Genomic DNA, 72,089 nt, shown 5'->3' with positions numbered 1-72,089 from the left:
GACAAGAAAGGATAGCAGTATCTATACAAATACTAAAGTACTTACATGTACAACGGTGTCAAGTCTAAACGGACGCATATACTCCACAATGCGGAAAACCATACAGGCATAAATGCACAAATAAGAGGGAAAATCCACAGTATAACTGAGTGTATGACGAAATATACAGAAAATTCCACAGACAGGGTCCATGTACTAATACGCACTGTGTACACAAGAGCACAAATTAAATATACAAATTTAGACTGAACAAGTGCTCGGTGGAGATATGATATAACGTAGCCAGAGGCTATAAAAGACACCAAAATTCAGTACAAAAGGCCTACTAAAGTAACACACAGCATCCAAAACTCTCAATAATTCGTTCTCCTTTCTTCTCTTTTGACCTGCTTTCGACTGGTGTAGTCTGGTGTAGACTGGTGGAATTGTCTAGAATAAGAAAATTCTCGAACACTTGCTGTAAACAAACAGGCCCCGAACTGAGGGTATTCTGGAACATTCTAAGGCAGATGCAGACAGCTGGCCCTGAACTCAGCATATGTAAACAGTGGCAAGCTAAATTTAGAAGCTGACGGCAGTTGTTCACATAACAATGTACAAAGCTGATGCAGATTTGGGATACCTGATCACAGACATTCGTCGCCCGCGTAATCAGCATCATTCGATATTCTCGGATGTGCAGTAGGATTCTGGTCTGTGTTTGCTGTTTGAGCTGATCGTGTTTCTAAGACGTAATACTGTGCACACTAGCTGAGATCGTGTTTTCTAAGACCTATAAACCCAAGCACATTATCTGGAATAGTTTTCTTAGACCTAAATCCGGGCACACTGGAATCGTGTTTTCTAGAACCTAAACCCAGACATATTGCTAGACTGACAATAGCTTTAATCGTTTTTTTAAAGACCTAAACCCATACACGCTAGAATCATGTTTATTAAGACCTAATCCTAGACACACTTAAATCGTGTTTGCTAAGATCTAAACTAGACATACTGGAATCCAGGAGCCTGTCACCAATGCAATATGTGTGAGCTCAAGTGGGAAAGTCTTCAAGCAACCCGTAGATGGTTTTGGGTTTCCCCTCGGGCTCTTCCTGGTTTCCTCCCATCATAATGCTGGCCACCGTCGTATAAGTGAGTACTATTCTTGAGTACCGGTACGGCGTAAACCACCAATCAGATAAATAAATTACGAAGACCTCAACCCAGGCATACTGAAGTCGTGATTACGAAGACCTCAACCCAAGCATACTGGAATCGTGATTACGAAGACCTCAACCCAGGCATACTTGAATTGTGATTACGAAGACCTCAACCCAAGCATACTGGAATGATGTTTACTAAGATCTAAACCAGACACACTGGAATCGTGTTTTCTAAGACTTAATCCAGGCACTCTGGAATTGCGTTTTCTCAACCCGTGGTCAACGTGCCAGCGCGGTGCAATGACCCAGGAGCCCCGTCACCAATGCTGTCAGTGTGAGTTAAGTGGGAAGGCCTTCAAGCAGCCTGCAGGTGGTTGTCGGTTTCCCCCGCGCTCTGCTCGGTTACCTCCCATCATTATGCTGGCCGACATCGTATAAGTGAGTACTGGTACAGCATAAATCACCAATGAGATAAATCAATCCCAAGTGTTACGGAATAGTCTGATATGCCTAGTAGGTTCGTAATATGCGCCGAGCAGAATTGTAGAAGAGTCTGATGTGTCAGATAGCTAAGTGCGTGGTAGACGCTACACAGTATTGCGGAAGAGCCTGGTGTGTCTGATTGGTGTGTGGTAGGCATCGCGCAGTGCTATTCCTGCGTGATAGATCCTGCACACTGTAGTAGGAGAGCCTGAAGTGAGTTGCGAGTGTGTGATAGGCTGTGACCGAGTAGCACGGTGTCGATTTTTTCTTGTGAACATGTATACTTGCTAAGGCTTTGCGACTTTAAGGTTTGACATGGAGTTTGGAAGCAGGTATCTAAAGTTTATTCGTAAGAATGATGGTTTGAGAACGGCAATCATAAATGATTTTTGTTATTTTTGTTGCAGCTGAGAAGGTGACCTCCATAGGGAAAGATTGGCACAGGCCATGTTTGAAGTGTGAGAAATGTGGGAAGACACTTGCGGCGGGAAGCCACGCTGAGGTAAGTGTGTATGTGTGTTGGGGGGTGGGGTGGTGTTGAGAGTACACTGGGCAGACTTATATATAAGCAAATACGATAAGCAGGGTCGTATGTCCTTGGAAAACGCCAAACTCATAATTTCACTCACTCAGGGTTTTATGTTGTGTAGGCATGCCGGCCTTCACCTACCTTTTTGAGGAAGTAGACACGACGAAGTCACCCTGGGCTTTTCAAATGAAACTCTTATACAAAGTGCATGTATGTATTCTAGTGATGTGTTTCTGGGTACATAACACTGTGGGAAAGTCTGGATAGTTTGAAAAGTGTTAGTTTCCCACGCCAACCACTTTGCTGGAGAAGAACATTTTGTAAAATACACAAAGCACAAAATTACAGAACATTCACGAACACTGCTTTATATTTGGTCTTTCTGCGGAATATCCATATCTGCATATGACGTATTTTTATGCGTTTGTGTCGTCCGGAAGAAAGGTAAACAATTGAAAAGTACGAGATTAAACACCAGTCAAAATATTTATTTTTTGTTATACGCCGTACTCAAAAATATTTCACTTATACGACGGCGGCCAGCATTATGGTGGAAAGAAACCGGGTAGAGGCCGGGGCAAACCCACGACCATCCGCAGGCTGCTAACAGAACTTCCCACTTACGCCAGTCAAAATAAATAAGTAAATGGATATAATAGTGCATACGGAAACTATAGGCCTCATGTGCAGATCCTGCTTCATATACAGCTTCCCTAGCTAAGGGAGGCGGATGTGCAGATCATGCTTCGTATACAGCTTCCCTAGCTAAGGGAGGCCGATGTGCAGATCATGCTTTATATACAACTTCCCTAGCTAAGGGAGCCTGATGTGCAGATCATGCTTCATATACAGCTTCCCTAGCTAAGGGAGCCTGATGTGCAGATCATGCCTTATATACAACTTCTCTAGCTAAGGGAGCCTGATGTGCAGATCATGCTTCACATACAGCTTCCCTAGCTAAGGGAGCCTGATGTGCAGATCCTGCTTCATATACAGCTTCCCTAGCTAAGGGAGCCTGATGTGCAGATTATGCTTCATATACAGCTTCCCTAGCTAAGGGAACCTGATGTGCAGATCCTGCTTCATATACAGCTTCCCTAGCTAAGGGAGCCTGATGTGCAGATCCTGCTTCACATACAGCTTCCCTAGCTAATGGAGCCTGATGTGCAGATCCTGCTTCACATACAGCTTCCCTAGCTAAGGGAGCCTGATGTGCAGATCATGCTTCACATACAGCTTCCCTAGCTAATGGAGGCGGATGTGCAGATCCTGCTTCCTATACAGCTTCCCTAGCTAAGGGAGCCTGATGTGCAGATCATGCTTCATATCCAGCTTCCCTAGCTAATGGAGGCGGATGTGCAGATCCTGCTTCATATACAGCTTCCCTAGCTAAGGGAGCGTGATGTGCAGATTATGCTTCATATACAGCTTCCCCAGCTAAGGGAGCCTGATGTGCAGATCATGCTTCATATACAGCTTCCCTAGCTAATGGAGGCGGATGTGCAGATCCTGCTTCATATACAGCTTCCCTAGCTAAGGGAGCGTGATGTGCAGATTATGCTTCATATACAGCTTCCCTAGCTAAGGGAGCCTGATGTGCAGATCATGCTTCATATACAGCTTCCCCAGCTAAGGGAGCCTGATGTGCAGATCATGCTTCATATACAGCTTCCCCAGCTAAGGGAGCCTGATGTGCAGATCATGCTTCATATACAGCTTCCCCAGCTAAGGGAGCCTGATGTGCAGATCCTGCTTCATATACAGCTTCCCTAGCTAAGGGAGCCTGATGTGCAGATTATGCTTCATATACAGTTTCCCTAGCTAATGGAGGCGGATGTGCAGATCCTGCTTCATATACAGCTTCCCTAGCTAAGGGAGCCTGATGTGCAGATCCTGCTTCACATACAGCTTCCCTAGCTAAGGGAGCCTGATGTGCAGATCCTGCTTCACATACAGCTTCCCTAGCTAAGGGAGCCTGATGTGCAGATCATGCTTCATATACAGTTTCCCCAGCTAAGGGAGCCTGATGTGCAGATCACGCTTCATATCCAGCTTCCCTAGCTAATGGAGGCGGATGTGCAGATCCTGCTTCATATACAGCTTCCCTAGCTAAGGGAGCCTTGTCATCTCTGACCACCACATTGGGTAATGCTTGTTCGCGATTAACTTTCAATTGCCTCGTATTTTTGTGGGGTGAGGTGGGGGAGGGGGTAAGTCCGTTGGTCGACGTGTATTTGCGGGTGATTTGTTTTGTCAGTAGATTTGTCATCTGCCGGCTCGAAACTCGGAGTGGACACAGCCAATCAGAATATGTGCTACTAGTATATCAAGAAAGTGGGCTCCCTACTAACTATAACACTTTTACTAATATTGTTTATTTAAACAGAGAGATGGGAAACCTTACTGTCACAAACCCTGCTATTCTGCGCTGTTTGGACCAGGAGGTTAGTGTTTATCGCCGCAGTCCTGTGCGTGTTTACTCAATCAGTTACACATTTCCAGAACTGAATATAGATTCTTTTATTGATTGGTAAAAAGGAAAGACGTTAATAATTGTCTATATATGAATTGTTTTGGGGCAACAAATCATTGTGTATGGTTAGAAGATTGTTTGATAAGATTAGACCTTTTACACTAACTATATTCTCAATAGTTTGTGCCTTGTGTTTATAGCCATGTCATATGGTCTTGATTTTTTGTTTTCAGGTTTCGGCCATGGCGGAACAGAAAGTTATAAATATTAGGTATCTTGTAACTTTGTGAACACCTCTGCCGGGAACCAGTTACCGATACCAACAATCCCTGTTCTCGACAAGAACCTTTGGCTGATATGGGACCAAATATTACCATTCCTTTCTTCTAGGTTATCAGAATGTATATTTAACCTCTTTCCATAAAGCCTTATCTTTCTAATTACTCCATTGTTATTCTGTCGCCTCTTGACTTATCTCACGTGATGAAGCGAATAAACATGACTGTGTTTTTCTATAGCTTTTTGCATAGTGTTTTATATGCATATTAAACCCGGCATTGTTAGACGCTATATGTCCTTCAGGCTGTGTGTTTTAGATTTCACATATTCGACATATTCCACGTCAAATGCTTGTTCAACCTTAAGCAATAAAGTTTCTTTATTCTCATTTCATTTTACGTTTGTTTGGATTAACTTAGCATTCTAGTAATATGTGAATATTTGTTTGTTTATTACATGTAATTCGATTTGTGTTCTCAAGAATATTTCCTTTACAAAGGGCTACCAGCACTGTGATCTGAGGAAACCGGGTACAGCTCAAGATAATCTCACGACCATCCGCAGGTTGCTGGTAGCCCTTCCTTGTTACGATTGGAGAGGAAGCCAGCATACTTTGGACATGAACTCAAAACGATCGCATTGGAGAGAAGCTCCAAAGTCACTGCACCGCGGTGACTTGCCAAGAACCCAGCCACAGAGTCCCCATTTAACATGTTGGATCAGGGCACAGGACCCCATTGACTTTCCATAAGCGACAATGTTAACGTTTAGCGCTGTAACTCAGCCCCAAACATTCCATGGCCAATAAGCTTTGGTGCACACCTGGCCAAGCCTGTCTTCTTTTGTCATCTCGCCCAGAATTTCAAACTATCATCATTAAAACTCATACCTGCCAAAAACTGTGCGCCCTTGTGTGGCCATAGCTGTATATCAGGTTTTTGGGTGGTGGCAGCTGTACAATGCGCCCGTATGGCCACAGCTGTACACTAGATTTGTAGGTGGAGGACAGTGTAACCAGGAGCTGTACAGTGCGCCTCGAGTGGCCACAGCTGTACCCTAGATTTATAGGTGGAGGATAGTGTAACCAGAAGCTGTACAGTGCGCCCCATGTGGCCACAGCTGTACACTAGATTTGTAGGTGGAGGACAGCGTAACCTGGAGCCAAACATCGTGCTTCGTGTGGCCACAGCTGGACACAAGATTTGTGGATGGGGGAAAGTGTAACGACAAGCTGTACAGTGCGCCTCGTGTGGCCTCAGCTGTACAACAGGTTTGCGTGTGGAGGAAAGTGTAACCAGGAGCTAAACATCGTGCCTCGTGTGGCCGCAGTTGTACACCAGGTTTGTGGGTGGAGGATAGTGTAACCAGGAACTGTACAGTGCGCCTCGTGTGGCCACAGATGTACATGAGGTTTGTGGGTGGAGAAAAGTGTAACCAGGAGCTAAACATCGAGCCTCGTGTGGCTGCAGCTGTACACTAGATTTGTAGGTGGAGGATAGTGTAACCAGGATATGCACAGTGCGCCTCGACTGGCTGCAGCTGTACATAAGGTTTGTGGGTGGTGAAAAGTGTAACCATGAGCTGTACAGTGCGCCTTGTGTGGCCACAGCTGTACATCAGGTTTGTGGGTGGTGGAAAGTGTAACGACGATCTGTACAGTGCGCCTTGTGTGGCCACAGCTGTACATGAGGTTTGTGGGTGGAGGAAAGTGTAACCAAAAGCTAAACATCGTGGCACGTGTGGCCGCAGTTGTACAATAGTTTTGTGGGTGGAGAAAAGTGTAACCAGGAGCTGTACAGTGCGCCTTGTGTGGCAACAGCTGTACATCAGGTTTGTGGGTGGAGGAAAATGTGTCCAGGAGCTGTACATCGTGCCCCTTGTGGCCGCAGTTGTACAACAGGTTTGTGGGTGGAGAAAAGTGTAACCAGGAGCTGAACTATGTGCCTCGTCTGGCTGCAGCAGTACACGAGGTTTTTGGATGAAGGAAAGCGTAACCAGGAGCCAACCATCGAGCCTCGTGTGGCCACATCTGTACCTTAGGTTAGTGGGTAAAGGAAAGTGTAACCAGGAGCTGTACATTGCGCCTCGTGTGGCCACAGCTGTACACCAGGTTTGTGGGTGGAGGAAAGCGTAACCAGGAGCTAAACATCGAGCCTTGTGTGGCCAAATCTGCACACCAGATGAGTGGGTAAAGGAAAGTGTAACCAGAAGCTGTGCATCGTGCCTCATGTGGCCACAGCTGTGCATCATGTTTGTGGGTGGTGGAAAGTGTAGCAAGCAGCTAAACATCGTGCCTCGTGTGGCCACAGCTGTACAACTTTTTGTGGGTGGAGGAAAACGTAACCAGGAGATAAATATTAATCCTCGTGTGGCCACAGGTGTACATCAGGTTTGTGGGTGAAGGAAAGTGTAACCAGGAGCTGTACATTGCGCCTTGTGTGGCAGCAACTGTACATAAGGTTTTTGGGTGGAGGGAAGTGTAACCAGGAGCTAAACATCGTGCGACGTGTGGGTGGAGCTGTACATGAGGTTTGCGGGTGGAGGAAAGCGTAACCAGGAGCTAAACATCGAGACTTGTGTGGTTGGAGCTGTACATCAGGTTTGTGGGTTCAGAAAACTGACCAGGAGGTATACATCGTGCCTCATGTGGCCGCAGCTGTACACCTGGTTTGTGGGTGGTGTAAAATGTAACCAGGAGCTGTAGAGCGCTCCTCGTGTGGCCTCAGCTGTACAAGAGGTTTGTGGGTAGAGGAAAATGTAACCAGGAGCTAAACATCAAGCCTTGTGTGGCTACAGCTGTACACCAGGTTTGTCGATGAAAAATCGTGTAACCAGGAGCTGTACATTGCGCCTCGAGTGGCCACAGCTGTACACCAGGTTTGTAAGTGCAGGATAGTGTAACCAGGAGATGTACAGTGCGCCTCGTGTGGCCACAGCTGTACACCAGATTTGTAAGTGGGGGATAGTGTAACAAGGAGATGTGCAGTGCGCCTCGTGTGGCTGCAACTGTACACCAGGTTTGTAAGTGGGGAATAGTGTAACCAGGAGATGTGGAGTGCGCCTTGTGTGGCCACCGCTGTACACCAGGTTTGTAAGTGCAGGATAGTGTAACCAGGAGATGTGCAGTGCGCCTCGTGTGGCCACAGCTGTACACCAGGTTTGTAAGTGCAGGATAGTGTAACCAGGAGATGTGCAGTGCGCCTCGTGTGGCAGCAGCTGTATATCAGGTTCGTGGGTAAAGGGAAGTGTAACCAGGAGCTGTATATCGTGCCGGGTATGGCTGCAGTTGTTCGCGAAGATTGTGTGTGGAGAAAAGTGTAACCAGGAGTTGTACAGTGCGCCTCGTCTGGCTGTTGCTGTACCACAGGTTTTGTGGGTTGAGAAAATTGTAGCCAGGAACTGTACAGTGCGCCTCGTGTGGCCACAGCTGTACATTAGGTTTGTGGGTGGAGGAAAGTTTAACCAGGAGCTAAACATAATGTCTCGTGTTGCTGCAGCTATACAACTTTTTTTGGGTGGAGGAAAGTGTAACGACGAGCTAAACCTTGTATAGCGTGTGGCCGCAGTTGTACACTAGGTTTGTGGGTGGAGAAAAGTGTAACCAGGAGGTGTACAATGCGCCTTGTGTGGCGACAGCTGTACATCAGGTTTGTGGGTGGAGGAAAATGTATCCATGAGCTGCACATTGTGTAGAGTGTGACCGCAGTTGTACAACAGGTTTGTGTGTGAAGAAAAGTGTAACCAGGAGCTAACCTTCGAGCCTCTTGTGGCCACATATGTACCTTAGGTTAGTGGGTAAAGGAAAGTGTAACCAGGGGCTGTACAGTGCGATTCGTGTGGCCTCAGCTGTAGAAGAGGTTTGTGGGTGGAGGAAAATGTAACCAGGAGGTAAATATCGTGCCTCTTGTGGCCACAGCTTTACACCAGGTTTGTGGATGGAGAAAATGTAACCTGGAGCTAAACATCGTGCCCCGTATGGCTGCAGTTGTACACCAGATTTTTGGGTGGAGAAAATGTAACCTGGAACTGTACAGCGCTTCTCGTTTGGCCTCGGATGTACAACAGGTTTGCGGGTGGAGGAAAGTGTAATCAGGAGCTAAACATCGTGTCGCGTGTGGTCGCAGTTGTACACCAGGTTTGTGGGTGGAGGATAGTGTAACCAGGAACTGTACAGTGCTCCTTGTGTGGGTGCAGCTGTACATGAGGCTTGTGGGTGGAGGAAAGCTTAACCAGGAGCTAAACATCAAGCCTTGTGTGGCTGCAGCTGTATATCAGGTTTGTGGGTGGTGTAAAATTTAACCAGGAGCTGTACAATGTGCTGCGTGTGACTGCCGCTGTAGAACAGGTTTTTGGGTGGAGGAAAGTGTAACCAGGAGCTGTACAGTGTGTCTCGTGTGGCTGCAGTTGTATATCAGGTTCGTGGGCAAAGGAAAGTGGAACCATTAGCTCTACATCGTGCCGCGTATAGCTGCACTTGTACACCAGGTTTGAGTGTGGAGAAAAATGTAACCAGCAGCTGTACAGTGCATCTCGTGTGGCTACAGCAGTACATCAGGTCTGTGGGTACAGTGCGCCTCGTGTGGTTTGTGGATGGAGGAAAGCATAACCAGGAGCTGTACAGTGCGCCTCGTGAGGCTGCAGCTGTACATCAGGTTTGTGGGTTGAGAAAATTGTGGCCAGTAACTGTACAGTGCGCCTTGTGTGGCCACAGCTGTACATAAGGTTTGTGAGTGGAAGAAAGTTAAACCAGAAGCTAAACATCGTACCTCGTGTAGCTGCAGCTGTACAACTTTTTGTGGGTGGAAGAAAGTGTAACCAGGAGCTAAACATCGTGTAGCGTGTGGCCGCAGTTGTACACCAGGTTTGTGGGTGGAGAAAATTTTAACCAGGAACTGTACAGTGCGCCTTGTCTGGCTACAACTGTTCATTAGGTTTGTGTGTCAGGAGGAACAGTGTAATCAGGAGCAAAACATCGTGTAGAGTGTGGCCGCAGTTGTACACCAGGTTTGTGTGTGGAGGAAAGTGTAACCAGGAGCTAAACCTCGTGCCCCGTGTGGCAGCAGTTGTACAACATGTTTGTGAGTGGATAAAAGTGTAACCATGAGCTGTAATATGCGCCTCGTGTGGCTGCAGCGGTAGATCAGGTCTGTGGGTACAGGTCGCCTCGTGTGGGTAAAGGAAAGTGTAACCAGGAGCTGTACATCGTGCCTCATGTGGCCGCAGCTATATACCAGACCTGTGGGTACATGGCGCCTCTTGTGGCCACAGCTGTTCACCAGGTTTGTGGGTGGAGGAAACTGTATACAAGATTAGTGGGTAAAGGAAAGTGTAACCAGGAGCTGTACATCGTGCCTCATGTGGCCACAGCTGTGCATCACGTTTGTGGGTGGTGGAAAGTGTGGCCTCGTGTGGCTGCAGCTGTACAACTCTTTGTGGGTGAAGGAAAGCGTAACCAGGAGCTGTACATCAGGTCTGTGAGTACAGGGCGGCTCGTGTGGCCACAGCTGTACATCAGGTTTGTGTAACCAGGAGCTGTACATCGTGCCTCGTGTGGGCGCAGCTGTACAGCGGGTTTGTGGGTCGATAAAAGTGTAACCAGGAGCTGTACAGTGTGCCTCGTGTGGCCTCAGCTTTACATCAGGTTTGTGTAACAAGGAGCTGTACATCGTGCCTCGTGTGGCCACAGCTGTACATCAGGTTTGTGTAACAAGTAGCTGTGCATCGCATTGATGGGAAGCTCATGGTTCATGTCTTGGACCTGAACTACGGATGTGTAACCTTTACGCCTGACACACAATGTCTTGGTATATTCTTGCATGGAGATTGGGGTACCTGAGGTATTTGCTGTATTTATTCGTTTCACTTGGTGTTTATCTTGGGTCTTGTCTAGGATAGGCATATCGTTATGTGGATGTGCACTTTTGACACTACACTGTGAACCAGTATCCTCTTGTGGCAGGGCGAGTGCAAGATGCTGCCAAAATGCTCCCGCCACTGAAGTATCATGCCGAAGGCACTAAACATGAAACCTTACATTATACTAGCGGACCAGCCAGTCATGTTTCCGTGCTCTAACCTTTTAGTGTTGAGCGCCAAGCGAAGCAGCAACAAGTATTGTGTATGACCTGACCCGGGTTTGATCCTGGGGTCTCCCGACTTGGAGACAGACGCTTTAACCACTAGGCCACCGAAGCGGTCTTTAGAATTATAATGACACCTTACTTTAAAATTAAATATATCTGCGGCGCACAGCAGTAAATATCTGCGGTGCATAGTGGTAAATATCTGCGGGCGTATAATAATGGTAAATATCTGCGGTATATATATATATATATATATATATATATATATATATATATATATATATATATATATATATATATATATATATATATATATATATAAATGGAAGTTAAATATTTACACAGCCGTTTAAGTACATCGTCTAATACAACTCAAATTTCAACATTTTATTGTCACCAAAAGCAATACAAACAGCGTCATCTGTATATAGAGAAATAAATATTATTATACTGTAGGTATTAGCTAATGTGGACGAATGAGAAAGGATTTGTGCATAAACGAAATAGAAGGTACGTTGTTTGTGCACAAACGAAATGGTTGTTATGTTACTTGTGCACAAACGAAGTGGCTGGTATGTTGTATGTGTATAAACGAAATTGTTGGTACGTTGTTTGTACATAAACGAAATTGCTGGTATGTTGTTTGTGTGTAAACGAAATTGCTGATAATTTGTGTATTAACGAAATTGCTGGTATGTTGTTTGTGCACAAACGAAATTGCTGGCATGTTGTTTGTGTATAAACGAAATTGATGATACGTGGTTTGTGTATAAACGAAATTGCTGGTATGTTTGTGCTGAAACGAAATTGCTGGTATGTTGTTTGTGTATAAACGAAATTGCTTGTATGTTATTTGTGCATAAACGAAATTGCTGGTATGTATAGATATATATTTATATATATATATCTATCTATATATATAATTTGTTAAACAAAAAGAAATAGAAGATTCAGAAGAGTAATTTATCTATATTTTGATATATTAGTAGAGTAATTTTTCTATATTTTGATATATTAACAGAGTAATGTATCTATATTTTGATGGAGATAATACTCAATCGTATTAAAGAGATAATATGTCTGCAGATTTTCATTCTTAGGTGCGTCAAGTGTGAAAGGCGTGGAAGCGTTGAAAGGTGCCTGTGGCTAAATGATCCGGGTCTGTCCCACCTTTTTGAGACTGAGCAGGGTGGAAAGGCGCCTGTGACTAAATGATCCGGGTCTGTTTCAGCGTTGAAAGGTGCCTGTGGCTAAATGATCGGGGTCTGTCCCACCTTTTTGAGACTGAGCAGGGTGGAAAGGCGCCCGTGATTAAATGATCCGGGCCTATCCCAGCGTTTAAAGGCACCTGTGGCTCATTGATCAGGGTCTGACCTAGCGTTGAAAGGTGCCTGCGGCTAAATGATCCGGGTCTGTCCCATCTTATCGAGATTAAGCAGGGTGGAAAGGCGCCTGTGAATAATGATCAGGGCCTGTCCTAGCGTTTAAAGGCACCTGTGGCTCAATGATCCGGGTCTGTTTCAGCGTTTAAAGACGCCTGTGGCTAAATGATCCGGGTCTGTCCCATCTTATCGAGATTGAGCAGGGTGGAAAGGCGCCTGTGCTTAAATGATCCGGGCCTATCCCAGCGTTTAAAGGCACCTGTGGCTCAATGATCAGGGTCTGACCTAGCGTTGAAAGGTGCCTGTGGCTAAATGATCGGGATCTGTCCCATCTTATCGAGATTGAGCAGGGTGGAAAGGCGCCTGTGATTAAATGATCCGGGCCTATCCCAGCGTTTAAAGGCACCTGTGGCTCAATGACCAGGGTCTGACCTAGCGTTGAAAGGTGCCTGTGGCTAAATGATCCGGGTCTGTCCCATCTTGTCGAGATTGAGCAGGGTGGAAAGGCGCCTGTGAGTAATGATCAGGGCCTGTCCTAGCGTTGAAAGGCGCCTGTGGCTAAATGATCCTTGTCTGTCCTAGCGTGGATAGGCACTTGAGGCTAAATGATCCGGGTCTGTCCCACCGTTGATCGGGGTCTGTCCCAGCATTTAAAGGTACCCGTGGCTAAATGATGAGGCTCTGTGTCAGCGTTTAAAGGCACTTGTGGCTAAATGATCAGGGTCTGTCCCACCATTTAAAGGCGCCTGATGTTAAATCACCTGAGTGTGTCCCAACATGGAAAGGCACCTGTGGCTAAATTCTCAGGGTCTGTCCTACCACTTAAAGGCGCCTGTGGCTAAATCATCCTGGTGTGTCTCAGCGTTTAGAGGCACCTGTGGCTAAATGATCTATGTCTGTCCCAGCGTTTAAAGGCTCCAGTGGCTAAATGATCCGGGTCTGTCAGAGCGTTAAAAGGCGCCTGAGGCTAAATGATCTGGGTGTGTCCCAGCGTTTAAAGTCGCTTGCGGCTAAATAATCCGGGTGTTTCCCAGCTTGGATAGGCACCTGTGGCTAAATAATCCGGGTATGTCCCACCTTTACACAACAGCACAACCACAAACTAAGTTGTGACCATACCCTGCTTCTGCTGAAAACTAAATAAATACATATAACCTTATTAGTTTGCATTCTCGATTTTGTCCATGCGTTACATTTGATCCAGTAAGAGATGACGATTGAGATGTGAATATAGTCAAAGTATTACTACATATACGTTAGGCTGTGCAATATGCCACCTCCCGAGAGACAAAGTATCGAGGAAAATATTCGTACAGGTACACGTCTTAACTATGAGAGCTACACGCACATTGTACTTACATCGACGGACTGACGCTCATTTGTAACTCTACACGTCTTAACTATGAGAGCTACACGTACAGTGTACTTACACTGAGGGACTGACACGTTCATTTGTACCGGTACACGTCTTAACTATGAGAGCTACACGCACAGTGTACTTACACTGAGGGACTGACACGTTCATTTGTACCGGTACACGTCTTAACTATGAGAGCTGCAGACACATTGTACTTACTCTGAGGGACTGACACGTTCATTTGTACCAATACACGTGTTAACTGTGAGAGCTACACGCACAGTGTACTTACACTGAGGGACTGACACGTTCGTTTGTACCGGCACAGTGTATTTACACTGAGGGACTGACACGTTCATTTGTACCGGTACACGTCTTAACTATGAGAGCTACACGCACAGTGTACTTACACTGAGGGACTGACACGTTCATATGTACCGGTACACGTCTTAACTATGAGAGCTACACGCACAGTGTACTTACACTGAGGGACTGACACGTTCATTTGTACCGGTACACGTCTTAACTATGAGAGCTACAGGCACATTGTACTTACACTGACGGACTGACACGTTCGCATATATTCTCTGGCTATATTTTTCTGGAAAATCAGAAACAAGTAAAATTGATGAGTTTAGATTTTCTACGCATTTAGGATTAAATTGCGAATATCTATGACTAAAGATACACATCTTCAGGTCAGTTTTGTTTCCTAAAATCCAAACATTTATGATTTTAACAGAAACAAAGAGAAGCTGCAGAACTTAAGTACGCGTACGTCCCGCATGTTCTCTCAAACTGTGCAACATTCTACATCCCGTCATTCCTCCTTTAGGAAATGAGACTTAGATTTGTAACAACAACATAAAAACATTCCGAAACTATTGGATACTGCTTGCTGGTTATAACCCTGCATAACCCCGATAATATTAATAATATTAACAACGATATTTTTTTCAATAAGATCTTTGTGAGGAATCGTAGTATAGAGAGTAGAGAAATCCCATGTGGATACGTCTTTGTACGGTATATGCATATGAGCATCAAGTTCTTCTGTAAGACGTTTGGAGTTTCACATGCAGTGGACACCTGTAACACGTTTGGAGTTAAGAATCCACATGTAGTTGACACCTGAATTTTTTGTTATGACACAACAATACTTATTCCAAAATGCCTTTACGTCTTGTAACGCTCTCGTAAGTAGGGTTGACAAGAGTTTGGTGGTACAACTTCTTGAACCCGCAATAAATCGAGCCTTGTATGGGAATTTATGCCTTTTAAGAATCCAGTAAAGTTGTGGTATTTCTGTGTGACGGGTAGGTATATTTATGCGCCTTTCTTTAGGAAAGGTTTTGTGTTTGTTAAATAGTTCCTGCAGAGTACATGTAGTAGCAGAATACGTGGATGTCGTTGTAGATGTACGTAGCTCTTGAGCAAGAATTTGATAATAATAATTCTTGCAAATAAAGATGACATTATTTGGAGCCTTGTCTGCTACAGTAATGACAAATTTACTATGAAGGTCAACGAGTGTTTCTTGCACAGTGGGATCCTTCAGAACCTGTTTAACTTTAGGTAGAGCATCAATGTCTAGATGGTGTATAGCTAAACTAACCTTCTTTTTGGCAATGTCATGCCAATCGTTAAGTACCGAAGAATCCACTTTCTCCCGTTTTGACCATTTTTTAACATACTCCTCAAGCGCCGAGATAATATTTTTCTGTTAGATCGAATGTTGATATTTCTCTTTTCTCTATACTTAGGACCTCTCACAAGGAGATTCCTTAGATCATGATTCTTAACAATATTAAGGTCACCAGTCAGGACATGTTTACATTTGTCGTACGTAAAAACTGAGGATTCACAATCACAGTTATAGCCGCCAGAAGTATACGTCGCCAAATCGAACTCCTTGTATAGGCCCTCTATCACCAGTTTTATGTAAGTTACTGCAATATAATTCTGTATAACCCTTCTATCACCAGTTTTATGTAAGCCACTGCAATATAACTCTGTATAACCCTTCTATCACCAGTTTTATGTAAGCCACTGCAATATAACTGTGTATAACCCTTCTATCACCAGTTTTATGTAAGCCACTGCAATACAACTGTGTATAACCCTTCTATCACCAGTTTTATGTAAGTCACTGTAATATAATTCTGTATAACCCTTCTATCACCACTTTTATGTAAGCCACTGCAATATAACTCCGTATAGCCCTTCTATCACCACTTTTATGTAAGCCACTGCAATATAACTCCGTATAGCCCTTCTATCACCACTTTTATGTAAGCCACTGCAATATAACTCTGTATAATCCTTCTATCACCAGTTTTATGTAAGTCACTGCAATATAACTCTGTATAACCCTTCTATCACCACTTTTATGTAAGCCACTGCAATATAACTCTGTATAACCCTTCTATCACCAGTTTTATGTAAGCCACTGCAATACAACTCTGTATAACCCTTCTATCACCAGTTTTATGTAAGTCACTGTAATATAATTCTGTATAACCCTTCTATCACCACTTTTATGTAAGCCACTGCAATATAACTCCGTATAGCCCTTCTATCACCACTTTTATGTAAGCCACTGCAATATAACTCTGTATAACCCTTCTATCACCAGTTTTATGTAAGCCACTGCAATATAACTCTGTATAACCCTTCTATCACCAGTTTTATGTAAGTCACTGCAATATAACTCTGTATAACCCTTCTATCACCAGTTTTATGTAAGTCACTGTAATATAATTCTGTATAACCAATCTATCATCAGTTTTATGTAAGTCACTGTAATGTAACTCTGTATAACCACATTATCACTAGTTTTATGTAAGCCACTGTAATACTACGCTCTATAGCTCCTCTATTACCAGTTTAATGTAAGCCACTATCATATATTCCCCAAATAGCCACATTACCCATGTAGCACTAAATGAAAAATGGCAGGTAAAAGTGGGTTGTCTCCCTTACCCTGATTCAACTGTCCCTTTCGAGAATATGCGGAGAAGAAAGTTTGCTTCGGCATCGTCTCTAAATGTCTCTGGTACGATGATATAGCATCCGGGATCAAGAGTGAAACGGGCGGAAATCTCTTTAAAGAAAGCATACTGCTTACTCCCGCGTCCAACCAGCTTTACTCGGTGGCCAATGTTATGTGTGATCCTCTCCGGGAGATGGCTTTGTAACTGTAAGTCAATATGTGCATTATATTATATTATAGTATGAAACTGCGCAGTCTTCGTATTGAAGCGGGGCGAGGATATCTCGCCACGCGGCCCGTGGCATGAGAACGGTACCATTTGCATACAATTTGCTCCGGCCTCGTGCCGCGGGCCAGCAGTTTAAGAGACAGAAAGTTTGACTCAAATTGTAGCGTTCAATACCAGTAGCCTATATACACGTCATTCCCTGTCTGTGTCATGTCAGAGTCGCTTAAACTAGTGACCGACAGTCAGAGCTATACAAAGCGGCAAATGGCAGTAACAGATGTACGAACCAGCAAATAGCAGAGCTGTACGAACCAGCAAACGACAGCCAGACCTGTACGAACCAACAAATGACATTCAGAACTTAACGAACCAGCAAACGGCAGTCAGAGCTTACGAACCAGGGTTTATGAGCCATGAAACTAAAGTCAGGGCTGTACAAAACAACAAACAAGTGTCAGAGCTGTACGAACCAGGAAACGCCAGTCAGGGCATACGATCCAGAGGACAACAGTCAGGGCTTCTGGGCTATCAAAAGACAGCCAGAACTGTACGAACCAACAAATGACAGTCAGAACTTGGCGAGCTGTGAAACGAAAGTCAGGGCTGTACAAACCAGGACACAATAGTCAGCGCTATACGAGTCAGGAGACGACAGTCAGCGCTGTCCGAACCAATAAACGACAGTCAGAATTTAACGAACCAGGACACGACAGAGTTTATGAGTCAGAAAACGACAGTCAGGGCTGTCCGAACTAACAAAGTTGAGCCAGCTATACGAGTCAGCAAACGACAGTCCGAGCTATATGAACCAGCAAATGACAGTCAGAGCTGTACGAACCAGGAAACGACGGCCAGGGCTTAAGGACCAACAAACAACAGTCAGAACTGTACGAAACAAAGGACAGTCACTACTTTATCATCCAGGAAACGACAATCAGGGCTTTATGAGCCAGGAAAGGAGAGTCACGGCTGTACGAATCAGCAAGCGACAGTCCGGGCTGTACGAACCAACAAACGACTGTCAGGGCTTTTGAATCACATCAGCCAGACTTAGATTGTCGTGTTCAATACCAGTATATACATGTGATTCCCTGTCCATGTCAAGTCACAGTCGCCTGAACTAGTGGCCGACACTCAGAGCAACACAAAGCAGCAAACGGCAGTAACTGGTGTACGAACCATGAAATAACAGAGCTGTACGAACCAGCAGACGACAGTCAGAGCTGTACGAACCAACAAACGACAGTCAAACGACAGTCAGCACTTTACGAACCAGGAAACATCAGTCAGGGTTTATGAAGCAGGACACGGTAGCCAAGGCTATACCAACCAGCAAACGAGAGTCAGAACTTACAAACCAGGAAACGACAGTCAGGGCTTACGAACCAGGAAACGACAGTCAGGGTTAAGAATCCGCAAACGACAGTCAGAGAAGTACGACACAGCAAACGAGAGTCAGAACTGTACGAGCCAACAAACGACAGTCAGAGCTGTACGAACCAGGAAACGACAGTTAGAGCTGTACGAATCAACAAACGACAGTCAGAATTTTACCTGGCTTATGAACCAGCAAACGACAGTCAGTGCTTACGAACGAGCAAACGGCAGTCAGGGCTTACGAACCGACAAACAACTGTCATGGCTTATGAACCAGCCATACAACATACAATGTACAACAGACATACTTTTTCTGGAACCAGCAAACAAGAGCCCAAGCTGTATGTAGAAATTCACATATAGAGCAGAATGAATGAGAAAACGACATGGAGAGGAGGAAAGCCCATCTAATACACGTACCACTACTGCTAAAAGTTGTGGCCTGGAATTCAACGTGCAGATGAGGAGTTTTCAATGAGAAAAATGTTGTTATTGCTTACAACTTAAAGATTTTTATCTCAGTATGATTTTTATATCTTTATCAAAATTCTTTTTATTATAGATCTGAATTAATAGAAAAAACAGTTTTATTTATTTATTTTTAATTGCGAGAACCAACACACGCAGATATGGCCAAAACAAACTTCTCACACCAAATCGCGATTTCCCCCCTAGAATGTTACTAATTCGTCCACAAACTTTAGTTCTATATAAGTTTTTGAGTAGAAGATGAGGTCAGGTCTCACTTTCCTTTCACTTCATTATCTCCTCTGCATTATCGAGTTCTCAACGTTATTCTCTACTTTTCAAAAATTTATTAGATTTTTCTTTCCATCTTATGTACGGTATAAAGAATGGTTTTCCATTATATGAGTGTAATTATATAGCCCAGGCTCTGCCCGGTTTCCTCTCACCATAATGCTCGCCCTCTCCGTGTAAGCGGAATATTCTTGAGAACGGCTTAAAACGCCAGTCAAATAAATAAATAAATAAATAAATAAATAGATAAATAAATAAATCAATCAATAAATAGATAAATAAATCAATAAATAGATAAATAAATAAATAAACAGTTACATAGCTTTGATCTTCATTATTTAGGATGTCACAAAAGACTCGACATTCGATTCTGTGAGCAGAATCTTAATTCCATGTATTTGGCATAATTCATTCTTGATTCGAATAACCGTCCTTGTGCCAACCAACATGGCCACTGTCTTGAAGATGAAGCAAGGTTTAAGTTGTGTACCTTGTAAAGGAAGAAGTTTATGTAGATCTGTGGTTGTAATGACTGACGCACTTCCTTCTCCATAAGGGATATCACCACAGTAGCGGAGCGTCCCTGAGTAGGCTGCTTCACTAGGAAGTAAAACTGAGGGTTGGGAAACTGAGACGCTGAAAAGAAGAGAACTAAACAGGTCAACATCATCTGCAGAAATGTATCATTGGCATGTCTTCGGTATTGTGTGTTATGTTATATGTAGTCTTGTACTACCAGTACCTTGTCTACTTAGCGTGACAAGAACTCATACGTACTTCTTAAAGCGGTTACAAATATATAAAGAAGACAGAAAAGAACTGTATTTTGAAGTAGATAAAATCAGGACAGTACAATCTTCACGTTATTGTCAATCTCAAGGGTCATTAAGGCCTATCTTCTGCTAGGCTTACACATATATGTACTATTTCTCTCGTTTTCTTATGTTTCACCACGATATGGTTGGAATACTGGCAATTTGGCGTTAAACCTTAAACTTAATCTCACTCATTCATTTCTATGTGAACTCTTTTCAGTGTGACGTTTTGAAATAAATTTGTAACAATTTTACTGCACGTACCCAGGTTTGTGGATGAAAAGCAGCAGCCGGTCTGCGGGGGGTCTGTCTCTGTCCAGGAGTCATGGTAAGACACCAGTTTCCAGTCGTCCTGCTTCTGTAAACACCAAAAAGTTATCATTCCATCCTCTGGCATCCGGTGGATGGTACAGCAACGATATTCACAGGGTAAAACACCCCGTTCCCTGGCGTCCAGCGGATGGTACAGCAACAATATGCGCAGGGTAAAACACCCCCGTTCCTTGCCGTTTGGCGGATGGTACAGCAACGTTATTCACAGGGTAAAACATCCCGTTCCCTAGCGTCAAGCGGATGATACAGCAACGTTATCAGAGAGTAAAACACCCCGTTCCCTAGCGTCAAGCGGATGATACAGCAACGTTATCAGAGGGTAAAACACCCGTTCCCTAGCGTTCGGCGGATGGTACAGCAACGTTATCAGAGGGTAATACACCCCGTTCCCTAGCGTTCGGCAGATGGTACAGCAACAACATGCACAGGCTAAAACATCCCGTTCCCTGCCCTTTGGCGGATGGCACAACAACGTTATGCACAGGTTAAAACACCCCATTCCCTGCCGTTCGACGGATAGTACAGCAACGTTGTGCTCAGAGTAACACACGCCGTTCCTGGTGTTTGGCACATGGTACAGTAACAGTATGCACCGGTTAAAGCAATGATGCTGTGATACAGTGTTATATTGAATTGAAAAAGGTGGGCTAACGAGCTAGCTCAGAATGTATAAAGGTTAGGTTTATGGACTGATGTAAAACTGGCTATATTACAAGCACTGATATTACCGTTTTTTAAAACTTGGGGAAGTTGAAGCTGACTGTCCACTCGGCAGGAGGGAATACGAGACATGGTGAGGTCTCACGAGACTAATATCATGGAAACAGACCTACCATGTCGGATACGACTTCAGAAAGCATGGAATCGGGCTCTAAGTGACACATCTGTATCTGGTTAAAATTCTCCATAAAGTCTTCAATGGAAATCCTGAAACAAGTGTGAAAGACAAAGATGCTTGTATAATCCCACGAATGGTGACCAGGGTATTTATTACTTCGTCAGGTACTGATGATTCATGAAATAGCTATATCACTTGTTTTAAAGTCGTTTAGCAAAGACTGAAGCCACAAAATAAAAGCAAAATATAAAATTTTGCTCTTTTTCGTTTTTATTTTTTTCGTTTAGCAAAGATTAAAGCCACAAAATAAAAGCAAAATGTAAAATTTTGCTCTTTTTCGTTTTTATGGGATTCAGAAAGATATTTTGCAGTCAACAATTAAGTGTCGGTTAACTTTTATTCGAGCTGTTAAGATAGAATGACCTTGTTCATGCCACAAAACGAATGGCGGGTAACGCACCAGAACTCTCCGTCGTGCCTCAGGCCTTTGACGTTAAGCAAACGCCTCTGTTCTTCAGAAAAATGAGCTCGCTGTAACCATCTGTAATGCAACCATGCTCAGGGTTACTAGGTAAACAACTATCACACGTGCTGTTTAGATCTAGATTTCCTTGTAAAATAATTTCTACAGTGTTAAATAGTAACAAAACTGGGCAGTTCAGAAAGTAACATATGGCCTGGCACGATTTTTAGGTGAAATGGGAGGGATGTGCCATATTTCCCCATAAGAGTATAGGGCTCTCCGTGACTGAGTGGTTAGCACGCTAGCGCAGCACAATACCACAGAAGCCTCTGACTACTGCGAACGTTGTGAGTTCAAGTTTTGCTCATGCTGGCTTCTTACTCCGGTCGTGCGTTGGAAGTTCTGCTGCAACCTGTGGATGGTCGTGGGTGCCCACCAGGATATGCTTGGTTTCTTCCCGTCAGACCACTGGACGCCGCCGTTTAAGTGAAACTTTCTAGAGTACGACGTAAAACAAATAAATACATGACATTGCTGATATCAGTGAATGGCTTTACCTGTCGGACCACATGCCTCTCCACTCTCCCTTGCCCCACGGGTTTCTCACCCTCAGTAAATACACCGTCTGTGACTCAAACATCACCTGCAGAAAAGTTTACCGGAAGTAGGTCATTTACTCTTACCGTTCTGCAGCGAGAATTATTTACACGTGTAAGGGGCTGGTATATTAACAAATAAGAAACTGCTATATTAACGTGTAAGATGGTATACCAACGAGTAAGGAACAGATATATTAACGAGAAAGGGACAGGTGTATTAGCGAGTAAGGGACTGGTATATTAACGAGTAAGGGACTGGTATACCAACGAGAAAGGGGCTGGTATATTAACGTGTAAGAGGATAGTATATTAACGAGAAAGGGACAGGTGTATTAGCGAGTAAGGGACTGGTATATTAACGAGTAAGGGACTGGTATACCAACGAGAAAGGGGCTGGTATATTAACGTGTAAGAGGATAGTATATTAACGAGAAAGGGACAGGTGTATTAGCGAGTAAGGGACTGGTATATTAACGAGTAAGGGGCTGATATATTAACGTGTAAGGGGATAGTATATTAACGAGAAAGGGACAGGTGTATTAGCGAGTAAGGGACTGGTATATTAACGAGTAAGGGGCTGATATATTAACGTGTAAGGGGATAGTATATTAACGAGTAAGGCGCTGATATATTAACGAGTAAGGGACTGGTATACCAACGAGAATGGGGCTGGTATATTAACGTGTGAGAGGAAAGTATATTAACGAGTAAGAAACTGATATATTAACGAGTAAGGGACTGGTATGTTAACGAGTAAGGGACTGGTATATTACCGAGTAAGGGGCTGGTATATTAACGAGTGAGGGACTGGTATATTAACGAGTGAGGGATTGGTATATTAACGAGTAAGGGGCTGGTATATTAACAAATAAGGAACTGGTGTATTAACGAGAAAGGGAGTGATATATTAACGAAAAAGCGATTGGTATATTAACGTGTGAGGAACTGGTGCATTGTCATGTAAGTGACTGGTGCAGTACCGTGTACTGCGATAGTGTATCATGATGTAAGTGGCTGGTGTAGTACCGTGTACTGCGATAGTGTATCATGATGTAAGTGGCTGGTGTAGTACCGCGTACTGCGATAGTGTATCATGATGTAACTAACTGGTGTATTAGCGTGTATAGGGATGTTGCACTATCATGTATGTGGCTGGTGTATTGGGATGGTACATCATCATATAAATGGTTCGTGTTCTGGGATGGTGCATTATCGTGTAAGTGGTGTGTCAGTGTGTATTGGGATGGTGCAACATCATGTAAGTTGCTTGTGTATTGGGATGGTTCATCATCATGAAAGTAGTGTGTTAATGTGTATTGGGATGGTGCATTATTATGTAAGTGGGTGGTGTATTGGAATAGTGTATCTTTATGTAAGTGATGTGTAATGTGTAATGGGATTGTGCATTATTATATAAGTGGCTGCTGTATTGGTATGGTGAATCATCTTGAAAGTGGCGTGTTTATGTATACTGGGATGGTGCATCATTATGTAAGTGGCTGATGTATTGGGGTTGTACATTATTATGTCAGGGGTGTGCTAATGTGTAATGGGATGGTGCATTATTATATAAATGACTGATTTATTGGGATGGTGCATCACCATGAAAGTGGTGTGTTAATGTGTATTGGGAAGGTGCTTTATTATAGAAGTGGCTGGTGTATTAGAATGGTGAATCATTATGTAAGTGGTGTGCTAATGTGTAATGGGATAGTGCATTATTATGTAAATGGCTGATTTATTGGGATGGTACATCACCATGAAAGTGGTGTGTTAATGTGTATTGGGATGGTGCCTTATTATGTAAGTGGCCGGCGTATTGAAATGATACATTATCATGAAACTGATGTGTTAATGTCTATTGGAATGAATCATCATTATATAAATGGGTCGTGTTCTGGGATGGTGCATTATTATGTGAGTGGTGTGTTAATGTGTATTTGGTTGTTGCATCATTATGTAAGTGACTTGTGTATTGGGATGATGCGTCATCATGAAAGTAGTGTTTTAATGTGTATTGGGAAGGTGCTTTATTATAGAAGTGGCTGGTGTATTGGGATGATGCGTCATCATGAAAGTAGTGTTTTAATGTGTATTGGGATGGTGCATTACTATGTAAGTGGCTGGTGTATTGGGATGATGCGTCATCATGAAAGTAGTGTTTTAATGTGTATTGGGATGGTGCATTACTATGTAAGTGGCTGGTGTATTGGAATGGTGCATCTTTATGTAAGTGGTGTGTTAATGTGTATTGGGATGGTGCATTATTATATAAGTGGATGGTGTTTTGGGATGGTACATTATCATGTAAGTGGTGTGTGAATGTGTATTGGTATGGGCATTATTATGTAAATGGCTGGTGTATTGGGATGGTACATTATCATGTAAGTGGTGTGTGAATGTGTATTGGTATGGGCATTATTATGTAAATGGCTGGTGTATTGGGATGGTACATTATCATGTAAGTGGTGTGTGAATGTGTATTGGTATGGGCATTATTATGTAAATGGCTGGTGTATTGGGATGGTGCATTATCATGTAAGTGGTGTGTGAATGTGTATTGGTATGGGCATTATTATGTAAATGGCTGGTGTATTGGGATGGTACATTATCATGTAAGTGGTGTGTGAATGTGTATTGGTATGGGCATTATTATGTAAATGGCTGGTGTATTGGGATGGTGCATTATCATACAAGCAGTGTTAATATGTATTGGGATGGTGCATTATCATGTAAGTGGCTGGTGTATTGGGATAATGCATCATCATGAAAGAAGTGTGTTAATGTGTACTGGGATGAAATATCACCATGTATGTGACTGGTGTAACGTATACTGGGTTGGTCATCATCAAGTAATTGAGTGGTGTACTAGCGTGTATTATCATGAAAGTGGCTGGTGTATGTAGTGTATTGGGATGGTTCATCATGATGTAAGTGAGTGATCGAGTGCTAAACAACGTCGTACTTAACAAGGTTTTGGTCATATGACCATGAAGGAATCCTTAGACTGCATGTAATGTACCTCCTTGTTGCAGGACGGATTTCCACCGCTCTTTCATCAAGTGCTGTCTCACTGAGACGCCTTACCGAAGGCAAGTAATCTACCCCGCCCGAGCCGACATACTGATACGGTTATACCAATCGTTGCACTATCCGCTTCATGCTGAACGCCAAGCAAGGAACTTCCTCTTTTATGATCTTGGGTGTGACCCGACCCAGGACGATCTACCAACTGTGCTATCGGGGCCTGTCATTATGTATGTGGCTAGTATATTAACGTGTATTTGGATGATAGATCATTATGTATTTATTTATTTATTTATTTATTTGATTGGTGTTTTACGCCGTACTCAAGAATATTTCACTTATACGACAGTGGCCAGCTTTATGGTAGGGGTAAACCGGGCTGAGCCCGGGGAAAACCCACGACCATCTGCTGGTTGCTGAAAACCTTCCCACGTATGGTCAGAGAGGAAGCCAGCATGAGCTCACAGCGACGGCATTGGTGAGAGTCTCCTGGTTCATTACTCTACGCTAGAGCGCTAACCAACTGAGCCACGGAGGCCCCCATCATCATGCAAGTGGCTGGTGTATTAGCGTGTATTGAAGTGATGCATCATCATGTAAGTGGCTGGTACATTAACGTGGAAGGGTCTGGGTTTAATGATGTAAATAACTTGTACATTAACGTTGAAGGGCCTGGGATCATATGGTGTAAACGACTGGTACAGTAACGTTGACGTTTAACGCTGAAGGGTCTGGGTTTTATGATGTAAATAACTAGTACATTAACGTTGAAGGGCCTGGAATTTTATGGTGTCTGGGACTGGCATATTAACGTTGAAGGGCCTGGAATTTTATGATGTAAAGGACTGGTACATGTACATGTATACAAAGGAGTCATGAATGGGTGTTTGGGTATTACTGACCTGTTGGAAGCCTGTCACGCTGTAAGCATGCCCCATGAACAGCCCGTTTTTCTTCTTTATCTCACGAGCTCCGCTGCCCTTTGGTTTCTGTCGAAATAACAGAGGTAAATGAGCAAGACTGTGACGGGGCATAAACGACGCCACAATATCATATTTTGTAGATCTCACTGCATCTGACTAATACCACACACATTTCGTTTTAACTTGACTGGAAAGCGTTTAGAGGGTCGGTGACAGAAATAGTAATAGACTTGGGTTTTGTAACAGTGTAACAGGGTAACAGAGCGGCTAAAACAGGTATGAGGTGGATGCATTTTGATGGCAATCTTACAAATATAGCACCTCCTATGAATGCGTTCATGGCGTGTGATCTTGCCAGCATGTGGTAGAGTCTGTGAGGGGAGGGAAGGGAGGTGCTGTCCAAGTCTACCACTTCAGTGATCCCGCCCGTCAAGGTCAATAAGGCATAATGGATGAAACCACCCTCAAGGCGTTGATAGGAACCATAGAACCTGAGACACAGCAGGTATACGGATGGGTAATTCAACCACAAGTTACATCAACCATAGAGCAATATGTACAGTGGTAACATGAGTGGGCAATGACGGCACAGGTTATGTCACAAATCTATACCATGAAGCTCGGCAGCAATAAACACAGTGGTAACATGGGTGGGCAATGACGTCACAAGTTATGTCACAAATCTATACCATGAAGCTCGGCAGCAATAAATACAGTGGTAACATGGGTGGGCAATGACGTCACAGGTTATGTCACAAATCTATACCATGAAGCTCAGCAGCAATAAATACAGTGGTAACATGGGTGGGCAATGACGTCACAGGTTATGTCACAAATCTATATCATGAAGCTCAGCAGCAATAAATACAGTGGTAACATAGGTGGGCAATGACGTCACAAGTTATGTCACAAATCTATACCATGAAGCTCGGCAGCAATAAACACAGTGGTAACATGGGTGGGCAATGACGTCACAAGTTATGTCACAAATCTATATCATGAAGCTCAGCAGCAATAAACACAGTGGTAACATGGGTGGGCAATGACGTCACAAGTTATGTCACAAATCTATACCATGAAGCTCGGCAGCAATTAACACAATGGTAACATGGGTGGGCAATGACGGCACAAGTTATGTCACAAATCTATACCATGAAGCTCGGCAGCAATAAACATAGTGGTAACATGGGTGGGCAATGACGTCACAAGTTATGTCACAAATCTATACCATGAAGCTCAGCAGCAATAAACACAGTGGTAACATGAGTGGGCAATGACGTCACAAGTTATGTCACAAATCTATACCATGAAGCTCAGCAGCAATAAACACAATGGTAACATGAGTGGGCAATGACGTCACAAGTTATGTCACAAATCTATACCATGAAGCTCGGCAGCAATAAACACAGTGGTAACATGGGTGGGCAATGACGGCACAAGTTATGTCACAAATCTATACCATGAAGCTCGGCAGCAATTAACACAATGGTAACATGGGTGGGCAATGACGGCACAAGTTATGTCACAAATCTATACCATGAAGCTAGGCAGCAATAAATACAGTGATAACATGGTTAGGCAAAGCCACAATTAAACCTCAGGTACCAGTGTAACAGAAGAATTGATCCACAGTGTGATCGTGTACTGGTATCACATATCTACAACAGTATGCCTTAAAGGCAAACCCACTCTAAAACGAAGTATATTTCAGATAAAAGACAATTAAAACCTTCCAGGAAAATAGTTGGATTTATTTTTTTAGCCAGGTAAAATTATGTTTAAAGATCAGATTCTATGGTGGTCTTTTGTGACCCAGAAGGTATCAATTACATCAAAAACATCTGTACTTCTTTTCTGAAATGATTTGTTTCAAGATGAAATCGGCGAATGGATTCATAGATCTGTATGTTTGTACATTTTGAAAAATGAAATGTAGCAGTCTAATGTGTGTTAAGTAGCACAAACCTTATGTGACCTCACTGGCCCCATCATGGTCAGAAAAGGCCAAAATAGAAGAAAATATACAAACGCATTTTACTAGGTTAAAAAGTTGTAAAAAAAAAATACAACTATTTTCCAGGACAGTTTTTAATGGCCTTTCATCTGATTCATACTTCTTCTAGACTGGTCTTAATAAGTGATCCATAACCTACCCCAGCCAGATTCTCTAAAAGAAACTTCCTAAATGCTCAACAATGATGTCCAGCGTTTAATGCCGGCCTCATCCTCATCCCAGGCCGCCTACCGCCTTGACCCATCCGCGGCCCCCAAGCCCACCCCCGCCACCACCACCACCCCTAAAACTAACCCATGTATGACGAGATGGTTTGGTAAACCATTTTTCGTACTCATCTACATAATTAGGTAAATATATTATTTTCGACATAATGCTTAAAGTGTCCACCTTGAAGTCAAAGGGTAGGGATCAAACCTGGGTCCAATCATACCAAAGACTTTAAAAATGGTACTTGTTGCGCCTTTGCTTTGTGCTCAGTACTGAGAGGTTAGAGCAAGAAGTGTCAGTATAATGTGACTGGGTGAGATGTCGTGTGTTGTCTTCGGCATGATACTTCAGTGACGGCGGCATGGACACACCTTGCCACAAGGCAGCGTGTATGTATTCATATTGTCTATATATGACTGAAAAATTGTTAACTACGGCGCAAAGAAACAAAGCAAAGATACATAGATTAAATCGTTACTATTTTCAGTATATATTTAATTTTCGAAAATATCCGCGTACTTTCCACGTCGATCGATGCATATGTTAGAGAAAGACCACACAATACTTAGTTCATCAAAGTAATCCACGTTTATTCTAAGACGATTGTGAACGTGTGACTTGCATGGCGAGGCTCACTTAGCGAATGCCTTCTCCAGCAGGGCAGCCCAGAACTCATTTGGTTCCTCTCGGTTCCTACAGTACAGGAGCCCCGCTTCATTACAAGGGAGATAATCGTCGATCACTACATCTCGCCAGGCGCCGTATGACCAGAAACGAAAGAGAAATATACCTGTGAAGAAATAAATGAATTTTGGTGACTCAAACAGGACATTTATTTCATCAGATTACATTCATGAAAGCTAATACCGGTACTTACTTACCAAACTGAAAGTGAAATGTATTGGAAATAAAATAATTCATGAGAAACGATGCATATCAATCCAAACCAAAAGTATGGACCTACCTGGAAATAATCAATGGGATTCTTTGAACACATCAAAGACAACCATTTCAGCGGGTAACGTGTCCTAACAACTCTCACTTCTTCCAATAACTCATCCTGGTAGCACTTACCTGCATAACTACCATCATCAAAGGACTGGTTGACAGGTACAACCTTTCTGAAGTTGTCCTGTGGAGATGAGGCGAGGGTAGCGGCCGCAGCAATAAACCAGCAGTCACCTGATGAAACAATAGCAGGATTTGTGTATTGATTGATTGTCGGTGCTGACAGTAAACTGAAACAATCACACGTGTAATACCTAATATAACAAGCATTTGAAACAGTTTCAAGTACACGGATACGTAATACTTGCGTACCCGTACATATAATACACAAGTACACGTACATGTAACACACAAGTACACGTACATGTAATCCTCACTTACATGTAATACACTTTATACTCGTACATATATTACCTATGGCAATACTCTCCAGAAATATATACATGTAATAAATTCAATGATTTATGGACTGTACATCATAGACTATAAGTATTTGCGTGAGCTGTACTTTTGGTCTGAGTGTGTTGTCCATTGTCATTTAGGCCTACACACACAAATACACGAATAGTGGGGAGTCTGTCAGCAACCTGCGGAGGGTGGTAGGATTCTCCATCGCAGTGTGCAGGGCGTAAAACACCAATCAAACAAATAAATAAATACACACACGAACACACGCTTAAGGTCAACAGATTTGTGTATACTGAACGTAGGCCGGTTTCTGCCACACTCATCCAGCGTCCTTCTTGTTCTATTTATGTCCTAAGTTATTCATGTCTCTGCCACACTCATCCAGTGTCTTTCCTTTTCTATTCACATCCTAATTTATCTATGTCTCTGCCACACTCATCTAGCGTCTTTCCTTTTCTGTTCATATTCTAATTTATTTATGTCTCTGTTAATCTGTTCAACAGCCAACCACTTCTATGCACAGGTTCTAATTGAACGATTTCCGAAGTCTCGGGAGACGTAAGATTTTCGCGACATTATAGTTCCTGCTATGTGGTTTAATAATTGACATCGTGCTTCTTTATGGATACAGCCTTAACCGTGATAGCAGTCGGAGAGGCAAAACAATTGGGAGTATTGCGTATAGTAAGGCACCCATTTGTCAAAACTCTTACATAATGGATACACACGTGGGTATTTGATATAACTACTTCCTTATTAGGCTCACATGGGATTAAAGACTAAATGATTAGAATTATGTGTAATATGAAATTTTACTGGTGAGATAACTCCGGAAATATCTTTACCTTATGCACAATTTCTCTTTAGAAAATATCTGTCATTGTAAAGGTAATGACTCATGTCTTCGCGTGAGCGGAATCGTTTAGACGTCCCGTCGGCGTCCTTTACAATTGTACGTATTCCCGGATCCGGATTTCGTCAGCACAAATATGTGAGACTGTGGAGTTATAGATACATCATAGTTGACTGTATTTTCGGATCCCTGCTTCTACACCAAGGTACGGATTTGTGAATAAATAACTCAAATAATGCGTAGCAAAAACACCTCTTAGAATTTGTGAACTGATGGAAATCTACAAACGCCGATTTATTATGGAAAGAAAGCGTGCGTGCGTGCTTTAGTGCGCGTGTGTGTGTTTTGGTAGGGTTGGGTTGATGTGTGTACCACTTACCTAAAGCTCCCTGGTCGAAGTCAAAACGAGATGATGACTTCACCACGAAGTGAGGGTTTCCAGATTTTACTATCATCTGAAACACAAAATTATATTTATGACACGATTAATTGGAGACTGTCACACGGACACAGTTACATGCATGCCACACAGACACTGTTACTTTTATGTCACAAAGACACTGTTACATTTATGCCACACGGAGACTGTTACATTTATGCCACACAGACACTGTTACATTCATGCCACACGGACACTGTTACTTTCATGTCACAAAGACACTGTTACGTTTATGCCACACGGAGACTGTTACATTTATGCCACACGAAGAATGTTACATTTATGCCACTCAGATACTGTTACATTCATGCCACACGGACACTGTTACATGCGTCCTTACCTGAAGTCACTCACGCATCCAAAAGCTCATTTTTGCCTCATTTTTGTCTTAATATTAACATTTACGAAATCTGACAACTGTCTCCAGAATAAAACTGATCTCAACAAGTTGTTTGTAACGCTTGGAAATACTCTTTACTAAGTAGCGGATCTTTTTGCAGTCCCAGTATAGTAAGGCCGCTATAAATGCCAATAATTCGTTCAGATACCTACTTTACAAGTCTGACCTATGATTTCATCATTTACCATCGTTCAGAATTTCTCCCAAGTTAGCATAAGGGAGATGTAGACAAAGCAACTTGAAATCTTGTGTTTCACTGATTAGCTTAACGTAATATACGAGTAGTGGAGCACTGAAAACCGGAAGACTCGTTTTGACTCAGTATTGCGACACTTAATTCAGCGATCATCAGGAGGCATGAAGATAGCTAAATCAGACTATAGTAAGCCTACCACTGCTCACGTGCATCATGATGTCTGTCTGGTCGAGATTTGGCGTCACAGATAATCATTACGGTGCAGAATTTCGAACCTCTGTCTCATAATGATGCATTCGCGGGAAATGTGTGGATTTAGGACGACGCCTTTTCGTACGCGTACTTTTTGGCTTCATTTTCTTCAGACTGGAACAAATACCTTGCTATCCGAATGTTGATATCGAGATATAAATATCTCTTGCTCAAATGTACAGTAGACACATGTATAATTTATCCAACAAACTTCAGGAACAAAGTCTACAACTGATATTTCGTTCAACACGACACATTACGCTTGTTATTCGTGTTACATTCATGCAGAGGATTTGAAGTTAACGGTCCATTTTTATTGACATATAATAAAATCGATTTTTACATTGCATTGAAAATATCTAGTGTAGATGTATGTTAGGGTGGTTATATAGATCAGCTCGATGAGGTACTGTATCTAACTGACAATCCAGCGGCTTATCTGTTCTCACTTTCTTACTTCTCCCCTCTACACACGGTAAAAAGCCCATAAAATCACCTCTATCATGGTGCCTTCCACATCAGACAGTTTATGAGTGTTTTGCTGGGTGTAAGGTTAATAGGGCAATCATGGAGCCCAAGCGGTAGGGATAAGCGGCGTGTTGTGATATCATAGCCCGGGTGTGGGATATCAGGCGACACCTGGTCTGGGGGACAAACGGGAGAGGGACAGATAAAAGCCTCGCACAAAAAAGAACTAACCAAGTCATTAAATATATAGAACTAAGTAGATACGAAGTCGTTATAATAAGGGAAGAACTAAAGGCACTTCCAACCTTACCCGCCGGTGGGAAAATTCATGAAATACTGACTGTATCGACGTTGATTTCGTCATTTGTTTGGGCGTAATGAGCTCTTAATTATTTGTAAGCCATGAATAAAATCGGACGTAAAACTGACAGACCGGGCGTTGAAGAAGTCGTTGACAGCTTGTAAATTGTTTGGAAAGAGAGCTGGGCACCGGTATAGGCCAGCTGAAAAAATGCATAATGAGGATAGGCCATCGATATAACATAAAATTGAATACAGGTCATTGTGTAATGAGCACAGGCCATCATGTAATGAGCACAGGCCATCGTGTAATGAGCCCAGGTCATCGTGTAATGAGCACAAGCCATCGTGTAATGAGCACAGGCCATCGTGTAATGAGCACAGGTCATCGTGTAATGAGCACAGGCCATCGTGTGATGAGCACAGGTCATCGTGAAATGGTTTCGACTAAATGTTGGGAGTATTGTGAGTGTGCTGTAAAACTTACAGCGGGTCTTTTCCATATCACTTGGTCCTGACGGTGGTGTTTGCACAAAGACTGACTGTTGGCCGGGAAGTCATTGTCCACAAATAGGGCTCCCTTTTGCAAAAGTTCAGCTTTGATGTCACTAAATGACATTTTGTTGATCATTGAATATGGTCAGTTAGTCTTGCCTGAAGTGTTGACCGTCTCACGTCCTCGTACTATACCAGTAACATGAACACCGAATGTCTGAATAACCCGAGACTATGTTTACTTGTTAAAAAATCGATGTTCTCTGGCATACAATCAAAGCTCCGTGTGTGTGTCGACATACCAGTGTGATCTCTAGCGGACCCTCTCTGATATTCGCCTGTTTACATAACAGAAGACCGGCTGTACAAAAGAGGTCAATAGAGGTATACTAATAGGAGGTTACCAACAGGAAACCGTAAACTAAGCTGTAACGTGAACCACAGAATCATTCACGCGGATCGTAGCCATCCACTGAAATGCCATTTCTCAAACTTACCAATACGTGGAATCGGCATTTAAGTGTTTTCGGCCGGAGCGGACGTAATCCGACAAGCTGACATCGTCATCCGACACTCGCAATACGTCACTCACGTACGAATCACCCGAAATCACTGTCGCATTAACATTTACAAACTCTGACAACTGTCTTCAGAATAAAACTGAACTTAACAAGTTGTTTGTTACGCTTGGAAACACCTTTTATTAAGAAGCGGATCTTTTTTGCAGTCTCAGTATAGTAAGGCCGCTATGAATGCCAATAATTCGTTCAGATATGTACATTGCAAGTCTGACAGATGATTTCAGCATTTACCACTTGTAATAATTTCTCCCAAGTTATCACCAAAGAAATGTAAGGATAACAACTGTTGTCAATTACCGTTTGAAAACCTTGTGTTCCACTGATTAGTGCAAAATAATACACGAGTACTGTAACGTTATTTACCCATCATCAGGAGATCTGAAGATAGCGAAGTCAGCTTTCCTGTTGGTAATGGCAAAATAAAGTACAGAAATAGTCAAAAATAGTCAAAAAAAGCCTTGCGTTTTTGGGAGTTACACTTTTCGTGCATATACCGTCTTACACTTCATCGTCCTGACATATTTACCCGCTGTGCTATACACTGTGCTGTACACTGTGAATAGAACAAATAGGCCTGACATATACTCTCTGATGACATTGTGTAAAAGGGGGCCTCCGTGGCTGTCGGTCAGCGCGCTAGCGCAGCGTAATGACCCAGGAGCCTCTCACCAATGCGGTCGCTGTGAATTCAAGTCCGGCTCATGCTGGCTTCCTCTCCAGTCGTATGTGGGAAGGTCTGCCAGCAACCTGCGGATGATCGTGGGTTTCCCCCGGGCTGTGCTCGGTTTCCGCCCAGCATAATGCTGGCCGCCGTCGTAAAAGTAAAATATTCTTGAGTGCGGCGTTAAACACTAATCAGATAAATAAATAAATATTGTGTAATACACAGTTCTTCTACACCATCGAATGTTCTCTCTGAGTATATACTTTAGTAAGAAGTACGTCTAAATCATCACCTATATACTCTGATCATACCCTGTGGGACACAGTACGTCTACATCATCACATATGCTATCTGATCATACCCTGTGGCACAGCATGTCTGCAACATCACATATACCCTCTGACCATACCAGTCGGACACAGTACGTCTACATCATCACATATACCCTCTGACCATACCCTGTGGCACAGTATGTCTACATCATCACATATGTCCTCTGATCATACCCTGTGGCACAGTACGTCTACATCATCACATATACCCTCTGATCATACCTTCTGGCACAGTATGTCTACATCAGCACATATGCCCTCTGATCATACCCTGTGGCACAGTATGCCTACATCATAACATATGCCCTCTGATCATACCCTGTGGCACAGTTCGTCTACATCATCACATATACCCTCTGATCATACCCTGTGGCACAGTATGCCTACATCATAACATATGCCCTCTGATCATACCCTGTGGCACAGTACGTCTACATCATCACATATGCCCTCTGATCATACAATGTGGCACACAGTACGTGCACATCATCACATATATTTTCTGATCATACCCAGTAGAGCACAGCACGTCTTCATCATCACATATACTTTCTGATGATACCCTATGGGACACAGTACGTCTACGTCAACACCCTGTTCATCAGATATACCCTATGATTATACCCAGTGGTACAGTACGATACATCATCACATATACCCTCTGATCGTACCCAGTGGGACACAGTACGTCTACATCATCACATATACTCTCTAATCATACCAAGTGCCACAGTACGATACATCATCACATATACTCTCTGGTCGTACGTTGTGTCACAGTACGACACATCATAGCATTTACCCTCTGATCATACCCAGTGGCACAGTATGCCTACATCATCACATATACTCTCTGATCACACCCTGTTCATCAGATATACCCTATGATTATACCCAGTGGCACAGTATGCTTACATCATCACACATACTCTCTGAACATACCAAGTGCCACAGTACGATACATCATCACATATACTCTCTGATCGTACCTTGTGGAACACAGTATGTCTACATCATCACATATGCTCGCTTATCAAATCCTGTGGCACAGTATGATACATCATCACATATACTCTCTAATCATACTCTGTGGGACACAGTACGTGCACATAATCACATATGCCCTCTGATCATAGCCAGTGGTACTGCACGTCTACATCATCACATATACCCTCTAATCACACCCTGTTCATCAGATATACCCTATGATTATACCAAGTGCCACAGTACGATACATCATCACATATACTCTCTGATCGTACCCTGTGGAACACAGTACATCTACATCCTCACATATACCCTCTGATCATACCCTGTGGGACACCGTATATCTAAATCATCACATATGCTCTCTGATCAAATCCTGTGGCACAGTATGATACATCATTACATATACCCCCTGATCGTACTTTGTGTCACAGTACAATACATCATAACATTTACCCTCTGATCATACCCAGTGGGACAGTATGCTTACTTCATCACATATACTCTCTGACCATACCCTGTGGGGCACAGTACGTGCACATAATCACATATGCCCTCTGATAATAACCTATAGCACAGTACGTCTACATCATCACATATACCCTCTGATCACACCCAGTGGGACACAGTATGTCTACATCATCACATATACCCTCTGATCATATCCTGTAGCACAGTATGCCTACATCATCACATATACTCTCTGAACATACCAAGTGCCACAGTACGTCTACATCATCACATATACCCTCTGAGCATACCCAGTGGCACAGTATGTATACATCATCACATATACCCTCTGATCATACCCTGTGGGACACAGTACGTCTACATCATCACATATGCTCTCTGTTCAAATCCTGTGGCGCAGTGCGTCTGTCTTATCATATACACCCTCTGAGCATACCCTGTGGCACAGTATGTCTACATCACCACATATACCCTTTCATCATACCCTGTGTGACACAGTGTGTCTAAATCATCACATATACCTTCTGATCATACCCTGTGGAACACAGTATGTCTACATCATTACATATACTCTCTGATCATACCTTGTCCATATCATCACATATGCTCTCTGATCATACCCTGTGGGACACAGTACGTCTACATCATCACATATGCTCTCTGTTCAAATCCTGTGGCGCAGTGCGTCTGTCTTATCATATACACCCTCTGAGCATACCCTGTGGCACAGTATGTCTACATCACCACATATACCCTTTCATCATACCCTGTGTGACACAGTGTGTCTAAATCATCACATATACCTTCTGATCATACCCTGTGGAACACAGTATGTCTACATCATTACATATACTCTCTGATCATACCTTGTCCATATCATCACATATGCTCTCTGATCATACCCTGTGGCACAGTACGATACGTCATGACGTATGCTCACTGATCATAGCCAGTGGTACTGTATGTCTACACCATCACATATACCCTCTGATCACACCCTGTGTGACACAGTGTGTCTAAATCATCACATATACTCTCTGATCATACCCTGTGGGACACAGTACGTGCACATAATCACATATGCCCTCTGATAATACCCTATGGCACAGTACGTCTACATCATCACATATACCCTCTGATCACACCCTGTGTGACACAGTACGTCTACACCATCACATATACCCTCTGATCACACCCTGCGGAACACAGTACGTCTACACCATCACATATACCCTCTGATCACACTCTGTGGAACACAGTGCGTCTAAATCAACACACATATTCTCTCATCATAATCTGTGGCACAGTATGATACATAATCACATATACCCTCTGATCACACCCTGTGTGACACAGTGTGTCTAAATCATCACATATACTCTCTGATCATACCCTGTGGGACACAGTACGTGCACATAATCACATATGCCCTCTGATAATACCCTATGGCACAGTACGTCTACATCATCACATATACCCTCTGATCACACCCTGGCTGACACAGTGTGTCTAAATCATTACACATACTCTTTGATCATAATCTGTGGAACAGGACGATACATAATCACATGTACCCTCTGATCATACCCAGTGGGTTACAGTGTGTCTAAATCAACACACATACTCTCTGATCATAATCTGTGGCACAGGACGATACATAATCACATATACCCTCTGATCATACCCAGTGGGACACAGTACGTCTGTCTCATCAAATATACCCTCTGAGGTACAGTATGTCTACATCATCAAATATACCCTCTGATCATACCCTGTGGCACAGTATAATACATCATCACATATACCCTCTGATCATACCCTGTGGGACACAGTGCGTCATCTCATCATGTCTCTGAGCATACCCAGTGGCACAGTGTGTCTACATCATTACATATACCATCTGGTCATACCAAGTGCCACAGTACGATACATCATCACATATACTCTTTGATCGTACCATGTGGAACACAGTACGTCTACATCATCACATATACCCTCTGATCATACTCTGTGGGACATAGTATGTCATCTCATCATGTCTCTGAGCATACCCAGTGGCACAGTGTGCCTACATCATTACATATACCCTATGATTATACCCAGTGGCATAGTACGATACATCATCACATATACTCTCTGATCATACCCTGTAGGACACAGTACGTCCATATCATCACATATTCTCTCTGATCATAGCCAGTGGTACAGTATGTCTACACCATTACATATACCCTCTGATCACACCCTGTAGGACACAGTGCGTCTAAATCATTACACATACTCTCTGATCATAATCTGTGGCACAGTATGATACATCATCACAAATACTCTCTGATGATACCCTGTGGGACACAGTACGTCTACATCATCACACATACTCTCTGATCATACCCTGTACGTCCATATCATCACATATGCTCTCTGATCATACCCTGTGGCACAATACGATACATCGTCACATATACCCTCCAATCATAGCTAGTGGGACACAGAACGTCTAGATCATCACATATACTCTCTGATGATTTGTTGATTTATTCGATGGGTGTGAGGTATGGGGGAGGTAATCGGACAGAGCGCAGAGGGATACTAACGACGATCCGCTAGTTGCTGACACACTAGTCTCTGTTGATACTCTGTCAGATAGTACCTGTGTATCGTAACATTAAAAAGGCTGTTTTCTGGCTAGTTTATTTGTTGTGAGTTTCGATGATGTTTGCCATTTACCACTCCAAAAATTCACAATAACCAGCATTACTAACGTCACATTTATCCCCGTTCCAAACATCACATTTACCACCATTCCAAACACTACACTTACCACCATTCCAAACATCACAATTACCAACATTACAAACATCATTTATCACCATTTCAAATATCACATTTAACACCATTTCAAACATTACATCTACCATTACTACAAACATTACATTTATCACCATTCCAAACATCACAATTACCAGCATTACAAACATCACATTTACCAACATTCCAAACATCACAATTACCCACATTCCAAACATCACATTTACTACCATTACAAAACACACACCACCATTACAATTATCACATTCACCAACATTACAAACATCACAATTACCACCATCACAAACATAACATTTACCAACATTCCAAGAATCACACTTAACACCATTCCAAACATTACAATTACCAACATTACAAACATCACAACTACCAACATTACAAACATCACAACTACCAACATTACAAACATCACATTTACCAACATTCCAAGAATCACACCTAACATCATTCCAAACATTACAATTACCAACATTACAAACAGCACAATTACCACCATTACAAACGTCACAGTTACCACCATTACAAACATCACATTTACCACCATTACAAACGTCACAATTACCAACATTACAAACATCACAAATGCCAAACTTCACAATTACCACATTATCAAACAGCACAATTACCTTACTAAACGAAGTAGATAACAAGAACTTAATGAGATTAGGTGAAATTTTAATATAAAAGAGCGTGTAACCCTTACATATAATCACATAATACACGGAAAATGAGCAGTCCTCTTTGGTATTAGTTACATACCACAGTTAATCCGACAAACACACTTAGTAGAATGACAATAGTGAGCTGAGGTGTTATAAATTCATCCAGGTAGTATGCATGTATTATTGATACAGCGTTGGTGGTTTGCATGAGAACAAGCAATTGTCTGTATATAGTGACTTTAAGGAGGTTTAGCGCCGTGCTGGAGAAATTTTCACAGCGATGAGATTTGTAGATGAAAGAAAAAGTGGGTGCCTTGGTGGTGTGTGTGAGTGTGTGTGTGTGGGGAGGGGGAGGGGGGAGGGGGGGGTGGACAACTTTTTAGAGTCTGGTATCTGAAACACCTCCCGATGTAAAAGTGCATATGAAATAATCAGAGCTGGCAGCTAATATTCAAGGGGACAACTTGCCATGAATGTTGATTTAATTCAGGTTATATTCTCATATATGGGGAGTTTCTCCCTGTACTTGTCACTTTTCCTGAAAACCAAATTCTCGTGAGCAGCTGAGGTAAACATTTCACAGATGCGTGAGTAGTAGATGTGTTGGTTGATATGTTTATCACAGAGCAGACGGCTGGAAAAATTGTTTCTGTATATGGAGCAGACGGCTGGAAACTTTGGTTCTGTATATGGAGCAGACGGCTGGAAAAATTGGTTCTGTATATGGAGCAGACGGCTGGAAAAATTGGTTCTGTATATGGAGCAGACGAGTGGAAACACTGGTTCTGTATATGGGGTAGACGGTTGGAAGCTGGTTCTGTATATGGTGCAGGCGAGTGGAAACACTTGTTCTGTATATGGAGCAGACGGCTGGAAAGACTGTTTCTGTATATGGAGCAGACGGCTGGAAAGACTGGGTCTGTATATGGAGCAGACGAGTGGAAACACTGGTTCTGTATATGGGGTAGACGGTTGGAAACACTGGTTCTGTATATGGAGCAGACGAGTGGAAACACTGGTTCTGTATATGGGGTAGACAGTTGGAAACACTGGTTCTGTATATGGGGTAGACGGCTGGAAACACTGGTTCTGTATATGGGGTAGACAGTTGGAAACACTGGTTCTGTATATGGAGCAGACGACTGGAAAGACTGGTTCTGTATATTTCTCATACACACAGAGCTCTGATGACTGCATATTCACCTACATATCCACAGCTCCGCCCCATGATCACATAGCCTGCACACAAACAAGGTCATTATGTGATACTAGGCTTTGTGTATGCAGTCACGCAAGCACTTTAGTCCCATTTACATGACAAGCCAACCTCAGTGCTACTGAAGTAGTATTACCTTAGCTCTGTCAGTTATGGAAGCCGGATAGGGACATCTCGCCCGGCAGCCTGTGGGTGGCGGCTCGGGGCAAATCGTGCGCGAATGGTACCGTCCTTGTTTATTTATTTATTTTATTTGATTGGTATTTTACTCCATACTTAAGAATATTTCACTTATACGACGGCGGTACCGTCCTTGTGCCGCGGCCTGCGACCCGCGGGGCGCGAAGCGAGGGGACGAGGAAGGTACCATTCGCGCGCGAACCGTCACCGTCCTCGTCCCCTCGTCCCCTGGCCCGCGGATCGCCGCCCGTGGCACCAGGACGAAGCAAGTCGTACGCCAACGGTACCGTCCTCGCTGGCGAGGAGCGAGGGGCGAGAACGGTCACCGTTCGCGTCTTCGTGCCGCGAGCCGCAACCACGTGATGTAGGCCTACGGGCTATAGATCAATAGTAGTTATATGGGGCGCAGCCCGCTGATAGAAACTGGTATTTATTTGTCTAGGTCATTCTTAAACTTTGCCAATAAAAATTACATATGAACAGAGATAGATATCGTCTGAGTAGAAAATGCTTAGAAACTATATATAAATGTTTTATTACATCACCTATGGAATGTGCAGATATGGCTTGGGGCGATATCACTGAAGGTCAGATAAACGCCATAAAACATATCCAAAAAGACGCTCTGCGTGTTATCACTGGTTAAAAAAAACCCGTTGTTTCTAACCTACTAACCTACGAAGAATCAGGTTTCATACGAATGCTTTACGACGCTACATATATCGCCTGCAATTAATTCAAAATCGCATCAATAATGCATCAAGCAATGCATTTGAAAATAAACTACTACCACCAAATTATCAGTGTGACCAGCACCAAATCAGACCAACAAATAACCATCAAGTTTCGAAGAAGAACAACCACCTGTAAGTAATTCTTCCTTTCCCACAAACTGTGCGGGGGAGAACCATATTCAATTAGAGCAATCAAGACTTTACCAAGAATTTAAAATAACTCTAGAAAAATGTTTTATCCTCGAATGCCACCAGTATGGTGTAATTTTGGTAACCGAAGCTCAAATATAATCTTCGGAAGAGTAAGAAATGGATGTAGCGCGCTCAATGACAATTTATTTTGTATAATTCCACCATTTACTCAAATGTATCAGTTTGTTTAGAGGACTGCACTAAAGATACTAATCCATGTCCTTTTTCTCTGAAGTTTTTATCTATATCCAAATATACACTGAGATTTTATCCTCATGATATATTACTATCGTTCTCGATGAGACAAGGTGAGTAATTAGAGTACGAGCGCTGCACAATGACCCATGCAGGCGGGGATATGGTTCAAATAATGTGAAACCCCTGTTCTCAGCGCGAATTTAAATCAAAATGATGGGATTGACACGTGAAAACGAGTCTATCTGATAACCAAATCTCGCTCTAAAGTGTGATTTTGACTTACACGAAGAGCATGATTGATACGACCTCACACCGATGGGGTCGGTGTGAGATCAATTCCAGCCCATGCTGGCGTCCTCTCCAGTCGTACGAGAGAGTGAGTGAATGAATACTTGGGGTTTAACGTCGTACTGAACAATTCTTCAGTCATATGACAACGAAGGATTCCTTAGAGTGCATGTAATGTGGCTCCTTGTTGCAGGACGGTTTTCCACCACTCTTTTATGTAGTGGTGCTTCACTGAGACGATTCACAGGAGGCAAGCAAGCCGCCCCGCACGATCAAACAGTCCTTGCACTATATCTTCTATGCTGAACACCAAGCGAGGAAGTTATAACTTTCTCTTTGGAGGTCTTAGGTGTGACTCGACTCAGGATTGACCCTGGATCTACCGCTCCCGAACCGGACGCTCTACCTACTGTGCTATCGGGCACGCGGGAAAATCTTCCATCAACCTGCGGATGGCCATGGGTTTCCTCCGGCCTCTTCCCGGTTTCCTCCCACAATAATGCTGGACGACGTCGTATAATATTGAAATATTGCGCATTTATATTGGTACATGTATGTGCACTGTATGTGTGTTTGTGCGGTTCCTTGGCCGAGATTTACCTCAGGTCAGGGATTCAGCGCATTTTATCTAATCCCATAGGGTTACACTAGTTTGAAGCAAGACGTCGAGCCACCTCATGCCAGTAAGTCGTGCAGTCAGGCGTTTCCTGTGTCTCCATTACGTTAAATGTAAGTTGCATACGATGTGCCGAAGAAGATACGATACGATGAAGAAGCCTAAAATTAGACTTGTTGATTTCGCGTACAGCTCGGAAGTAGGTATGTGATATGCAATGTACAGGACAATGAAATAAACACAATTAGGTGATCATGTTTAATTCCATATTAGAAAATAGCTAGAGAAAAAACCTCACCACTTGTTGTAAACGTTATGAATATGGGTTTGTCACATTACTAACATACGTTGTAGATGCAGTTGGGAAGATATCACATAGACTCATAGACGTGGATGGATATATATCACACAGATACAGGAGGAAAAAACTATATCAAGAAGTGTATCAGTGCTGAGAAGGGATCTCCATTAAATCAAAGTACACTCAGTTCAGTAAACCCTGTACTAATGTTCATCGTTAGAGAAATTGAATAAATGGTGGCAGGCCAGAAACATCACGTGATCAATATATTTACTTTGGAACTGGCGTGCTGCTTACGTCAGATGACAAATATTGACCACGAATCTCATGTGAACAATGCACGCGTGTACACATATATCATGTGTACACACTTAGCATAGCTTGTCTCATCGATTTATTATTTATTTATTTATTTGACTGGTGTTTTATTCAGTAATATTCCAGTTATATGGCCGATGCCATCATTATGGTGGAAGAAAACCGGGCAGAGCCCTATAGAAATCCACTACCATCTGCAGGTTGCTGTCATATCTGCCCGCGTATATTAAACGGAAGAGGAAGTTTGTCCATTTTTATGAGTTTAGTGCAAGGTTAAAGAATATCCCCAACGAACACATGCCAATTTCTTTCAGCGAGCTGCGCTCCAGTTTAATACTACTGATCTATAGCAAGTAGGCCTACATCACATTATCGCGGTCCGCGGCACGCGGACGGTACCATTCGCGCGCGATTAGCTCTGTCCTTGTGCCACCGGCCGCAACCTGCGGGCCGAGATGTACTCCGCCGGCTTCCATAGTCGATTATATACCGTAACCGTGACGAGAATCCTCGCTGATACAATATAACAGTCTAGTTCCGCCATTTAGCTTGAAACACCTATGATGTTTGTATGTACTTAACAATTGACGACGAGGTTTCATTAGTTGTGTGCACATGTATTGTGTCTTCTTGTGGCAGGGCGAGCCCACGCTGACGCCACTGAAGTATCATACTGAAGACAGCAAACATGACACCCCATCTAGTCACATTATACTGACACCGGGTCAACCAGTCATGTTTCTTTGCTCTAAACTCTTAGCGCTGCGCGCCAAGTAAAATTTTCAAAGTTTTTGGTATGACCCGATCTAGGTTTTCAGCCGACTTTTCTGTACTCTAACCATTAGGCCACCGAAACGGTCTGTAAAGACCCATAAATCTATCAGCTGATATACGACAAACCTTGAAAAGTGTTTTGAAGGCCTGAAATTGTGTTATCCGGAAGTAGGGCCTTCAAAACCGATAACCGTTTATCATAACCAATATGGGCGGTTGTGACGCCGACATCAAAGAAAGTCAATCTAAAGTTGATGTCCGTGTTTGTGTCTGAGAAACTGAGATTTATAGAATTCTGATAACTTACGTTGGCTTTTGGAAGTCCCATCTCCCTGAAAACATTATGATAAGAGAAATATGGAAAATATATCTTTGAAATGCAGGTAAACATGGTAGAGGTGAGGTACAATACACAGACACTTTTTGGTTCTATTTAAACTTTTTCTTTTCATATCTGGTATATAAGCTGTTTTTATATCTGGCTTATGAATCATTTCCATGTTTATATCTGGTTCATACTATAAAACAGCTTAGAGGGTAAAGCCAGTGACTAGAGTGTGATAGTTCACAAATGCTTGATAAGCCATTTCACATCAAGGTTATAGCCTTTTTCATGTCTTGCTTATAACCTTTCTTCTTCTTTAGTTAATAAGTTATCCAGTTGATCTTTTCCCATTGTTTCAGAAGAGAAATGCCGAGTATAATGAGGAGCCTAATCAGAGTCAGAAGCTAATCGCCATTGTATAAAGAATGTTTACAGATCCTTCACATCAATCCAGGTTACAGCGTTCTTTACATCAAAGGTTTGGTCTGTGTGAGAAAGGGTTGGTGTGGGGGAGAAACGTTTCATCTGTGTAAGAAACGTTTCATTTGTGTAAAAAACGTTTCATTTGTGTAAGAAACGTTTCATCTGTATAAGAAATGTCAGTGTAAGAAAAGTTTAATCGGTGTAAGAAACGTTTGGTCGATGTAAGAAACGTTTGGTCGATGTAAAACAGTATGATTCGGAGTATTAAGATGAATCACGTTACATTATGATGACTCACATTACATTACGATAACTTACGTTACATTATGATGACTCACGTTACATTATGATGACTCACGTTACATTATGATGACTCACGTTACATTATGATAACTTACGTTACATTATAGTAACTTACGTTACATTATGGTAACTTACGTTGGCGTTCGCAGGTCGAGATTGTGTTCAATGCCATTACCTAATAACTCATAATAATAGCTCCAACATTTCCCGCTTTGTCCTTACCCTGCAGTCGTCATCCGTTTGGAGTAAAGCCTGATAAAATAGTCCGCTTCGTCACCTGAACGGTAGGTCTGAGGTATAACTACATATATGCCAGGCGATAGCTCAAAGCGTTTACAAATCTCGCGATAAATCTCGTACTCTCCCGCTGTGGCCACGATATCAGCTCGGCTCTTGTTTTTGCGGTTCAAAGGATTCAATGACGGTTCATTTAACTATGGAAAAAAGAAATAAGAAAAAACATGGTTAAAATAACTCGAAAAATAGTTTGCATTAACTTAGGCACTGAAGCCTTTATTATTATGCATTGTGTAAGTTAGAACAACTGCATGTTTTAGCTTACCCTGAATACTGAGAATCCGATGAGCACCTCCGGTTCTTGCAAAGACGAGGTCCTAACCTCCTTTTCCATAAGTGAGACAATCAGGGTGCACTTTCCAGTACTATCAGGGTCTTTCAATCCGATGTAATACTGCTGATTATCCCAGTGAATGCCTGCAGGAAGAAATTGGACATCTATAAAACATACTGATAATTGTCCTTAGTGAATGCTTGCAGAAAAAATTGGATTTGTACAAAACATATTGCTAATTGTACAAGTAAATAACCGTCGAGGAGGTCGTACAACCGACGGTGTGTTAGTGTGATTGTCAGTGGTGTTTACTCGCAGAAGACATTGTACAACACGCAGTGGCTTAGTGTGAGCGTTGGTGATTGTCAATGGGGTATCAAGGTTTACCTGTAGAACACATCGTACAACAGACGGTGCCAAAGTTTGATTGTCAGTTATTGTCAAAGGGTATAAAGGTTTACCTGTAGAACACATCGTACAACAGTCGGTGTCTCAGGGTGATTGTCAGTTATTATCAATGGGCTATAAAGGTTTACCTGTAGAACACATTGTACAGAAGGCGGTGTCTTAGGGTGATTGTCCGTTATTGTCAATGGGGTATAAAGGTTTACCTGTAGAACACATTGTACAGAAGGCGGTGCATTGGTGTTACTGTCAATGATTGCCAATGGGGTATCAAGGTTTACCTGTAGAACACATCGTACAACAGTCGGTGCCTCAGGGTGATTGTCAGTTATTGTCAGTGGGGTATCAAGGTTTACCTGTAGAACACATCGTGCAGAAGGCGGTGCATTGGTGTTATTGTCAATGATTGCCAATGGCGTATCAAGGTTTACCTGTAGAACACATCGTACAACAGTCAGTGTCTTAGGGTGATTGTCAGTTATTGTCAATGGGCTATAAAGGTTTACCTGTAGAACACATCGTACAACAGTTGGTGTCTTAGGGTGATTGTCAGTTATTGTCAATGGGCTATAAAGGTTTACCTGTAGAACACATTGTACAACAGTCGGTGTCTCAGGGTGATTGTCAATTATTGTCAATGGGGCATAAAGGTTTACCTGTAGAACACATTGTACAGAAGGCGGTGCTTTGGTGTTATTGTCAATGATTGCCAATGGCGTATCAAGGTTTACCTGTAGAACACATCGTACAACAGACGGTGCCAAAGTGTGATTGTAAGTTATTGTCAAAGGGTATAAAGGTTTACCTGTAGAACACATCGTACAACAGTCGGTGTCTTAGAGTGATTGTCAGTTTTTGTCAATGGGGTATCAAGGTTTGCCTGTAGAGCACATTGTACAGAAGGCGGTGTCTTAGGGTGATTGTCAGTTATTGTCAATGGGGTATAAAGGTTTACCTGTAGAACACATCGTACAACAGTCGGTGTCTTAGAGTGATTGTCAGTTATTGTCAATGGGATATCAAGGTTTCCCTGTAGAACACATCGTACAACAGTCGGTGTCTTAGAGTGATTGTCAGTTATTGTCAGTGGGGTATCAAGGTTTACCTGTAGAACACATTGTAGAGAAGGCGGTGTCTTAGGTTGATTGTCAGTTATTGTCAATGGGGTATAAAGGTTTACCTGTAGAACACATCGTACAACAGTCGGTGCCTTAGTGTGATTGTCAGTGGTAACAAATGTTTACCTGTAGAACACATCGTACAACAGTCGGTGCCTTAGGGTGAATGTCAGTTATTGTCAATGGGGTATCAAGATTTACCTGTAGAACACATTGTACAACAGTCGGTGCCTTAGGGTGATTGTCAGTGATTGTCAGTGGGGTATAAAAGTTTACCTGTAGAACACATTGTACAACAGACGGTGCCTTAGTGTGATTGTCAGTGGTAACAAAAGTTTTCCTGTAGAACACATCGAACAACAGTCAGTGCCTTAGGGTGAATGTCAGTTATTATTAATGGGGTATAAAACTTTACCTGTAGAACACATCGTACAACAGTCGGTGTCTTAGGGTGATTGTCAGTTATTGTCAGTGGGGTATAAAGGTTTACCTGTAGAGCACATAATACAACGGAAGGTGTCTTACAGTGATTGTCAGTGTTTGGTAATGGGGTATAAAGGTTTACCTGTAGAGCACATCGTACAACGCAGGGAGCCTTAGTGTGAATGTCAGTGATATGTCAGTGTGGTATTAAGGTCTACCTGTAGAACACATCGTGCAGCAGGCGGTATCCTCGTGCATCCAGGAACCGTGGAACATGGCCACGTCCCATTCTTCTTTGTCCTGAGGAAATGTTGAGAATAAAATAGAGGATTCAGGGCGTTTTTATTGGCCTAGATGTGAGGTTCTCAAGGAAACTAATACGATTATTACGACATGTATGCATAAAGGAGAAACCATTGCACCTAGCCAGGTGTATGGATGGAGAGCCAAGCATTCCACCTAGCTAGATGTATGAATGGAGAACAAACCATAGCACCTAGCTAGATGTTTGGATAAAGGGAAAACCATTGCACCCAGTTAGATGTATAGGATTAGAGCAAACCACTGAACCTAGTTAGTTCTATGGATGGAGAGCAAACCATTACAACCAGTTAGATTTTTGGATAAAGGGGAAACCACTGCAACTGGGTAGTTGTATGAATGCAGAGCAAACCATTACACCTAGCTAGATGTATGGGTGGACAGCAAAGCATTGCACCCACTTAGATATATGGGTGGAGAGCAAACCATTACACCTAGATAGATGCATGGATGGAGAGCAAACCATTACACCTAGCTAGGTGTATGCGTAAAGAGCAAACCATAGCACCTATATAGATGAATGCATAGAGAGCAAACCATTACACCCACTTAGATGTATGGGTGGAGTGCGAGTGCTTGGGGTTTAACATCGTACTCAACAATTTTTCAGTCATATGACGACGAAGGAATCCCTAGTAAGTGTGTAATGTGCCTCCTTGCCGCAGGACGGATTTTCCACCGCTCTTTCATCTAGTGCTGCTTCAACTGAGATGACTCACCAAAAGCAAGCCGCCCTGCCCGAGCCATTATACTTCAAGCTGAACGCCAAGCGAGGAAGTTAAAAGTTCCCGTTTTCCTAAGTTTTAGGTGTGACTTGAGCCAGGATTGATTCTGAATCTACCGATCCCAAACGGACGCTCTACCATCTGTGCTATCCGGGCTGGTGTGTAGGGGTGGATAGCAAACCATTCCACCCTCTTAGATGTATGGATGGACAGCAAACCATTACACCTAGCTAGGTGTATGCGTAAAGAGCAAACCATTGCACCTAGTTAGATGTATCGATAGAGAGCAATCCACGACACCCATTCAGATGTATGGGTGGAGAGCAATCCATTACACCTAGATAAATGTATGGATGGAAAGAAAACAACTGAACCTAGCTAGATGTATGGATGCAGGGGAAACAATTGCCCCAAGTCAGACGTATGCACGGAGAGCAAACCATTGCATCTAGTTAGATTTACGGCTGAAGAGCAAACTATTGCAGTTAGCTCGATGGATGGACGGAGAGCAAACCATTACACCTACCTAGATATATGGGTGGAGAGCAAACCAGTACACCCAGTTACATGTATGGATGGAAGGAAAACCACAGAACCTAGCTAGATGCATTGAAGGAGAGCAATTTCATTGCACCTAGCAAGATGTGTGGGTGAAGGAAAAACCATTGCACCCAGTTAGATGTATGGATAGAGAGCAAACTGTTGCACCTAGCAAGATGTGTGGGTGAAGGAAAAACCATTGCACCCAGTTAGATGTATGGATAGAGAGCAAACTTTTGTACCTAAGCAGATGTAAGGATGAATTGCAAAGCATAGAGCGTAGCTCGATGTGTGGACAGAGAGGAAACCATTGCATCTAGCTATATGTATGGGTGGAGACCAAACCATTACACCTAGCTGGATGTATGGATTGAGAGCAAAGCATTCAACCTCGCTCGATGTGTGGATTTTGAGCAAACCATTGCATCTAGCTATATGTATGAATGGAGAGCAGAGCATTCAACCTCGTTGGATGTGTGGATTTTGAGCAAACCATTGCATCTAGCTATATGTATGGGTGGAGACCAAACAAGTACACCTAGCTAGATATATGGATGGGGAGCAAAACATTCAACCTCGCTGGATGTGTGGATTTTGAGCAAACCATTGCATCTAGCTATATGTATGGGTGGAGACCAAACCATTACACCTAGCTGGATGTATGGATGGAGAGCAAAGCATTGAACCTCGCTGGATGTGTGGATGGAGACCAAACCATTGCACCTAGCTGGATGTATGGATGGAGAGCAAAACATTGAACCTCGCTGGATGTGTGGATGGAGAGCAAAACATTGCACGTAGGTAGATGTATGAATTTTGAGCAAAACATTGAACCTCGCTGCATGTGTGGATTTTGAGCAAACCATTGCACGTAGCTAGATGTATAGATGGAGAGGAAAGCATTGAACCTAGCTCGATGTGTGGATTTAAAGGAAAGCATCTTAGACTTGACCTAGCCGTGACCCAGCATTTTATCAGTGGGTAGAGTTAGACAGAAGAGTGAGCATCAAGAGGAGCAGACCTAGCCTGACATAGTCTATAATATTTGCATTAGAATGTAGTGAAGATGCGTGTACCGGACACAGCATTGGATTTACCGTTGATTATGTGCACTTCACGCTAAAGGCTGTTCACCTTGAGACACCTGGATTTATGTACCAGGATTCTCATAATTGACTGGACTATCTGATCCATTATCTGGAGGACTTTCATTTGGAATGGAAGATCGAGCAAGGACACACAATCTCCTACCAGGACTTCGCCTGTTGTTCAGGATTACTCCGGAAACACACATTACTTAAGTAATTATCACAATACTTAAGGACTTTCTTAAGCCAGGACTTTAGCTATTCAGCTAAGTACTTTTTATTTATATTGCCTGGCTCACCATATCATTGTGTAATTGTGGAAATGCTTAGGTGTTATATTTGTTGTAAAGATTTGGAATTACAGTATTGTCATTAATTTAGACAGGCGTCAAAAATATCTGTGCTCAGATTTGCTGACTCGTAACGCAAACCAGAGCACCTTGCTATATGTGTGAATAGAGAGCAAACCATTGCGCCTAACTCGATATGTGGATGGAGAGCAAACCATTGCACATAGTTCGATGTGTGGATGAAGACCAAACCATTGCATCTAGCTCGATGTGTAGATGGAGAGCAAACCATTGCATCTAGCTCGATGTGTGGATGGAGAGCAAACCATTGCACCTAGCTAGATGTGTGGATGAAGAGCAAACCATTGTGCCAAGCTAATTGTATGGTTGGAGAGCAAACCATTGCATCTAGTTCGATGAGTGGATGGAGAGCAAACCATTGCGCCAAGCTAATTGTATGGGTGGAGAGCAAACCATTGCATCTAGTTCGATGTGTGGATAGAGAGCAAACCATGGCATCTAGCTAGATGTGTGGATGGAGAGCAAACCATTGCATCTAGCTCGATGTGTAGATGGAGAGCAAACCATTGCATCTAGTTCGATGTGTGGATGAAGAGCAAACCATTGCATCTAGCTCGATGTGTGGATAGAGAGCAAACCATTGCATCTAGTTCGATGTGTGGATGGAGAGCAAACCATTGCACCTAGCTCGATGTGTGGATGGAGAGCAAACCATTGCATCTAGTTCGATGTGTGGATGGAGAGCAAACCATTGCGCCTAGTTCGATGTGTGGATGGAAAGCAAACCATTGCGCCTAGTTCGATGTGTGGATGGAGAGCAAACCTTTGCATCTAGCTCGATGTGTAGATGGAGAGCAAACCATTGCATCTAGTTCGATGTGTGGATGAAGACCAAACCATTGCATCTAGTTCGATGTGTGAATGGAGAGCAAACCATTGCACCTAGTTCGATGTGTGAATGTAGAGCAAACCATTGCATCTAGTTCGATGTGTAGATGGAGAGCAAACCATTGCATCTAGCTCGATGTGTGGATGGAGAGCAAACCATTGTGCCAAGCTAATTGTATGGTTGGAGAGCAAACCATTGCACCTAGTTCGATGAGTGGATGGAGAGCAAACCATTGCGCCAAGCTAATTGTATGGGTGGAGAGCAAACCATTGCATCTAGCTAGATGTGTGGATGGAGAGCAAACCATTGCATCTAGCTCGATGTGTAGATGGAGAGCAAACCATTGCACCTAGTTCGATGTGTGGATGAAGAGCAAACCATTGCATCTAGCTCGATGTGTGGATGGAGAGCAAACCATTGCACCTAGTTCGATGTGTGGATGGAGAGCAAACCATTGCACCTAGCTCGATGTGTGGATGGAGAGCAAACCATTGCATCTAGTTCGATGTGTGGATGGAGAGCAAACCATTGCGCCTAGTTCGATGTGTGGATGGAGAGCAAACCATTGCGCCTAGTTCGATGTGTGGATGAAGACCAAACCATTGCATTTAGCTCGATGTGTAGATGGAGAGCAAACCATGGCATCTAGCTAGATGTGTGGATGGAGAGCAAACCATTGCACCTAGCTAGATGTGTTGATGGAGAGCAAACCATTGTGCCAAGCTTATTGTATGGTTGGAGAGCAAACCATTGCATCTAGTTCGATGAATGGATGGAGAGCAAACCATTGCGCCAAGCTAATTGTATGGGTGGAGAGCAAACCATTGGATCTAGCTAGACGTGTGGATAGAGAGCAAACCATGGCATCTAGCTAGATGTGTGGATGGAGAGCAAACCATTGCATCTAGCTCGATTTGTAGATGGAGAGCAAACCATTGCACCTAGTTCGATGTGTGGATGAAGAGCAAACCATTGCATCTAGCTCGATGAGTGGATGGAGAGCAAACAATTGCATCTAGCTCGATGTTTGGATGGAGAGCAAACCATTGCATCTAGTTCGATGTGTGGATGGAGAGCAAACCATTGCACCTAGTTCGATGTGTGGATGGACAGCAAACCATTGCACCTAGTTCGATGTGTGGATGGAGAGCAAACAATTGCATCTAGCTCGATGTGTAGATGGAGAGCAAACCATTGCATCTAGTTCGATGTGTGGATGGAGAGCAAACCATTGCATCTAGTTCGATGTGTGAATGGAGAGCAAACCATTGCATCTAGCTAGATGTGTGGATGGAGAGCAAACCATTGCACCTAGTTCGATGTGTAGATGGAGAGCAATCCATTGCACCTAGTTCGAGGTGCGGATGGAGAGCAAACCATTGCACCTACTTTGATGTGTGGATGGAGAGCAAACCTTTGCACCTAGTTCGATGTGTGGATGGAGAGCAAACCATTGCATCTAGCTAGATGTGTGGGTGGAGAGCAAACCATTGCACCTAGCTCGATGTGTGGATGGAGAGCAAACCATTGCATCTAGTTCGATGTGTGGATGGAGAGCAAACCATTGCGCCTAGTTCGATGTGTGGATGGAGAGCAAACCATTGCGCCTAGTTCGATGTGTGGATGAAGACCAAACCATTGCATTTAGCTCGATGTGTAGATGGAGAGCAAACCATGGCATCTAGCTAGATGTGTGGATGGAGAGCAAACCATTGCACCTAGCTAGATGTGTTGATGGAGAGCAAACCATTGTGCCAAGCTTATTGTATGGTTGGAGAGCAAACCATTGCATCTAGTTCGATGAATGGATGGAGAGCAAACCATTGCGCCAAGCTAATTGTATGGGTGGAGAGCAAACCATTGGATCTAGCTAGACGTGTGGATAGAGAGCAAACCATGGCATCTAGCTAGATGTGTGGATGGAGAGCAAACCATTGCATCTAGCTCGATTTGTAGATGGAGAGCAAACCATTGCACCTAGTTCGATGTGTGGATGAAGAGCAAACCATTGCATCTAGCTCGATGAGTGGATGGAGAGCAAACAATTGCATCTAGCTCGATGTTTGGATGGAGAGCAAACCATTGCATCTAGTTCGATGTGTGGATGGAGAGCAAACCATTGCACCTAGTTCGATGTGTGGATGGACAGCAAACCATTGCACCTAGTTCGATGTGTGGATGGAGAGCAAACAATTGCATCTAGCTCGATGTGTAGATGGAGAGCAAACCATTGCATGTAGTTCGATGTGTGGATGGAGAGCAAACCATTGCATCTAGTTCGATGTGTGAATGGAGAGCAAACCATTGCATCTAGCTAGATGTGTGGATGGAGAGCAAACCATTGCACCTAGTTCGATGTGTAGATGGAGAGCAATCCATTGCACCTAGTTCGAGGTGCGGATGGAGAGCAAACCATTGCACCTACTTTGATGTGTGGATGGAGAGCAAACCTTTGCACCTAGTTCGATGTGTGGATAGAGAGCAAACCATTGCATCTAGCTAGATGTGTGGGTGGAGAGCAAACCATTGCACCTAGTTCGATGAGTGGAGGAAGAGCACACTATTGCATCTAGCTCGATGTGTAGATGGAGAGCAAACCATTGCGCCAAGCTAACTGTATGGGTGGAGAGCAAACCATGGCATTTAGCTGGATGTGTAGATGGAGAGCAAACCATTGCATCTAGCTAGATGTGTGGGTGGAGAGCAAACCATTGCACCTAGCTCGATGTGTGGATGGAGAGCAAACCATTGCATCTAGTTCGATGTGTGGATGGAGAGCAAACCATTGCGCCTAGTTCGATGTGTGGATGGAGAGCAAACCATTGCGCCTAGTTCGATGTGTGGATGAAGACCAAACCATTGCATTTAGCTCGATGTGTAGATGGAGAGCAAACCATGGCATCTAGCTAGATGTGTGGATGGAGAGCAAACCATTGCACCTAGCTAGATGTGTTGATGGAGAGCAAACCATTGTGCCAAGCTTATTGTATGGTTGGAGAGCAAACCATTGCATCTAGTTCGATGAATGGATGGAGAGCAAACCATTGCGCCAAGCTAATTGTATGGGTGGAGAGCAAACCATTGGATCTAGCTAGACGTGTGGATAGAGAGCAAACCATGGCATCTAGCTAGATGTGTGGATGGAGAGCAAACCATTGCATCTAGCTCGATTTGTAGATGGAGAGCAAACCATTGCACCTAGTTCGATGTGTGGATGAAGAGCAAACCATTGCATCTAGCTCGATGAGTGGATGGAGAGCAAACAATTGCATCTAGCTCGATGTTTGGATGGAGAGCAAACCATTGCATCTAGTTCGATGTGTGGATGGAGAGCAAACCATTGCACCTAGTTCGATGTGTGGATGGACAGCAAACCATTGCACCTAGTTCGATGTGTGGATGGAGAGCAAACAATTGCATCTAGCTCGATGTGTAGATGGAGAGCAAACCATTGCATGTAGTTCGATGTGTGGATGGAGAGCAAACCATTGCATCTAGTTCGATGTGTGAATGGAGAGCAAACCATTGCATCTAGCTAGATGTGTGGATGGAGAGCAAACCATTGCACCTAGTTCGATGTGTAGATGGAGAGCAATCCATTGCACCTAGTTCGAGGTGCGGATGGAGAGCAAAACCATTGCACCTACTTTGATGTGTGGATGGAGAGCAAACCTTTGCACCTAGTTCGATGTGTGGATAGAGAGCAAACCATTGCATCTAGCTAGATGTGTGGGTGGAGAGCAAACCATTGCACCTAGTTCGATGAGTGGAGGAAGAGCACACTATTGCATCTAGCTCGATGTGTAGATGGAGAGCAAACCATTGCGCCAAGCTAACTGTATGGGTGGAGAGCAAACCATGGCATTTAGCTGGATGTGTAGATGGAGAGCAAACCATTGCACCCAGTCTGAGGTGTGGATTAAGAGGAAATCATGGCACCTGGCTAAAAGTATGGATAGAGAGCAAACCATTGCACCTAATTCGATGTGCGGATTGATAGGAAAGCATTGCACCTAGCTAAAGGTATGGATAAAGAGCAAACCTTTGCACTTAGCTAGATGTGTGGATTGAGGGGGGATCATTGCACCTAGCTAGATGCATGGGTAGAGAGCAAACCATTTCACCTAGCCAATGTATACGTGGAGAGCAAACCATTGCACCTAGCTACTGGCATGGATAGAGAGCAAAAAATTGCACCTAGGTAGATGTATAGATGGAGAGCAAATCATTAAACCTAGCTGGATGTGTGGATAGGGAGGAAAGCATTGCATCTAGCTAGATGTATGGATGGAGAGCAAACAATTGCCCCAGGCAGATATATGGGTGGAGAGCAAACCATTGCCCTAGGCAGATGTATGGGTGGAGAGCAAACAATTGCCCCAGGCAGATGTATGGGTGGAGAGCAAACCATTGCCTCAGGCAGATGTATGCATGGAGAGCAAACCATTGCCCCAGGCAGATGTATGGGTGGAGAGCAAACCACTGCCCCAGGCAGATGTATGGGTGGAGAGCAAACCATTGCCCCAGGCAGATGTATGGGTGGAGAGCAAACCATTGCCCCAGGCAGATGTATGGGTGGAGAGCAAACAATTGCCCCAGGCAGATGTATGGGTGGAGAGCAAACAATTGTCCCAGGCAGATGTATGGATAGAGAGCAAACCATTGTCCCAGGCAGATGTATGGGTGGAGAGCAAACAATTGCCCCAGGCAGATGTATGGGTGGAGAGCAAACAATTGCCCCAGGCAGATGTATGCGTGGAGAGCAAACCATTGCTCCGGGCAGATGTATGGATGGAGAGCAAACCATTGCCCCAGGCAGATGTATGGATGGAGAGCAAACCATTGCCCCAGGCAGATGTATGGGTGGAGAGCAAACCATTGCCCCAGGCAGATGTATGGGTGGAGAGCAGACCATTGCACATAGCTAAGTGTATGGATAAAGAGCGAACCATCTCACATAGCTAGGTGTGTCGATAGAGTGCAAACCATTGTCACGGATGGATGTTTGACTGATTGAGAGCCATGATCTACAGATTTATGTCCATTATAATGTTAACTTAGAAACCATCCCTACTACAGTATGTGTATGGACTTAGGAGATACTAGGAATCTGTATTATGAGTAACCGTACAGTGTTGTCTTATACACCTGACAAACATACCATATTAGCGTTGAGTTCTGCAGTAAAAGCATCTGGCACCATATGACACATCTGAAAGTTCATCGAACTCTTTAATGAAATCGTCGTATGCCATCCTGAACAGAAACAAAAATAAAACAGAATTGAACCCTTAACGTGAAAAAATTTTGATTTTGATTACTGAGGAGCAAGACACATTAATCTCAGAGGCACCTGTACTGTGGAAAACAAAACACAGAAGTTCGACAAACGATTATGGGAATGGTGGATAATGCAAACAAGGTAGTTTCGCATGGGCTAACGGAATGGTGGATAAGGCAAACCCAGCAGTCTCACAAACATCTATGGAAATGGTGGATAAGGCAAATCCTGTTGTCTCACAAAAGTCTTAGGGAATGGTGGATAAGCTAAACCTTGTCGTCTCACAAACACCTATGGGAATGGTGGATATAACAAACATAATAGTCTTGCAAACGCCAATGGGAATGGTGGATAAGGCAAGCCCTGTCGTCTCACAAACGCCAATGGGAATGGTGGATAAGGCAATCCCTGTCGTCTCACAAACGCCAATGGGAATGGTGGATAAGGCAAACCCTGTTGTCTCACAAACGCCTATGGGAATGGTGGATAAGCAAACACAGTAGCCTCGTCTCGCCTATAAAAATGGTGGATAAAGCAAACACAGTAGTCTTACAATGGCCATGGGAAATGGTGGATAAAGCAAACACAGTAGTTTCACAAACGCCTTTGGTAATGGTGGATAAGGCAAATAAAGTAGTCCTGCATCGCGTAGGGGAATAGTAAATAAGGCAAACACAGTAGTCTTGCATCGGCTGTGGGAATGGTAGAAAAGACAAACCCAGTAGTTTCGTCTATGGGGAGGGCGGATAAGGCAAACACATTAGTGTCACAAACGCCCAGGGAAATGGTGGATAAAGCAAACAGTAGTTACACAAATACCAATGGGAATGGTGGATAAAGTAAACCCAGTCGTCTCGTATCGCTTATGGGAATGGTGGAAAAGCAAACACAGTAGTCCTCGCAAACGCCTATGGGAATGGTGAATAAGGCAAACCCTGTTGTCTCAGAAACGGCTATGGGAATGGTGAATAAGGTAAACACCTGTCGTCTCACAAACATCTATGGGAATGGTGGATAAGCAAACAGAGTAATCTCGCATCGTCTATTGCAATGGTGGACAAGGCAAATCCTGTCGTCTCACAAACGTCTTGGGTAATGTTGGATAAAGTAAACCCTGTCGTCTCACAAACACCTATGGGAATCGTGGATAAAGCAAACATAATAGTCTTGCAAACGCCAATGGGAATGGTAGATAAGGCCAACCCTGTCGTCTCACAAACGCCTATGGGAATGGTGGATAAGGGAAATCCTGTTGTCTCAGAAACGCCTATGGGAATTGTGGATAAGGTAAACACCTGTCGTCTCACAAACATCTACGGGAATGGTGGATAAGCAAACACAGTAGTCTCGCATCGTCTATTGCAATGGTGGATAAGGCAAACCCTGTCGTCTCACAAATGTCTTGGGGAATGGTGGATAAGGTAAACCCTGTCGTCTCACAAACGCCTATGGGAATGGTGGATAAGGGAAATCCTGTTGTCTCAGAAACGCTTATGGGAATGGTGGATAAGCAAACACAGTAGTCTCGCATCGTCTATTGCAATGGTGGATAAGGCAAACCATGTCGTCTCACAAACGTCTTGGGGAATGGTGGATAAGGCAAACACAGTAGTCTCACAAATGTCTTGGGGAATGGTGGATAAGCAAACACAGTAGTCTCACAAACGCCAATGGGAATAGTGGATAAAGTCAACACAGTAGTCTCACATCGCCTGTGTGAAAGGTGGATAAGGCAAATACAAGGGTCTCACAAAACGCCAATGGGAATGGTGGATAAGGCAAATACAAGGATATCACAAACGCCACTAAGAATGGTGGATAAAGTAAACCGTGTCGTCTCACAAATACCTGTGGAAAAGGTGGATAATTCAAACCCACTGGTTTCACAAACGCCTGTGGGAAGGGTGGATAAGGTAAACCCTGTCGTCTCACAAACGCCTATGCGAATGGTGGATAAGGCAAACCCTGTCGTCTCACATCGCCTTTGAGATTGGTGGACAAGGGAAACCCAGTAGTCTCACACTGCATGTGTGAAAGGTGAATAAGGAAAATGCAAGGATCTCACAAACGCCTATGGGAAAGGTGGAATAGGAAAACACGGTAGTATCGCAAACCTGTACTTTAATGGTGCATAGGGAAAACACAGTCGTCTTATATCGCCTATGGGAAAGGTGGAAAAGGCAAACACAGTAGTTTCGTCTATGGGGAGGGCGGATAAGGCAAACGCAGTAGTGTTACAAACACCTATTGGAATAGTGGAAAAGTCAAACCCAGTCGTAGCATAAACGCTAATGGGAACGGTGGGAAAGGAAAACACGGTAGCATCACAAACCTCTATGGGAATGGTGCATAGGGCAAACACAGTCATCTAACATCGCCTATGGGAATGTCGTCTCACAAACGCCTTTGGTAATGGTGGATAAAGCAAATAAAGTAGTCTTGCATTGCGTATGGGAATGGTAAGTAAGGCAAACACAGTAGTGTTACAAACACCTATGGGAATGGTGGATAAGGCAAACCCAGTGGTCTTACATCGGCTGTGGTAATGGTGGAAAAGGAAAATCCAGTAGTTTCGTCTATGGGGATAGCGGATAAGGCAAACACAGTAGTGTTACAAACACCTATGGGAATGGTGGATAAGGCAAACCCAGTGGTCTTACATCGGCTGTGGTAATGGTGGAAAAGGAAAATCCAGTAGTTTCGTCTATGGGGACAGCGGATAAGGCAAACACAGTAGTGCCACAAACGCCCAGGGAAATGGTGGATAAAGCAAACAGTAGTTACACAAACGCCAATGGGAATGGCGGATGAGGTAAACACAGTCGTCTCATATCGCTTATGGGGATGGTGGATAAAGCAAACACAGTTATCTTGCATCGTCTATTGCTATGGTGGATACGGCAAACCCAGTAGTTGTACAAATGCCTATGGGAATGGTAGATAAGGCAAACACAGCATTCTGGCATCGCCTATTAGAATAGTGGATAAGGAAAACCTAGTCGTAGCACAAACGCCAATAGAAATGCTGGGAAAGGGGAACATGATATCCTCGCTAACGCCTTTGTGAATGGTGGATAAGGCAAATAAATTGGTCTTGCATCGCCTATGGGAATGGTAAATAGGGCAAACCCGGTAGGGTTACAAACACCTTTGAGAATGGTGGATAAGGCAAACACAGTATGGTGGATAAATAACACAGTAGTTTCGCATCGCCTATTAAAATGGTGGGTGAGGAAAACCCAGTCGTAGCACAAACGCCAATAGAAATGTTGGGAAAGAGGAACACGATAGCCTTGCAAACGCCTTTGGGAATGGTGCATAGGGCAAACACAGTCGCCTTAAATCGCCTTTGAGAATGGTGGATAAGGAGACAACGGTAGTCTCCCAAACGCCTATGGGAATGGTGAATACGGCAAACATAGTAGTCTTACAAATGACTATTGAAATAACCTTACAAACGCTTACGGAAAATGGTGGATAAGGCGAGCACAGTAGTCTTACATCGTATATGGGAATGGTGGATAAGGCAAATCCAGTCGTTTCAGAAACGCCTGTGGGAATGGTAGATAATGCAAACCAAGTAGCCTCAAAAACACACAAGGGAATGGTGGAAAAGGCAAACTCAATAGTGTTACAAACACCTATGGGAATACTGGAAAAGTCAAACCCAGTCGTAGCACAAACGCTAATGGGAACGGTGGGAAAGGAATACACGGGAGCATCGCAAACCTTTATAGGAATGGTGCATAGGGCAAACACAGTCGTCTAACATCGCCTATGGGAATGGTGAGTAAGGCAAACAAAGTAGTCTTGCAAACGCAGTAATCTTACAATCACCTGTGGTACTGGTGGATAGGTCAAACGCAGTAGTCTTACAAACACCTTTGGGAATGGTGGTTAAGTCAAACTCAGTAGTCTCACAAACGTCTTAGGGTATGGTGAATAAGGCAAACATAGTAGTCTCGCAAACGTCAATGGGAATGGTGCAAAAGGCAAACCGTCACAAACGCCAACGTGAATGGTGGATAAGACCAACACAGTAGTCATGCATCGCCTGTAGGAAAAGTGAATAATTCAAACCCAGTTGTCTCACAAACGCGTGTGGGAATGGTGGATAAGGCAAACCAGTAGTCTGATATTGCCCATGGGAATGGTGGATAAGGCAAACCCAGTAGTCTCACAAACATCAATGGGAATGGTGGATAAGGCAAACATATTGGTCTCACAAACGCCCATGGGAATGGTCGATAGAGCAAACACAGTAGTGTCACAAACGCACATGGGAATGGTGGATAAGACAAACACAGTAGTGTTACAATCGCTTCTGGGATTGCTGGATAAGGCAAACACAGTAGTCTCGCATCGACTATTGGAATGGTGGATAAGGCAAACACAGTAGTCTCACAAACGCACATGGGAATGGTGGATAAGACAAACACAGTAGTGTTACAATCGCTTCTGGGATTGCTGGATAAGGCAAACACAGTAGTCTCGCATCGACTATTGGAGTGGTGGATAAGGCAAACACAGTAGTCTCACAAACGCCAATGGGAATGGTGGATAAAGCAAACATAGTAGTGTTACAATCGCTTCTGGGATTGATGGATAACGCAAAAGCAGTAGTCTCGCATCGCCTATGGGAATGGTCGATAAAGCAAACACAGTAGTGTCACAAACACCTATGGGAATGCTGGATAAGGCAAAGCCATTAGTCCTTGTCCATTAGTCCATAAAAATCGTCCTTGGGAATGGTTCATAAGGCAAACACAGTAGTCTGACAAACGCCTAAAGGAATGGTGGATAAGGCAAACCCAGTAGTCTGACAAACGCCTATGGGAATGGTTGAAAAGGCTAACCCAGTATTTTTACAAACGCGTACGTGAATGGTGGATAAGGCAAATCCAGTGGTCTCACAAACGCTTATGGGAATGGTGGATAAGATAATCGCCGTAGTCTCACATCGCCTATTGGAATGGTGGATAAGGCAAACACAGTAGTCTCGCAAACGCCTATGGGAATGGTGGATATGGCAAACCCCGTCGTTTTACAAACGCGTGTGGGAATGGTGGATAAAGCAAACCCTGTTGTCTCACAAACGCCTATGGGAATGGTAAATAAGGGAAACGCAGTAGTGTTACAATCGCTTCTGGGATTGGTGGTCTTACAATCGCTTCTGGGATTGGTGGATAATGCAAAAGCGGTAGTCTCGCATCGCCTATGGGAATGGTGGATAAGGCAAACAGAGTGGTTTCACAAACGTTGATGGGAATGGTGGATAAGATTATCGCATTAATCTCACATACGCCTATGGCAATGGTGGATAAGGTAAGACCAGTAATCTCACAAACGCCTATGGGAATGCTGCATAAGGCAAACACAATAGTCTCACAAATGCTTTTGGGAATGGTGAATAAGGCAAACACAGTAGTCCTACTTTGCCTGTGGGAATAGTGGATAAAGCAAACACAGTAGTGTCACAAACGCCTTTAGGAATGCTGCGTAAGGCAAACGCAGTAGTCTCACAAACGCTTTTGGGAATGGTGGATACGGCAAACACAGTAATCCTACAAACGCCCATGGGATTGGTGGATAAAGCAAACACAGTAGTGTCACAAACGCCTATAGGAATGCTGCATAAGGCAAACCCGCAGTACTCTTGCAAACGCCCATGGGAATGGTGGATAATTCAATCCCAGTTGTCTCACAAATGCGTATGGGAATGGTGGATAAAGCAAATAAAGTAGCTTTACATCGCCTTTGGAAATTGTGGATAAAGCAAACCCAGTAGTTTGATAAGCGCGTTTGGGGATGTTGGAAATAGCGAACCCTGCCTTTGGGAATGGTGGATAAGGCAAACACAGTAGTCCCACAAACGTTCATGGGAATGGTGTATAAAAGAAACACAGTAGTGCCACTAACGCCTATAGGAATGGTGGATAAAGCAAACCCTGTCGTCTCAAAAAAACGAGTGTGGAAATGGTGGATATGGCAAACCCCGTCGTTTTACAATCGCGTGTGGGAATGGTGGATAAAGCAAACCCTGTTGTCTCACAAACGCCTATGGGAATGGTAAATAAGGGAAACGCAGTAGTGTTACAATCGCTTCTGGGATTGGTGGATAAGGCAAACACAGTAGTCTCGCATCGACTATTGGAATGGTGGATATGACAAATGCAGTAGTCTCTCATCGCCTATGGGAATGGTGGATAAGGGAAACCCAGTAGTATTACAATCGCTTCTGGGATTGGTGGATAAAGCTGACACAGTAGTCTTGCATCGCCTGTCTCACAAAGTGTCCATGGGAATGGTGGATGAGGCGAACACAGATGTGTCACAAAGTGTCCATAGGAATGGTGGATGAGGCGAAAATAGTCGTCTTATTTCAGTGATGACCGTGTTGTATGAGGATTGAGACAATATAGACCATATGCGAATGCTGCTTACCAGAACTCTCCATCATTGATGCTGACCAGATTGAGGCGCTGTTTGTCACGGGGAGACATCCGAACTATTTCTGGAGATCTGTGGGAAACAGAAAACATTACAACAAAATTCGCACTAAAACCAGGGCCGGGGTACACGTGGTTATGCTAGAAGAGAACCGAAAGGAAAGTACCATCATAAGATTACTTGTACAATCAGCACTCAAACCAGGATTGGGGTACACGTGGGTGTGCGGAGAGAAATCGGGAGAGATCTGGAGGGAAAATGGCAGATAACCGTACAAGTACTGGGGTACACATGGGCGTGCGGGGAGTGATCTGGAGGGAAACGGCCACATAACAATTCAAGTACAATCAGCACTCAAACCCGGACTGGGGTACACGTGGGTGTGCGGGGAGAGGTTTGGAGGGAAACAGGCAGATAACCTGCACACAAAGTGGTGGGAAAAAATTTGAAGGACAGGTAAAATAGGCTGAGGTACAGGTAAATGTAACAAAGTTGTCGGGAAAAGAATACAAGAGACAGGTACAACAGGCGGTGTTAGAGGTGAATGTAACAAACAGACGAGAATAGAATAGAAGAGACATGTAAGATAGGCTGTGTTAGAGGTGATCGTAAAAAAGTGGCAGGAAACGAATAGAAATAACAGGTAAGACAGGTCGCACTAGAGGTGGGAAAATAGACAGGTAAGGTTGGATGTGTTGGAGGTGAATGTAATAAAGTTGAGGGAAAGGAATAGAAGAGACAGGTAAGATTGGATGTGTTGGAGGTGAATGTAATAAAGTGGAGGGGAAAGAATACAACAGACAGACAAGAGTGGGTATCTCGGAGGTGAATGTAATAAAGTGGAGGGAAAAGAATAGGTCAAGTAAGATAGCAGAGGTGACAGAAATGAAATAGGAAGAACAGGTAAGATAGGCTGCATTAGGGGTGACTGTAGTAAAGTGGCAGGAAACGAATAGAAGACACAGGTGAGATAGGCAGTGTTAGAGGTGAATGTAACAAAGTAGAGACAAAAGTTTAGGGCAGATAAGATAGGATGTACCAGAGGTGAAGGCAGCAAAGTGATGGGAAGAACATAGAAGAGACAGGTAAGATAGGCTCTATTAGACTGGGTGTGTTAGAGGTGAATGTAACAAAGTGGTGGGAAGAACATAGAAGAGACAGGTAAGATAGGCTCTGTTAGACTGGGTGTGTAGAGGTGAATGTAACAAAGTGGTGGAAGAACATAGAAGAGGCAGGTAAGATAGGCTCTGTTAGACTGGGTGTGTTAGAGGTAAATTAACAAAGTGGTGGGAAGAACATAGAAGAGGACAGGTAAGACAGACTCTGTTAGACTGGGTGTGTTAGAGGTAAATGTAACAAGTGAGTGGGTGAAGAACATACAAGAGACAGGTAAGATAGGCTCTGTTAGACTGGGTGTGTTAGAGGTGAATGTAACAAAGTGGAAGAAAGAGAATAGAAGGACAGGTAAGATGTTAGTGCTGAATACAACGTACCTGTCCGACCATGCTCCATTCCACTCGCCCCTCCCCATGGGTTCCTCAGGCGCAGCAAGCGGACGATGGAGTGACTCACCTGAAGCTGACAGAGAACGGTGTGGATGGTCAGGATCGGGCTGTTAAGTTTGTCTATATACAGTTACATAAACTGTCACTAGCACAACTGATTATACAACAGTTATTATTATAACAGACACAATATGTCATATACCCGACCAAACTGCTGAGTAAATGACATGACTTGTCGCATATCAGACAACACTGCTTATATAACTGACATAAGCAGCCGTATGCCAGACAGGACTGATCATATAACTGACATGAGTTGTCATATACCAGACCAAACTGTTCATACAACTGACAGAAATTGTCATAAAGCAGACTAAACTGATCATATAGCACATATTTGTCACATAGCTAACACACACGATGCACCATATATCTAACGGAATTGTCATAACTACCACAAAATTTACCACATATATAACGCAATTCACAACATATCTAACACGATTTACCACGCATCTGACACAATTTACAGTATGCCCGAAACAATTTACAGTATGCTCGAGACAATTTACAGTATGCGCAAGACAATTTACAGTATGCCCGAGAGAAATTAACACGTGTGGGCATAATTTATATCAGAGACAGAGTCGACTCGACTTTGGGTTTAAACATACACACAAGATCTGGATTTGATCAACAATATTGACAATGCATTATCTTTCAACAGGCCTGATATCCTCCGCATCTGTGATTACCCTGAGAGTTAGTTTGTTAGACAATCATATCTACGTCAGACTTCTATGGCTTATATTAAACTCGGCTTACCGACATCACTCCTGTAATGCTGTAGGCGTGGCCCATGAACAAGCCATTGTCTCGTCTAATCTCTCGTTGTTTGCTACCCAGAGGTCGCTGAAATAGATATTGCACATTTAAACCATAACCTCACCTCATTTCCAATTACATCGGATATTCATGACATTTAATGACGCAGTGCTAGTCTAGATCCAGTTTCGTTGATCATGAGATCAAGAATTATTGAATTTCCACAAATGAAAAAAAATAGCTCATGTTTTCTCAAGGCCTCTCGGTAAATACTCACAAAGATAGCGGCTCCCATCAAAGTGTTCATCGCGTAAGTATCGCTGATGATGTTGAAGAGGTCACGTGGTATCATCTCTGGTTTTTGCAGGCTGAATACCTCTGTCATGCCTCCGGTGAAGTCTATGAGGGCGTGATGGAGCTTACCCCCTTCTAAAGCCTCATATGAACCGTGTAACCTACAAGTTTTCCGGAAAGTTAGGCAATGCATAGACCAACACAGTGGTATTTCTGAATGGTGAATCAGTGATGAATGATATCGTCTGTAGGAATATGGGTGGTTGTACTGTAGGTCGTAACCATAAGCATAGACACATTTCATGTCAATCATAATGGAAAAGTTATTACAACTTTTGTGTGTATGCTGAATAAAGATAGTGTATATAACAGCTAGAAACTCCGATGTAGGGACCTTGCTGTCTTCTTATATTGTGCAAGGAAGCGTGACTTGTAAAAAGTGACGACAAAACCTTTATAATACGCCCAGCAAGTTAACTGTCACGGAACTTCAATAGCTCCGACATCCCGTAAAACGTCGACTCTTAAAACGCCTTGTACAAACAGACAGACAGACAGATTCCGTCTTGTACAGACATACAAACAGACAGATTCCACGTTGTACAGACAGACAGACAGACAGATTCCCACGTTATACAGACAGATTGTACCTTGTACAAACAGACAGACAGATTCCGTCTTGTACAGACATACAAACAGACAGGATTCCGTCTTGTGCAGACACAGACAGACAGATTCCACGTTGTACAGACAGATAGACAGACAGACAGATTCCGCCTTGTACAGGACATACAGACAGACAGATTCCACGTTGTACAGACAGATTGTACCTTGTACAGACAGACAGACAGACAGACAGATTCTGCCTTGTACTCAGGACCTTCGTTATGTGTACAGCTCACCTTAGAATATGGGATGTCAAACATTTCTCCAACGGATGGATGGACGGACGGACGCACATTGAGAGCTTTAGAGCCAGAAACAGTAATTTAATTTCAAGGAATAGGTCAATCTCTTCGACCTTAGATTTAAACGGGTGTTGAATGTAGAAAATATAGGCCAATCTGCTCCACCTTAAAGTTAAGCGGGTGTCCACTGCTGTGAATCAGATCACTTTGTTTCACGTTAATTGTAACGTGTACAGTTTCTTGCTCCCAAACTATTATTTCGTCTTAATGCACAAGGTGTCACATTTATGACAAATCTATGAGAATCGCGCCATGGGAACCGTGATCGACTCACTAGTTCCTACGGTATTAAGGTAGTTCTCTTACTTTGCGTATGCCTTTTCCAACAAACACGGGCCAGATTCGTGGGGCTTAGGACATTTTGGCAGAAGGACGATACCGTGATCATCACAGGGGAGATAATCATCAATGCAGATCTCCACCCAGTCGCCCATACCACCAAAAATGAAAGTGGAATATTCCTGAAATAAAAACAAAACAAGCATATATAACTGCCTGTAGTACAGAGAATAAGCAAGTTCAAGTGATGAGTATTTAGTTGTCTATGCACAGTTCTTCTGCCCTATGTCTTATATGTTTCTGTAGTCTTGTCGCGGACGACAGTTTCCATTGGAGCCTAGTGAGAATAGTTTACAGACAATACTCGACGGAAAACGATTGATCAAGAGGAATTGAGCTGTTTAAATATAAATTGTCTCTTCTGACACTTCTCACCTGCATAGCCCTGACGAAAACGATTGGTCAAGAGGAACCACTCTGTTAAACTGCCGTCCGGTTGATGGTGACGAGAGTGGCAGCAGCGGCCACAAACCAACAGTTTCCTGTGAAACACAATGGAAAATCTTAACTTTTAGTTTAATGCTTTTTCCTTTAATGCATCTAACATTTTTGTTTGCACTTTTAAGTCTATGGGTTGTTATGGTTATCTTAAACAAGCAAGAGAGATACGTCACAGAATCAGTTAAGACCGTATATGGCAGAAAAAATGGAAAATACCCTTTCCAGCTTTCCAAAAAAAAAAAGGCAAGACAAACTTGTGATAACAAATCAGAAGCACCGATCAAATACAACATATAATCTAACCACAGGTATACTATTGTATAGGTTATCTATTCACGCATCGTAAGCTTATTTAGCTACACGTATACCGTCGTTCGTTTATTTACCCACTGATATACCGTCGTAAGGTTTTTTAGCCACTGATATATCGTTGTAACGTTATTTAACCACTGACATAAGGTCGTAAGGTTATTTAACCACTGACATAACGTCGTATGGTATTTAACCCACTGATATACCATCGTTAATTTATTTAGTCAGACCTATTCCGTTGTAAGGCTATTTAGGCACTGATGTATCGTTGTAAGGTTATTTACCCACTGTTATACCATCGTAAGGTTGTTTAGCCACTTATCGTCGTAACGTTATTTCCCCACTAATACACAATCGTAAAGTTATTTCGCCACTGATATAGCGTCGCAAGGTTATTTAACCACTGATTATATCGTTGTAAAGTTATTTAGCCACTGATATAAAGTCGTAAGATTATATAGCCACTGGGAAATCAATCTTAAGTTTTTACTCACACGTATACCGTCGTGAGGTTATTTACTTAACGTATACCCGTGGTAAGTCCATTTAGCCACTAATTTCCAGTCGTAAGTTTTTTTTACCCCCTGATTTACCGTCGTAAGGTTATTTACCCACTGATATCCCGTCGTAAAGCTATTTACCCCACTGATATCCGTCGTTAAGCTATTTACCCACTGATATCCCGTGGTAAAGCTATTTACCCACTGATATACCATCGTAGGTTATTTAGCCACTGATATATCCTTACAAGGCTTTTTAGCCACTAATATACCGTCGTAGGGTTATTTACGCACGGATTTACCGTCATAATGTTACTTATCCTGGTAAACCACCGTAAGTCTATTTAAGCACTGATGTATCATTGTAGGCTTATTTAACCACCGATGTACTGTCGTAAGGTTTTTTACCTACTGATATACCGTGGTAAGGTTATGTACCCACTGATATCTCGTCGTAAGGTTATTTAGTCACTGATATACTGTCTTGAGGTTTTTACCCAGACGTATACCGTCGCACGGTTGTTTAGCCACTGATAAACCGTCGTGAGCTTATACCAGTGTGCTAGACCGATCCGAAACTTAACCGAAAGTAGAGACGAAACAGATGTGGGACTCTCACCTATGGCCCCTTGGATAAGGTCTGAGCGAGAGTAACCATCAATTAGGAATTTCGGAGCCAGCTGAGGAAATATGTCCTGAAATAGTAAAGTACATACTATGATTCTTGAGTTCAGCGTGAATCACTAAATAAATAAATAAATAAATAACATGCCATTAGTAAGACAAAGACAGAATGATGACGAAGATCCTGTTATTGGCGTTGTGATACAAATGTATAGTAATTCCTCGACATCCAGAAAACACGGAAAAATGTTGATTTTCTACGTAACCATTCGTTAGGCTAAACGTGAATCCATTAAAAATGAAAAGATATCTAACAGGAACCCCATATAACCCTTTTGGGTGAAGATAGGTGAAGGCTTTGACGCGTGTCGTTTTCAACGCTTGTATTCTAACAGGCGAATGAAGTGTATCTCTAGAAGTGGGTGAGAGGGATAGAGAGAGGGAGGGAGAGAGAGAGAGGAGGAGGAAGGAGGCGGAAACCTGAGCTAGCGCCTCGGCACCAGGATACACCACAATGCTATCTTCATTTCACTCGTGATGATCTATAGGGTATTTATGTAGTTGCCATGAGAATGCAACGGAAAACTAACTAGTCAGTCGACAAAAAACATACATGTGGACTCTGGTGAGTACCAAGGTTTAATTCTAACTGTTCAAAGCGTACGAAGGTTTGATTCTAGGTATTCAAGGAGTACCAAGGAGTTTCTAATTATTCAAGGAGTACCAAGGGTTTGAATTCTAGCTATTCAAGGCGTACCATGATTTGATTCTGACTATTCTAGGCGCAATATGGTTTCATTCTATCTGTTCAGGGCGTACCAGTGTTTGATTCTAAGTATTTAAGAAGTATAAAGGTTTGATTCTAACTATTCAAGGAGTACCAAGGTTTGATTCTATCTATTCAGGGCGTACCAAGGTTTCCCATTCTAACTATTTAAGAAGTATAAAGGTTGATTCTAGCTATTCAGGGCGTACCAAGGTTTCATTCTAACTATTTAAGAAGTATAAAGGTTTGATTCTAGCTATTCAGGGCGTACCAAGGTTTGATTATAACTACTCAATGCGTACCCTGGGCGAAACATTTGCAGGCTGCCAGTGTTCCCTAGCAAACCTGTCCGCCCAGTCACATCTATAACCCACAAGTCATAGCACCATGAATACTGCACTTATACCTGGGGTGTACAGTGAAGTCTATGTCAGTGTGCGCAATTGTGTAATGTTACCGGGGCCAGGGGGACGTCAATACCATCAAACCAATCACGCATGTGTGACCGATAACAGGGGATACCCGGCTGTCACGTCACTGTGCCTACATATACGGCATGTGTACTTACATGAGGCCGCCTCCAGACGATTTGTCCCCGGCCGTACCGAATTGACCTCGGAGCACCGTCCAAGTAGATGGAATTGTTATTAGGTTTGAAGTGCGGATCCTGGAACAGCACGCCCTGCGCCAGGTGGTCTGCCTTAAGTCGGCGTAATCCATGTAGCACTGGGCAGAGAGGACGTGTGTTAGTGCAAAGTGGCAATAGTGTCTCTCGTCGCCTCTAACATAGTCCAATATGTATCTCAGGTTAACAGATTAGAATGATAATAAACAAGGAATTTCACGCCAGCACCCCTATGAGTTGACGATTGTGCCTTTTGGGCTGTGCGACACGCCTCTGTGCACTTTTCTGTGTAGTGTGCATTCGAGTAGTGGGTAGTTTCCTCGTATACCTGCGCTAAAAACACGCATACCGGATAACACAGGGGAACTCGACCTTGTATACACGCGGGGAAAACACTAACTCCTGTCGGCAAGGAATACCCTACTCACGCTGTCAGTCGTCCATACAGCCCAGACCGATAGGGTATTAGGTGTCGTGTGCTATACACAATCCGCACAAACGTGCTTCTTGTTTTTTAACAGTTGATGACCTGCATAGTACAGGGTCTAAGGTAATGGTATTGCTAGAACTCTTCTGGTCTGGCTTCAACAGGCTAGCGGATCAAATGCCAGTTAGGGCTGAGATGGTTGCTTCAAGCAAATAAAAGGATCAATGAAAGAATAGTTTAAATTGTCTCCCAGAACAGCTTAAAATTTGTCCTGACTGTTTTTCTGTGGAATAGTTTACCCGAGTGAACCCTCCGGCTCTCTGTAACCATTCAGTATGTGAATGTTGGGCATGTCCCATTACCGAAAGTTCCATCGTAGAAACAACACCCATGTGAGGTGCAGAGCTTTCCTATAGCTTTATATGCTACTTAGTTTATGGTTAATGTTGTAGAGCGTTGTTGCCGGAGGTCCATTGTTGCTCTCCACTGGTGTTCAAATACCTGCATGTAAAGAGTTTCTACATAGAAAGAATGAAAAGCTTCATTAAAAGGACATCAAATGGGTATCTGAAGCAAGCATTCACATTTATTTCCTTAAAATAAGACAGTGATGGTTCCAATTATCGAGTGAAGACTGACGTTGTAATATCAGGTGAGAGTTGACAGCCGTGAATGCTTGACTATATCTGAGTGAAAGGCAATGCTTAAAGTGTTCAAATGTCCAGGTAAAGTTTCCAGCAACAGATTTTTCAATATTCCGGACTCAAAGAAAACAAACTCCACGTATTTATAAACAGTGGCTACTCTCCACTCGGGAA

The 72,089-nt window shown here is 43.2% G+C and overlaps 3 protein-coding genes and 1 long non-coding RNA gene across 6 annotated transcripts in view; 1 reads left to right on the top strand and 3 right to left on the bottom strand.

The window, feature by feature from the left end:
• Window positions 1–5,302, top strand: part of LOC135481993 (cysteine-rich protein 1-like) — a 7,491-nt gene extending 2,189 nt beyond the window's left edge. Inside the window, exons 2-4 of the mRNA XM_064761801.1 lie at window positions 2,036–2,130; window positions 4,544–4,601; window positions 4,864–5,302. Coding sequence (XP_064617871.1) covers window positions 2,036–2,130; window positions 4,544–4,601; window positions 4,864–4,901 — 191 coding nt within the window. The 3' untranslated portion in view covers window positions 4,902–5,302. The remainder of the gene's footprint in view (window positions 1–2,035; window positions 2,131–4,543; window positions 4,602–4,863) is intronic.
• Window positions 5,303–12,520: 7,218 nt separating this feature from the next.
• LOC135461445 (calpain-9-like) lies at window positions 12,521–33,699 on the bottom strand. Of its 2 annotated transcripts, none has more exons than XM_064738550.1 (15): window positions 33,627–33,699; window positions 30,959–31,034; window positions 29,385–29,492; window positions 28,947–29,100; window positions 26,397–26,577; window positions 26,066–26,152; window positions 22,095–22,180; window positions 21,535–21,615; window positions 21,070–21,163; window positions 20,168–20,261; window positions 19,579–19,724; window positions 16,714–16,928; window positions 14,288–14,332; window positions 13,207–13,510; window positions 12,521–12,884 (listed from the first exon to the last, which is right to left on the bottom strand). In XM_064738550.1, the coding sequence occupies exons 2-13, from the start codon at window positions 31,032–31,034 to the stop codon at window positions 14,323–14,325; spliced, it is 1,332 nt and encodes a 443-aa protein (XP_064594620.1). In that variant the 5' UTR covers window positions 33,627–33,699; the 3' UTR covers window positions 12,521–12,884; window positions 13,207–13,510; window positions 14,288–14,322. The 2 variants fall into 2 exon arrangements, with proteins under 2 accessions (XP_064594620.1, XP_064594619.1); XM_064738549.1 differs by lacking the exon at window positions 33,627–33,699 and adding an exon at window positions 33,122–33,486.
• Window positions 33,700–40,023: 6,324 nt separating this feature from the next.
• LOC135482398 (calpain-A-like) lies at window positions 40,024–67,695 on the bottom strand. Of its 2 annotated transcripts, XM_064762363.1 has the most exons (11): window positions 67,544–67,695; window positions 66,253–66,430; window positions 65,976–66,062; window positions 65,139–65,223; window positions 63,640–63,717; window positions 57,076–57,170; window positions 48,259–48,340; window positions 46,086–46,237; window positions 45,746–45,957; window positions 44,780–44,804; window positions 40,024–40,894 (listed from the first exon to the last, which is right to left on the bottom strand). In XM_064762363.1, exons 5-11 carry the CDS (start codon window positions 63,653–63,655, stop codon window positions 40,886–40,888), a joined length of 591 nt encoding a protein of 196 aa, XP_064618433.1. In that variant the 5' UTR covers window positions 63,656–63,717; window positions 65,139–65,223; window positions 65,976–66,062; window positions 66,253–66,430; window positions 67,544–67,695; the 3' UTR covers window positions 40,024–40,885. The 2 variants fall into 2 exon arrangements, with proteins under 2 accessions (XP_064618433.1, XP_064618434.1); XM_064762364.1 differs by lacking the exon at window positions 65,139–65,223.
• A 265-nt stretch (window positions 67,696–67,960) lies between these two features.
• Window positions 67,961–71,724, bottom strand: LOC135469009 (uncharacterized). Its single transcript, XR_010444273.1, has 3 exons — window positions 70,788–71,724; window positions 69,449–69,524; window positions 67,961–68,058 (listed from the first exon to the last, which is right to left on the bottom strand). It is a non-coding gene; the product is annotated as an uncharacterized LOC135469009 (long non-coding RNA).
• Between the last annotated feature and the right edge of the window lie 365 nt (window positions 71,725–72,089).

The sequence above is a fragment of the Liolophura sinensis genome, chromosome 1 (genome assembly GCF_032854445.1).
Source record: "Liolophura sinensis isolate JHLJ2023 chromosome 1, CUHK_Ljap_v2, whole genome shotgun sequence".
Taxonomy (NCBI): Eukaryota; Metazoa; Mollusca; class Polyplacophora; order Chitonida; family Chitonidae; genus Liolophura; species Liolophura sinensis.
This window is presented reverse-complemented; position numbering and strand designations above follow the sequence as displayed.

Excerpts from the sequence above, each read along its gene's own strand:
- LOC135482398 (XM_064762363.1), bottom strand. Across the intron at positions 48,341-57,075 it reads CAGAACTCAACGCTAATATG|GACAAAGAAGAATGGGACGT; the intron begins GTATGTTTGTCA and ends ACATTTCCTCAG. Across the intron at positions 46,238-48,258 it reads CTGCACGATGTGTTCTACAG|GCATTCACTGGGATAATCAG; the intron begins GTAGACCTTAAT and ends TTCTTCCTGCAG.
- LOC135461445 (XM_064738549.1), bottom strand. The coding sequence starts at position 33,265 with ATGATCAACAAAATGTCATTTAGTGACATCAAAGCTGAACTTTTGCAA. Across the intron at positions 26,578-28,946 it reads CTGGAGAAGGCATTCGCTAA|GTTCTATGGTTCCTATCAAC; the intron begins GTGAGCCTCGCC and ends GCTGTGTCTCAG. Across the intron at positions 26,153-26,396 it reads TCATAGGAGGTGCTATATTT|AAACCAAAGGGCAGCGGAGC; the intron begins GTAAGATTGCCA and ends TTATTTCGACAG.